Here is a 72089-nt window from a genome sequence, read left to right on the forward strand (position 1 = left end):
CAGACTGGAACGGATTATATGGAGTCCAGGAGAAATGGGACTACTTAAAAGGTGCATTATTGAAGGCAACAGAAAATTGCATTAGACTTGTCAGTAAAAGCAAAAAAAGGAGGAGACCACTGTGGTACTCAGCAGAAGTGGCCCAAATCATTAAAAATAAAAAGCTAGCATTTTGTAATTATAAAAAAACCCAGAGCAATGAAGATAAGGAAATCTACAAGATTAGGCAGAGAGAGGCCAAGCAAGTTATAAGAACTTCTAAGGCGCAGGCAGAAGAAAAACTAGCTCAGTCTATGAAAAAAGGGGATAAGACATTCTTCAGATATATAAATGAAAAAAGGAAATTAAAACAAGGAATAACTAAATTAAAAACAAAGGACGGAAGGTATGTAGAAGAGAATAAAGGGCTAGCCGACTGCCTTAATGAATACTTCTGTTCAGTTTTTACAAAAGAAAAAGGAGAAGGACCTCCACTAGAAAGAATGACTAATAAATCGTTGGATGCATGTATCTTTACAGAGGAAGATGTTCTAAGTTTGCTGTCTAAGGTGAAGACAAATAAGTCACAGGGGCCTGATGAGATACACCCAAAATTATTAAAAGAGCTTAGTGGTGAGCTGGCAAAACCGTTAACAGATTTATTTAACCAATCATTAGTAACAGGAGTCGTCCCGGAAGATTGGAAATTGGCAAATGTCGTGCCCATTCACAAGAAAGGTAGTAGGGAGGAATCGAGCAACTATAGACCAGTGAGTCTGACATCAATAGTAGGCAAATTAATGGAAACCCTATTAAAGGATAGGATTGTGGAACATCTAAAATCCCATGGATTGCAAGATGAAAAACAACATGGGTTTACTTCAGGGAGATCATGTCAAACAAATCTTATAGATTTTTTTGACTGGGTGAATAAAATAATAGACGGTGGAGGTGCAGTAGACATCACATATCTAGATTTTAGTAAGGCTTTTGACACTGTCCCACATAGAAGACTTATCAATAAACTGCAGTCATTGAGCATGGACTCCCATATTGTTGAGTGGATTAGGCAGTGGCTGAGTGACAGACAACAGAGGGTTGTAGTCAATGGAGAACATTCAAAACAAGGTCATGTTACCAGTGGGGTTCCACAGGGATCTGTACTGGGACCGATTTTGTTTAATATCTTCATAAGTGATATTGCAAAAGGCCTCGATGGTAAGGTTTGTCTTTTTGCTGATGACACAAAGATATGTAATAGGGTTGATGTTCCTGGAGGGAAACGCCAAATGGAAAAGGATTTAGGAAAACTAGAAGAATGGTCAGAACTCTGGAAACTGAAATTTAATGTGGATAAGTGCAAGATAATGCACCTGGGGCGTAAAAACCCAAGGGCAGAATATAGAATATTTGACACAGTCCTGACCTCAGTATCTGAGGAAAGGGATTTAGGAGTAATTATTTCAGAAGACTTAAAGGTGGGAAGACAATGTAATAGAGCAGCACGAAATGCCAGCAGAATGCTTGGATGTATAGGGAGAGGTATAAGCAGTAGAAAGAGTGAAGTGCTTATGCCGCTGTACAGAACACTGGTGAGACCTCACTTGGAGTATTGTGCGCAGTACTGGAGGCCATATCTCCAGAAGGATATAGATACTCTAGAGAGAGTTCAGAGAAGAGCTACTAAACTAGTACATGGATTGCAGGATAAAACTTACCAGGAAAGGTTAAAGGACCTTAATATGTATAGCTTGGAAGAAAGAAGAGACAGAGGGGATATGATAGAAACTTTTAAATACATAAAGGGAATCAACTCGGTAAAGGAGGAGAGCATATTTAAAAGAAGAAAAACTACCACAAGAGGACACAGTTTTAAATTAGAGGGGCAAAGGTTTAAAAGTAATATAAGGAAGTATTACTTTACTGAGAGAGTAGTGGATGCATGGAATAGCCTTCCTGCAGAAGTGGTAGCTGCAAATACAGTGAAGGGGTTTAAGCATGCATGGGATAGGCATAAGGCCATCCTTCATATAAGATAAGGGTCGGGGGCTATCCATAGTATTCAGTATATTGGGCAGACTAGATGGGCCAAATGGTTCTTATCTGCCGACACATTCTATGTTTCTATGTTTCTATATCACAAAAATGGTCAAGAATGACAGGTCTCTTTCACACGAGAAGATGCCATGCGGGTAATCCGCTGCGTGAAAGAATGCCAAGCCCCGTCCCGGACAGCAGAGACACGGAGCATTAACATGATTGATAATGCTCTGTGCCTCTCTGTGATCTTTTTACTAAAAAATCACAGTGAGATAAAATTGTCACTGTGATTTTGTAGTAAAAAGATCACAGAGAGGCACGGAGTATTATCAATCATGTTAATGCTCCGTGTCTCTACTGTCCCGAACAGGGCTTGGCATTCTGTCACGCAATGGATTCCACTCATGGCATCCGCTCGTGTGAAAGAGCCCTTACACTTTTATAATGGGATAATCCCTTTACGTAGGGAACTTGTTTTAAAAAATGTGAACCCCACCCCTGGACGGACTGAATACTAGTATGCAAGGAACCTTACAATAGATAGCAGCCATGGTGAGAGCAGCACGTACAGTATTTGTCCTCAGACTACACAACTTCCATACATTACGCTGTACTTTGCTTTTCTTAGTGGATAGATACTTCAGCAGAGTATATAGAAATTTATGGGCGCTGTTGAGGAAGAGGTGGAAGGTAAATGTGCATAATGGAATTATAATTCCTTAGATGTGTATCTATTATAACCTGTGCACATTTTAATTTCCTTATAACATCAGCGCATCTGGCACCTGCTGTGCGGGGACCTGCTACACACTTCATTCAACTGACTGGGGATGTGTTAGGGAGAGTTCACACATCACATAAATATAATACTATTAAACCAGCAAAGAGATCTGCACCAGAATTCACAAGGAAATCCACACATGTTAAGTAGTAAATAACAGGCTTCACCCATTGCATTTCAATGAATGCTGTAAATTTGAAAATACCTAGAATCCAATGCCGAATCCTATGCTGTAAGTGAATGGCTTTTGTTGAAACCCTACTTACATCGTACTGTACTTTTTTTTGCTGATTTTTGTTTTGGACTCCACAGCAAATATGTGACAAGCTAATTCAGCTTTATGGCTTCTGAACTGTTGGTGGTGGAGAGGGCCAGTCTGCAGTAGTTAACTAGTGCTGTGCTCCCCTCATTCTCATGGTTGGTGGGAATCCCATCCATCGGACTACTATTGATCAGAAAGTAATGGCAGATCCATAATTACCAACGTTTAGGTTGGTAAAACCAGGGCATCCAAAACCCTGCCCGCAGGAGCATCAGACTCCTCCCATAAATGACAATTTGTGGGCGGTGTTATTCATAGCCCCACCCATTTTTGGCTCGGCACAGCCGGAATTTGCTGAGACTGTTTCTGATAATCAGGGACAGTCCTGGCAAATTTGGGACAGTTGGCAACTATTCCCATACTAGCAATATGACTTCAACGACTTTAAGGACTCCAAAATATGGTGCTGCTAAGGGCCCAATTCAGCTCTAAAGGGTTTTCCAGGAGTCTTTAAATTGATGGCCTGTCCTTAGGATAGGTCATAAATATCTTACCGGTGGCGGTCTGATTCCTGATACACCTGTAGATTAACTGGTAGTGGCTGGAGATGATAACTGAATCACTGCTCCATTTGAAATGAATAGGAGCACAAGCTCTGTCCACTACACAATGGACGGAGCTGTGTAGTTCGGGTGCCCATTGCCAGACTTGGAGCTACTAAAAAACAGCTGATCGGCATGTGTGGCGGGAGATCACCGCAGGTCAGATGCACATGGTTGGACATAGGACTCATCATAAACTTACCCTTCTGTGACAGTAGTGGAGCATGCCATGAATTTTTTAAACAATTTGTGGCACAATTTTGACACATTTTACTTAATAAATCACTCCATTCTGCATTTCCATTAGTTACAGGTGGTCATTGTCGTAACAAACTAAAAACACACTGTATTGAATAGTAATTCTGTGAATATAAAGACATATATGGTTGGTTTATAACTAGCAGCTGGTCATCCTATACAATGGATTATTGGGGGTTACCCATCTTCATGGCATATCCAATTGATGGGAGTCCCTGAAGTGGGACCTATGTGTGTTACATAATTGTGGCATATGGTGTGGATATCCTTATTTACCAACAGCCACTGCCACCAAGGCCAGTTTCAGACGAGCATGTTCACTTCCTGAAACACACTTCTTGTGGGAGGGTGAATTCCCTTAGTGAGCTCTTCTTTTTTAACCAGAGTGCATGGAATTATAATGATTTATAATGCTGTGTGTCTCTGCCCAACCTCAACTCTAATGATTGGTTCTCACATAATGCCCTCAGTACAAATAATTAGAGTTGAGGTCGGACAGAGACACACAGCATTATAAATCATTATACTTCCATGTGGTCCAGTGAACGGAGCAGAGTTCGCTATGAGAATTCATGCTCCCACACAGTGAACCCACTTATCTGACACTAGCCTAAGTGAATAGTGATATAAGTGGCACACAGCATCCCAGGAAACCTAAACTAGTTCTGCTTTTATTTGTGCTCTGGTTGTTCAGTATACATATACAGTTTTTTTTCAACTGTATGGAATAGTATATTCTCCGAAATACAGAATTTTTATTTTTAGCTTGGGAGTTTAGGTGCGACATATGTCACTTATTGCCTATACCAGGGGTCAGCAAGCTTTAGCACTCCAGATGTGGTGAATCTACAGCTCTCAGCGTGCTCCATTCACTTCTATAGAAGTTCTGAAAACCGCAAGTATGCATGCTGGGAGTTGTGGTTACACCACAGCTGGAGTGCCGTAGGTTGATGATCCCTGGCCGGTACAATGGCATGCATCGGAGTTGTACATTGGACATAGAATATTTGTGAAGAAATTCCTGCTGATGCATAACTTCAATGTACTGCAGTGTGAATAGACACTTACACTGAAACCTTCACTGGCAGCTGCTGATTGTACACTCAACTTTAGCAGTAGAAATACCATAGAGTCATAGAAAGCAGGAAATGCTGACCTTTCACACAAACAGATATATAAAAAGCTTCCATTACATCAAAGTAATGGAGTAAATTAACCCTTATATCCAGCAGTGGAATCAGTGTCACACGACGAGGTAGCCTGCAAAAACAGACAGATACCAGGAGAAGAGGAGGATTCTCAAAAATGACCTTTATTGATTGTATTCTGTATGTTCCATACAATGAACACATTAAATCACATCAGTTACGTAGTCACTTCTAATGCTTATTAATAATGGCTAACATCCAGACATCCAGATATGTTATAACACTCTGCTACATCAAAAGACAAATATCAACAGTAAAGTACATTGGTTTTTCTCATTATATTTTTGGAGCAATTTTCCTTTATGTACCTTCTACACAGGTAAAACATTCCTTTTCGGTATTTATTGATTGAACTTTGGTCACTTGTTAAAGAGCAGGACCCCAAGCCATAACTTCTCCAAAAACAGGCCAAACACTTTCCCTTCCCCCTAGGTCCATGTCCTGCCCCAGCCAGTGACTGGCTGCCACATGCTGTGTGTCAAGTCCTGGCCAGAAAGTGGTGTCCAGTGGGGACCTTAGGCTCTTAAGCCCAAACTTACTAAAATAGTTAATTGCCCCTTTTGCCGCTCCTTCTCCTTCTACAGTAATTCTCAGTTGCAAATCTCATAGCCATACCACAACACTTCTTGTTTAATAGACTATAGTGTTAGCCAGAGGTGTAACTTGATGCTCCCAAGCAAAAGCAATCTGTAACAATGCTCTTAACATGTCCCATCGTATGGAGCAGAGGGACCTTTGGGCCCCCTCAAGGACTATGTGCTATGGCCAGCTCTATGCCCGCCATAGCTTTGCCCTGATTAGCTTACTATAGTAAACAGACCTATAATGATGGCATTGCCAGATCACAAAGCCTATCACCTGCAGTTCTCTTGCCAGTGAAAAGAAACCAACCCCACTGCATACATTTTCCTCTACTTTCCATATACAGAAAACATTTGATTTCCGTTCTGGATTAATTAAAATAGCACGCCTTTTTTCAGTATGATGTATTTATGAGTTTTCACTGCTGACATAAACTAGCATCACTACACCCACACAAGCCTCACTAGTCAAGTGAGTTGTGAAGCTCTTCCGGTGTATAGCATCCATCCATCTCCTATAGTATGAGATACAAATCCTGACAGCAGCAGGATCATGGCAAGGGTACTGTTTCTCATAGTTTTCATGCTTAGTAGTTCAACAAAGTAGTCAGAATTTGCACGAAAAAAAAGTTTATTCAAATTTAAAAGAACAGTCGTAAAGTAACAAAAGGCTGGACTATGTTTTATATGGAGCACTTTGTACAGTAAGTATTCTTCTTCTTGGTGTACATCTAAGGCTCCACAAGAATAGGGCATGTTCTATTTTTTTTCGGGAAAGGAAGTGCGGACCCGGAGGTGCGGGTCCGCAATTCCATATCCAGGCAGCACATCGTGCAGCCCCATAGAAATAAATGGGTCTGCAATTCCGTTCCGCAAAATTCAGAACAAAATTGCGGACGTGTGAATGGGGCTTTAGGCTGCTTTTACACAGTCAATGCTTGATCAGTGATTGGAAGCAAAAACCAGCAGCAGAGCCTTTTGCACCTGATCTGTGTCTTTGACCCGCACCTGGTTTTGGCTCACAGTTGGGGCTCATTCACACAAACGTATTTGCTTTCCATGTCTGTTCCGTTTTTTTTGCAGACCGTATGCGGAACCATTTACTTCAATGGGTCTGCAAAAAAAACTGAAGTGACTCCGCGTGCATTTCGTTTCCGTATGTCCTTATTTCAGTTCCCGCAAAAAATAGAACATGTCCTATTATCGTCCGCATTACGGACAAGGATAGTACTAATCTATTAGGGGCCAGCTGTTCCGTTCCGCAAAATACGGAATGCACACGGATCCGTTTTTTGCGGACTGCAAAATACATACGGTCGTGTGCAAGAGGCCTTACTGAACTAAATCACTGATCAAACACTGACAATGTGACACCCGACCAAACTTCAGAATTGCATGTTTTTATATTACTTTTTGGTAAAAAGTAAAAAGTTGTATTAATTTTTCCCAGTGTGGTTTTAAAGGGGTCCTCTGGTTTTATAATGATTTTTTTCTCTCCCCACAGTAACCCAAACACTGGCTATACTACAGGCATCCTTTACTTATTATGAACCTCTAGGTGCCCGTTCTAGGTGTATGCAGCCTATTTACTTAAAGGGTTCTCAAGTCTCATAACACTGCATATCTTTCCAAATGTCAGCACTTTCTTTCCCCTATTCTTAACATCACTACATCTGGCAGAATGTTTACATGCAGATCTTCCTGTTTTCTTCAGTTTTTTCGAACTAATCTCAGCATGCTTTATTCTGTAATGTTTTACAGGGTTTCTCCACCAGCCACACCGTTCCCTCTCTAGTAATGACTTCCTCTACACCACATTTCTCCATCTAAGCTGGAAGGAGCACGCCTCATGAAGCACTGCAGAGCAAAGCATGCCGGATTTAGTTAGCAAATCCAACAGGAAGATGAGGAAAACAGGAAGTTCTGCATGTAAACATCCTGCCAGGATTCAGAGATATGAGAAAAAAGAAACAAAAGTGCTGACATGAGAAACAGGTATATAGGACAAAAATGGTATATGGGGTACTCTGGTCAGATAACATGAGAGGAGAGAGGGAGACCCAGGCATTAAAAGCATTTTTTATTCCAAATCAAAAAATTTAGCCTAATTTGGGGATCAGCACTAAACAAATTTTAGGAAATTTGCTCTTAGAGCTATGGTCCTATCTTGGACCTCTTGTAGTCATGGCCACTCCTGCACTGGTTTTGGCAGTGACACAGACGCTGGTGTTTGAATAAGTCCTGATAGTCGTGGTACAGATGTAGTAAAGTTAACACACATGCTTTCTGAGATGTGTTATCTAAACTAAATGCGTTAAGAAATACCTTCAATTGCTTTTCAATGGCTTTTATTTCAAGATAACGCGATGAGTTAAGAAATTTGAGTTAAGAATTTGTGTGTTAACCCTGCTACATCTGTAGCTTGTGTTATTTACATTCTTCCATCTTTTTGGATGGTCAGAGAAGAACACTTATGGCTGATTGCATTAAAGATCCATTATTTCATGCATATCTATCTGCCTGAAAATCTTTTCATTAATAATAACACAAAACTCATCTAAATAGAGACATTTTTAAGATACTGTTTGCACCAAAAGTGTAAAATACAGTTCTAATATACAGCTAGAAGCAGACACTTTCTGGAGCAGTGTGGTAAATTTATTAGTGCAAATTAATTTCTGATTTTAGGAACATGGAGGGGCATGAGGACTATCTATCCAAAACAACATTCCTTCAAATGCCCCTATTTATGGAAGTGATGCCTTTGTGCACTATTATAAAAAAGAAAATTGCTGCACACCATTATACATACAAACAACAGAGCTAAGAAATGGGGATCATTCTAAATAAAAGTGGTACAATACCTACTATAAATGAGTCAATGGAAGCTCTTAGGGCACATATTTGATCAAACGTGTGTCGGGCCCATCTACCAGGCGTCAAGGTGGCTTCCGCAGATGGGTCCCTAACACTAATATACCACCTCTCTTTGGACTTACCTAAGCCTACAATATTCAGGGCATTGTAGGAACCAGCTACAGATGGGACTTCTGAGCAGAGTACTTATGTAGCTGGTTCCTACAATGCCCTGAATATTGTAGGCTTAGGTAAGTCCAAAGAGAGGCAGTATATTAGTGTTAGGGATCCATCTGCGGAAGCCACCTTGACGCCTGGTAGATGGGCCCGACACACGTTTGATCAAATATGTGCCCTAAGAGCTTCCATTGACTCAGTAAAAGCTGTGTAGTTTACACAAAGTTAAGGTAATAATAAGAGTAGCAATTTTACTGAAGGTAAATGCAAACAACAAACATACAATCATCACCTAACTCTTTATTAACTTCTCATTAATGTTCATATTAATTGCCACATGAGTTCTACAAACTTGGGTTTGGCTGAATTTTAAATATACAGTCAGGTCCATAAATATTGGGACATCGACACAATTCTAACATTTTTGGCTCTATACACCACCACAATGGATTTGAAATGAAACGAACAAGATGTGCTTTAACTGCAGACTGTCAGCTTTAATTTGAGGGTATTTACATCCAAATCAGGTGAACGGTGCAGGAATTACAACAGTTTCCATATGTGCCTCTTACTTGTTAAGGGACCAAAAGTAATGGGACAATTGGCTTCTCAGCTGTTTCATGCCCAGGTGTGTGTTATTCCCTCATTATCCCAATTACAATGAGCAGATAAAAGGTCCAGAGTTCATTTCAAGTGTGCTATTTGCATTTGGAATCTGTTGCTGTCAACTCTCAAGATGAAATCCAAAGAGCTGTCACTATCAGTGAAGCAAGCCATCATTAGGCTAAAAAAACAATACAAACACATCAGAGAGATAGCAAAAACATAAGGCGTGGCCAAAACAACTATTTGAAACATTCCTAAAAAGAAGGAACGCATCGGTGAGCTCAGCAACACCAAAAGACCTGGAAGACCATGGAAAACAACTGTGGTGGATGACCGAAGAATTATTTCCCTGGTGAAGAAAACACCCTTCGCAACAGTTGGCCAGGAAGAACAAGAACACTCTCCTGGAGGTAGGTGTATGTGTGTCAAAGTCAATAATCAAGAGAAGACTTCACCAGAGTGAATACAGAGGGTTCACCACAAGATGTAAACCATTGGTGAGCCTCAAAAACAGGAAGGCCAGATTAGAATTTGCCAAACGACAGCTAAAAAAGCCTTCATAGTTCTGGAACAACATCCTATGGACAGATGAGACCAAGATCAACTTGTACCAGAGTGATGGGAAGAGAAAAATATGGAGAAGGAAAGGAACTGCTCATGATCCTAAGCATACCACCTCATCAGTGAAGCATGGTGGTGGTAGTGTCATGGCGTGGGCATGGGCATGTTTGGCTGCCAATGGAACTGGTTCTTTTGTATTTATTGATGATGTGACTGCTGAAAAAAGCAGCAGGATGAATTCTGAAGTGTTTCAGGCAATATTATCTGCTCATATTCAGCCAAATGCTTTAGAACTCATTGGACGGCGCTTCACAGTGCAGATGGACAATGACCCAAAGCATATTGCAAAAGCAACCAAAGAGTTTTTTAAGGGAAAGAAGTGGAATGTTATGCAATGGCCAAGTCAATCACCTGACCTGAATCTGATTGAGCATGCATTTCACTGGCTGAAGACAAAACTGAAGGGAGAATGCCCCAAGAACAAGCAGGAACTGAAGACAGTTGCAGTAGAGACCTGGCAGAGCATCACCAGGGATGAAACCCAGCGTCTGGTGATGTCTATGCGTTCCAGACTTCAGGCTGTAATTGACTGCAAAGGATTTGCAACCAAGTATTAAAAAGTGAAAGTTTGATTTATGATTATTATTCTGTCCCATTACTTATGGCCCCGTAACAAGTGGGAGGCACATATGCAAACTGTTGTAATTCCTACACCACTCACCTGATTTAGATGTAAATACCCTCAAATTAAAGCTGAAAGTCGGCAGTTAAAGCACATCTTGTTCGTTTCTTTTCAAATCCATTGTGGTGGTGTATAGAGCCAAAAATGTTAGAATTGTGTCGATGTCCCAATATTTATGGACCTGACTGTATCTCATCACAACATCGATCCAAGACTAGCATTGATACTAGCCTGGTATTGTGGACATTTGTATGGACATTTAATTCATCCACACGATAATGGACTTTGTATCAGTTACTATAGCGAGGAACCCGCTACATGTTTAATTTGGGACTAAGGTTGAATTGATTTTATATTTTTATTCTTGTTATTGTTTTGTATTTTTCTATTTTTTCATTTTATGTGGATTAAATTGCTTTTACCTTACCACGGTACAGCCTTGGTCTTTTTAAATATTTTTAGATATTCTGTTTTATTTAATTGGGTGTATAGAGCGGAATATGTACGGGGGGGCTGTTATTTTAACTTGGGTGAACCCATTATATATTTTTATTTACCTTACCTATCCCTGTTGTAATTTTTACCTTGGAGTATCTCTATTCATTAGCACTATACAGACTATGGACTCCATTATACTCAATGGGGGCTAAGCTCCGTCCACCTTCCCTGAACTTCCAGTCTCCTGCTGAAGATGGAGGAGACAGGGAGAACAGGGTTCCTCTGTGCTGCAAAATTTCAGCAAAACAGCTTGCTTGTGCAGCTGATAGACTTGGAGGCACATCTAAGTGGGAGGTTTTTATACATGTATTTAATTATTTTTTGTAAGTGTTTATAGAGGTTTAGTGTTACTTTAAATATATTATTGTTGGACTGGCCAAACAAGATGTTCATTCCCCAGAGGAAAAAGAGATAGCTGTGATTTCATGTAGAAGGAAAAGTAATAATATAATTTTTTTGCAGTGGTCCATCAGTGGCTCAGTATCTTCTTCAGGAGAAATGTTTAGATCCTAACAAAAAGAAAAAGAAAAAAAATATATATATATATAAATAAAATAATACAATAGATAAACCAGATATAAATGCAATGTACCTCCTTCATATACAATTTCTTTAACCCTTGGTGGTAAGCTTGTGGAGCGAAGTTGGCTCTGGCTATAAATTTCCAATACATCAGCTGATCTGGGGGCCCACTGACAACTGACTTGTGCCTCATGGCTGCACTCCTTTGCCGCAGCTAGTGCACCAGTAGTGACTCTGTTCTCTGGACATGTGATCAGGAGAAGGAGTCAGTAGAGTCCAGCAACGAGGCAGCGCTAGGCCAGAAGGAGCCGTGCTTTGGGCCCCTGATCGTTTCAAGCGGTTTCTGGTATCCTACACTCATCTGTGTCTTTAGGACGCAGATACAACTGAACAACTGGCAGCACTGGTAGGACAAGGAACTGCTCTTCTGAGATGGCAATGTCATTGTGAGGCCAGGCCTGCATCACTACAGGACATTGTGGAACTGGGGACAGGTGGTGAGGACCATATACTATGGGTGTGTTTGTGTGTGGCACATCAGGCAAGAGGCATTACATACAGTGGTCAAAGCAGGCCAGAGGCACGGGAGTCAGGAGACATTTTATATTATATGGCGGCATGGGGGGCACAGTAGGCAGCAGTCATTATATATGGGGGTACATGGAGAGGCACATCATGCAGAAGACACTATATACAGGGGGCATAGCAGGCAGGAGAAAGTACAGAATGCACAGTGTGCAGGAGACACTATATACAGGGGGCACAGCATGGAGGAGACACTACAGGGAACACAACAGGCAGGAGACACTATAGGGAGCACAGGCAACAGACACTGTATACAGGGGGCACAGACTATAATAGAAGGGCCACAGGCCTAAGGTAATGTATAAAACGGGCACAGAACCTGGTACTATATACAAGGGGCAAAGAGTGTGTGGCACTATATATATATATATATATATATATATATATATATATATAGGCACTGAGCGTGTTGCAGTAAATAGATCTATATTTTTTTTTTAATAGTATCTTTTTATTTATTAATTTAGCAAAAAGCATAACAAAACACATCAAATACAGACAATCATCAATTGAGTCCAGTACAAATCAAATACATGGGATCAATCATAACAGTTCCTCATGACCCAAGTTTGGGACAGAAGAAAAAGATATCACTTTCAGGATGAACAGTACCCAACATATCAATCCTAAGGAAGATTAAAAGTACTGCACACACACACATTCACACACGCCTTCATTGGTCAGAACAGTCTTTCAGTCATCTATGGTACTAGAGGCTGGGCTCCAATCCAGGGGTCCCATATCTTCATGAAGCGATCAGGGGTCCCTCTTCTCTCAAACACAAACTTGTATAATTCAAGATCAGCATTAACTAGATGTACCCATTGTTGCACAGTAGGACTCTTAGGAGGTTTCCAGTTGAGAAGGATAGTTTTCCTAGCATAATATAAGAGTATTCTATACAGCTTCCTGCCAAATTTGGTTGGAACAATCTCGTTGGCTACTCCCAACAGACTAGTGAGTTCAGTACAGACGTTAGGAAAGCCTAGTTTGTCATTAAAATATTTATGGATCTCTTCCCAGAAGCCATGAATAATCGGACACTGCTAAACCATGTGTATAAGACAACCGTTTTCATGTCCACATGTTGTACAATGAGGGTTCGGCAATTTACCCATTTTAAATAGCCTCACAGGAGTATAATAAATCCTATGAAGCCATTTAACTTGAATCAACTCATCCCTAGCACTTACCACTGTAGATCTCCATGTACAGCTAGATTCTTTAACATGAACATCTTCCAAACCTTCAATGTCCCTTTTCCACCTAACAAATGCCCTGTCTAGGGGGGAGTCCTGCAACGCCATCAACGACGCATACAGGGTCGACACTGGTTTGACCAACGGAACCCTCCTAATCGCTGCCTCAACTGTACCACACTCCAGCTTTAAAGGTTCTCTACCAAACTGAGCCTGACAGGCATGCCTGAGTTGAAGATATCTATACAAACAACGCTGGGGCAAATTAAACTCCTGTTTCAAACTATTAAAGGTTCTAAATAGGCCCTTATCATATAGTTGGGTAAGGTAGCGCACCCCCCTCTGAGGCCAAAATTCAAACTCCAGTTATGAGAACAGCTCCGGAAGCACTCTGTTTCTCCACAAAGGCAAATATGGCGACCAAGTAATACCATTCTCATCAGGGTTACATTTCTGACCCCATTTGACCCACATCTGTACTGCAGCAGCCATCGATTGGGTGTAGTGTATTGTAGACCTAGCCCCCCTCCTATACGCCAAGTTCGTAAGTGCCTCATAGGACCCCAATAAAGCTGCCTCCAACACTACCGCCGGGTTACCTGAGTCAGCCCGTACCCACCACGCAACATAGCTCAGCTGCACCGCTACATAGTACATGTACAGGTTTGGCAAGGCAAGACCCCCCCGCAGGTAAGACGCCTGGAGGGTGGATCTCGCTATTCTGGGAGAAGACTTATTCCATAGAAAGGGAGCGATTATTCTATCCAAAGTAGCAAAATGTCTCTTGGGGAGTAACACTGGGGCAGCCCTATATAAGTATAGCAATTTTGGGAGAAGAATCATTTTTACCACATTGATACGCCCAATCAGAGTTAAAGGAAGGTTTTCCCAAGCCTCTAGCTTTCGAGTAATGGATTGCATTGTAGGAGCAACATTCAAATCATAAAATTTTGCCACTTCTTTATGAACAATAATCCCCAAATATGTAAATTGCTCCACAATCTGAAGCTTATTGTTTACCGAAATGCGAGCTGGGTCAACATCATCAACCAGACATAGACTAGACTTAGCCCAATTCACACGGAGACCCGAGAAACCCCCAAATTGATCAACAACACCTAAAAGGGTATCCAAGGATTTCCCTGAATCTGCTAGGTAAACCATCATGTCATCAGCATATAATGAAAGCTTTTCTGATATTCCAGCTATTTCCCAGCCTTCTATACCTGAATTAGAGGATATGAGTATCGACAAAGGTTCCATAATTAATGCAAATAACAGGGGGGAGAGAGGGCAGCCCTGTCTAGTGCCTCTACCCAAGGGGAAGGAGTCCGATGTGTACCCATTCACCCTGACTCTCGCCGAAGGGGATCTATAAAGCATTTGTAACCAGCACAAAAATTTCTCCGGAAAGCCCATTTGAGTCAGCACTGCCCACATAAATTCCCATTCTACTGAATCAAATGCTTTTTCATTATCTAAGGACGCAAGAGCCCTCATACCTCTGTTATCATGTTTGACCTGAAGATTCGCCTTAAATTAATATCTGTGGTTTTCCCTGGCATAAAACCCGATTGATCTACCCCAACCAAGGAGAGAATTACCCCCCGCAATCTTAACGCCAGTACCTTCGCAAAGATTTTGACGTCAAGATTCAGAAGTGAGATAGGTCGATAAGAGCTACACTGGTCAGATGGTTTCCCTGACTTGTGAATCACTACTATCGTTGCCTCCAGAAAGGACGGTGGCAACGAACCACTTTCCAGTGCATACCTCAACAGCTTCCCAAATCTACTAACCAGGTCTTTAGAAAATCGCTTATACCATTCAGCAGGAAATCCATCGGGTCCCGGGGTTTTCTTGGTTGCTAAGGAACTAATGGCCGTTTCAATCTCCAGGTCAGATATGTCTGCCGCCAGGGCTCCCCTGTCATCTCTGTCCAAAGAAGGAATATTAATACCTGCTAAGAAATTGACAATTTCCTCCGAAGTACACGTGATCTTGGGGGCATACAATGTCTCATACTAGGAGGCAAACTGTCGGCAGACATCTCTAGGCTCCCTCAATAAGATCCCTTGGTCATTCAGAACTCCCGCCACCACCGTTTGCTGTGTCTCAGATCTAGTCAAGTACGCCAAGGCCCTGCCACACTTATCACCATCTGAAAAAATAGTTTGCCTCTGATTTAAAAGTTTCTTCTCAGTATATTCAGTTAAATGCAAAGTAAACCTACGCTGCGCCTCAAGCCACAAAGTCTGCTTCTCAGGGCACGGATCTAGTATATATAACCTCTTCTTATCAGCTAGTTCCGTCTCTAGTTTTATCCTTTTGATATTCAGTTCCTTTCTATGAGTTGCAATAGCAGCAATCAATGCCCCTCTCATTACTGATTTGAAAGCATCCCATTCTACCAGAGGATTCGTAGACCCTTCCTTTTCTGCCCAGTAGTTCCCCATTGCATCTAGACTCTCGCTCACCACAGGTAATACCTCGAGCCACATAGGGTTTAACCGCCACTGCTTATCAGTCGAAGCCAGCGGCTGTGACAGTATCAGAAGGAGGGGGGCATGGTCTGAAACTCCTCTCGGTAGATAATCACTAGACTTGATATAGGGGGATAAGTCTCTGCTGACAAAGGCCAGATCTATACGAGAGAGTGAGCCAGTAGAAGCTGAATAGCAAGAGAATTGCGCATCTGTGGGGTGGAAATAGCGCCACGCCTCTACTAAATCATAAGTATTAGCCCAATGTGATAGGACATTGTTGTGTGAGGCCTGGGGAACCCTTCTGTCCCGTATAGGATCTAAAGTGGCATTATAGTCACCCATAATAATATAAGGTATTGCTGGAAATCCTGCTATTTTAGCTGTAATTAAGTCTAGGACCTCTCTGCGGAATGGCGGAGGAATATATAGTCCCACAAATAGGTACTGCAGGCCTCTGACACAAGCATGTAAAATCACATACCTACCATAAGGGTCTAGCTGCACAGATAGTATTTGAAATGGAAGACTTTTAGCAATTAAAATAGACACGCCTCTAGCGTGGTTTGAGTAAACCGCATGATATGTGGGGCCTATCCATGGGCGCCGCAAAGCTAGTACTTTCTGGCCCTGCAGGTGCGTTTCTTGCAATAACATTATGTCAGGGTTATACCTCTTCAGATAATTGAACACTAAAGACCGTTTAATCTTATCATTCAGACCCCGAACATTCCACGAAAGTAGCTTAATTACCGCCATTTATTCTTCCAAAGATAACATCTCCATAATTTCCGACCAATGAAGGCACATTCACGCACACATACAATCCACATCAAAGAAACCCTCAACAGAGAAACCCTCTCCAACCCACCCATTCCCAACCTCCCTAACCCACCCTGCCCAAACCTTCCTAACATGGTTGAGCCTGACACCCCAAATTAGCAACTCCTGGGTACGATAACCTACCCTAACTCATTAGAACATATATACCATATAGGTACGTTGGTAATAGGAAGCAAGTATATACGTCTACCCACAACAGTGCATAGTCATACAGGATGTTGCCACCCAGCATACCAATATGGGGTTAAACATCTGATCAATAGACAAAGTCAAAGAACAGGGAATCTAACAGGAGTAATAATGGTGCATTTAAACCAGATACTCCCCCCCTCCCCCAACCATCTTGTCAGCAAAACAATTTAACATTTAATCAAGTATTATATGCTTCAGCTGCCAACACTATAGTATAAACCATCAGCGGTGAGGCCTTGCATTTAGATTTCTCTCAATCCATTCAGTAGCCTCTTCAGGAGTACTAAAAAAACGGACGGTTTCACCATCCTGCACCCTCAAGCGAGAAGGGTAGATCATGGCATATTTCACATTTTTGTCCCTCAGCCGCGCTCGGACCTCAGTAAACTGCTTCCTTTTCTTCTGGACCTCTGCAGTAAAGTCCGGGTAAAAGGACAAACGGACATTCTCATAGCTGACATTCCCCTTCTGCCGAGCAGCTAGCAAAATAGCGTCTCTTTCCCTGTAGTTCAGGATCTTCATGATGAAAGGTCTAGCAGGGGATCCCGGCGGTAAGGGCCTGGTTGGAATCCGATGTGCCCTTTCTATAACAAAGCAACTGGAAAGTGAGATGGGATGTAACACTTCTTTTATGAGCTGTTCCGCAAAAATTTCTGGGGTAGACCCTTCTGCTCGCTCCGGTAAGCCCAGGATACGGACGTTGTTATGTCTATTGCGGTTCTCAGCGTCCTCCGCCCTGGCTTGCAGCATCTGTACCTGTTGCAGCAGCTGCCTGGTGTCATTTCCAGCTGCTCTGGACGCATCTTCCACATCACTCACTCTTTGCTCCACTGCAGATGTTCTTTCACGTATTTTGTCAAAATCGTGTCGCAAACAGCTAAGGTCAGACTGTAGATGGTCTATCTTTGATGTAAGAGCAGCTTGACAGGCAGCTATAGCTTTCATAATTTGAGAGGCTTCAGCAGAGGAACCAGGGACAGGAGACCCCTCACTTTCCTGTTCAGTTTGACTCATGGCATCCATGAATCGTTTAACAGATGATGGAGCCACAGAAGAAGTTTTGCGGCCCATAGAAATAGTCCACAGACACTTTAAGGATCTGCTGGGGTTTGTCACTCATGCAGCAAATCAAGATGAGGCTTTATTAAATTCAGCAAGTCCTGCCACACAGCCAAGTAGACTGCCAGATATCTTTACATTCCTCAGGGGGGAGGGGGATAAGTACACCAGCACCACCATTAAACTTTCATATATAAGGACTCCTAACAGGATTGCCACTGCAGGACTTCAGGATAATAGTGGAAGTAGGGAGATACAGAGCGTTTCGCCGATCCACTCCGTTTGCTGGGGCAGAGAGGAGCGCCGCTGCACATACACTTAACGGCAAGATGGCGCCCACCGCGCGGCTTCTTCCCGCCTCGGTCTTCGGCTCAAGATTCCAGCAGGTATCGGCAGCAGTCCAAGGTAAGTTGTTAGCAACTTTCAGCAAGCCGTACCTGCACTGTGTACCTTGTGGCGGATCGTGTCCCGGCCTCACTCCACACTCTCCTCAGTTTGCGTCCCTCTGCTCCTCTCCCTCAATCCGTCGGCATCCACAGCACCACAGCCAAAACTCAGCAATCCAGCTCCGGGCAGAGTGTCCCCAAGTATGAAGGGGTCCAACATATAGTGAATGCGCTCAAAAAACCCTGATTATGCCAGGTGTATAAAGGATATTTCACAGGATTTTGTAGGAGCACTGCAATCCTGCTTCCTCACTCCATGCTGGCTCGGCCACGCCCCCCAAATAGATCTATATCAAGCTGGCAGCTCAGAGGGCGTGTCCTTTTTGCTGCAGCTTTTTCCCTATCCCAGCTCAGGAGACAGTTGAAGGATTAAAGTGAGCATGTGTGTCCACCTTAGCGAGGTGACTGGTTATTTTCTTAAACTTAATGTATAGAAGTTTTGGGAAAGATTATAAATGAAATATAAAGATTCTCATGTTACCAACCTCAAAACATTATCTTAACTCCACCATGTGTAATCATAATTTACATGGAAATTACTGTGTCCTTGAGGGTAATCTGAATTTTATTTATCCCCATAGTGAGATGCAGGCCTTACTACCAGCACTATGAAAACCAATGGCACATGCTGAACTGAACCTTGTGGGAATATTGGAAAACAAGGTGAAATGACAGCCCATCTAATACTTCATTTCAGCTGGAGGTTTCAGGAAAGGAATAACTAGAGAGATTGACATTGATGTGGGGGCTATCTGATCTGCTGAGCAATCTACCACTACAATATGTACAAGTACAGTCATTTAGATTTCAATCCATTCTACCTGTTTTCATTATAAGAGCATCTGTAGGTCTTCACCTCTCCTCTAGAGGTCTGGACCTCATTTATACCAAGGCTCAGGTTCTTCTTTCTTTACCCAACTGAAACAAGAGTCAGAACAGAAAATATAAGTCAAATTATTATTTTTCTGCCCTGCCATAGAACAGATAAAGGACATTAATGGACTGATCTTGTGAGATTTGGAACACTGATTGCGTTAACATTGGCCAAGAAGTTTCTTTCATGGCAGTTCTTTGTGGTTGATAGAATGAAACCCAATAAGTATTAGATGGCAGAGCAGCAGATGGAGTCAGTGTGAGGGTGATACAAAGTAGCAGCCATCCCAGTCATAGCAGTGGAAATACTGGGGCATCACATTGCCCAGTATCTGCATTTTCTTATCCAAATGTTTGGACTGCAGTGATATTTTGGAAATTTATTAAAGCGATGTTAAGAGATGCATAGTGTTTCTTGTCTTACTGTACCTTAATTTTGGGTTGGAAAGGGCAGACTTCATCAGGTAGATGGTTCCATTAGTGATACCCAACATTGTGAAACCAAGCAAAGGCACCAACTGTAGGACAAAGTAACATAGTATATTACTCTTTAAAACAGTGTGTACCGCCAGATACATAAACAGGGCACTATCATGTTCTGATTACAGTACATAATTAAATAATCAGCACATTATTTTTCCAATATCTTAGAGTCTCATGTACTTATGTTGCTTATATGGTACTAACATATTCTGCAGTGCTGTACAGAGCTTGTCAGCAATGTCAGAAGCAAGCCAAAGTCAGAACCAAGAGAGACAAAAGTACAGAGATGCAAAGTCATGAGAATGGTCACTTAACAGTCTGAGGTCAAATACAGCAGTATGCATGGGAAGGAAAAGAGTAAACATGTAGACCAGCCCGGTCAAAAACGCAAGAATACTAACAATTTACACACACAACAACCAGGTTGAAAGTACAATAACTGACATTGAGCAATCTCAATGCAGGTGATACATAGTGGGTGTGGACCCACGGTATCTCTTGAACAAATGTTATCTTAGTTCTACTCCCAAGGGTGTTATCTAAGTGCCCCGGGGTTCTGGGGTTTACTGCAGGGGAACCACCAGGCTGCCACCCCTCAAAGTAGTCTCTGTCAAGTTAGTGCTGAAGTTTGGGATCAGGAGACACTGGTGCAGCCGAACACTAAGGGTATTCTGCCACAGATGTACGTTGTTGTGAGTGGTAATCTCTGTACAAGCAATGGTAGACAGCTGAACTCACTAATGTCCCTAGGTCGTGGTACCATTTGTATGTGAAAATCCAGTGAGGAGAATACAATGGAGATGCTTTGGTAATTTATTGAGTTTACCTTGAGCAAAACACATAGAGGAAATTAGAGGATACTAGAAGACATTAGAGGTCAAAATGAAATGCTCTCACCAGCTCTGAGTCTGCTGCAGGAAAGGAAGACACAGGAACAGAGCACAGGATGTGATGTCACAGAAAGGGAGGAGTATAACAGAGAGCAAAGGCAATTGAATTTACATCATTTACATTTCAGGAAAACTATAACAAGAGTGACCACAGGGTGGCAGCATTACATAACATGGCAATGATATAATAACACAAACAGCCATTTATCTAAATGGAAAAAATAAATGCTGGGACAGCACAGAGGGATCAGGCAAAACTGTAATCAAGGACAGGCCAAGGTTAGGAGACGCAGAGTATATGCAATCCAGTATACAGTCCTGGGTCATGGCAGGCAGCTCAGGGTCAATACAGAAGTCAGGACAGGCAATAAATTATCAAAACCCAGGAAACAGGCAGAAGTTGGTACATGGGCAATCAAACATCAAGCATACCTTATCAGGAACTAGCAAACTAAAACATATTGCTCAGGCACCTCCCCACTGGAGCGAATGCCTAAAGTACCACTGGGTGATCAGCCATTGGCTGCATAAAATTAGGGTGCACATGTGATGGCCCTTTAAGAGCAGGAGAGAGTGCACCCTACAGCAGTGGCGTAACTAGAGTGTTATGGGCCCCAGTGCAAACTTTGTATCGGGGCCCCCCTACCCCCCGATTTTTATAAAGAAGCGGCAGATTTTCTTACTAATGGCTTTCCCGTGTGGCTAGTCCGCTGCGTGAATGAGGGCCAAGCCCCATTCCGGACAGCAGAGACACGGAGCAGTAACACGATTGATAATGCTCCGTGCCTCTCTGTGACCTTTTTACTAAAAAATCACAGGGAGATAAAGTGGTCACCGTGATTTTGTAGCAAAACGATCATAGAGAGGCATGGAGCATTATCAATCATGTTACTGCTCGGTGTCTCTGCTGTCCGGAGCGGGGCTTGGCTCTCTTTCACACAGCAGATTAGCCACACGGGATCCGCTCGTGTGAAAGAGCCCAATGCATGGCTACACTCACCCAATCCTAATAAAATCTGGTCCTACCTCATCCAGGGTGTCGCTGGCGTCGGTGTGATGTCCGCTGGATCCAGAACAAGGTCCCTGTGGTGATAGAAAAAAAAAAGAATAATCACATAAGGAAGGGATGGTGACTACCCCTGTGAAACTACCAGCTGGGGGCGCTCTGCTGGCCTGGTAGACTGAGCTATGCCAATGTATAGCAGGGTAATTTAGGACATTTCCCCTAAGTGCTACCACACAGTACTAATGTCCACATTGTGGCCCCTCACAGTAGTAATGCCCATCTTGTGGCCTTTCACAGTAATTAAGCCCACCTTGTGGTCCCTTCACAAAAGTTATGTCCTTCTTGTGGCCCCTCACAGCAGTTATGCCCACCTTTGTTCCTGTCACAGTAGTTATGCCCAGATATGTGCCCCTCACAGTAGTTATGCCAAATATGTGCCCCCTAACAGTAGTTATGCCAAATATATGCCCCCTCACGGTATTTATGCCAGATATGTGCCCCTCACAGTGGATATGCCCAGATATGTGCCCCTCACAGTGGATATGCCCAGATATGTGCCCGCTCACAGTGGTTATGCCCAGATATGTGCCCACTCACAGTAGTTAAGCCCAGATATGTGCCCCTCACAGTGGATATGGCCAGATATGTTCCCCCTCACAGTAGTTATGCCAGACTATGTGCCCCTCACAGTAGTTATGACCAGATATGTGCCCCCTACAGTGGTTATGCCATATTATGTGCCCCTCACATTAAATATGCCCACATATGTGCCCCTCACAGTGGTTATGCCAGATTATGTGCCCCCCTCACAGTAGTTATGCCTTCATATGTGCCATCTCATAGTTATGCCTTTATATGTGCCCCCCTCACAGTAGTTATGCCAGATATGTGCCCCCCTACAGTGGTTATGCCAGATTATGTGCCCCTCACATTAGATATGCCCACATATGTGCCCCTCACAGTGGTTATGCCAGATTATGTGCCCCCCTCACAGTAGTTATGGCAGATTAGGTGCCCCCTCAGTAGAGATGCCCACTTTTGTGCCCCCTCACTCTAGTTGTGCCCATCAACCCCCCCCCCCCCTTCCCCTTTGCCCCCAGTCTGCAGTGTTAGGAAAATAAAAAAAAAACACATACTTACCCTCTTCCCTGATGTTGCGCTGCCACACTCACATCGCACTGCTGGCTGTACTAAAGGCAGTTTCCCGGGCCTTCAGAGCTCCTCCCACAGCCAGCAGCCCGATGTGCGGCCAGCAGAGGGAGCGCTAGAGCTCCTGCTTCACTGATGATCTGGAGACAGCCCGGCAGTGACAAGAACTGCCGGGCCTAGTGTAATGTGAGTGAGTGCGCGCGTCCTCCCTCTTCCTCCCACCCCCTCTGCGCAAACCTCCCCCACCTTGCCTCATATTAAACATGTAATGGAGCGCCCTGATGGGGCCCGGCATTGTCACTGTACTTCATGCCGGGCCCCTTCACAGCGCTTCATTACATGTTAGTACAGCGGGCCCCCTCCCCCCGCCGGGCCCGGTCGCAGTCGCACATAAGGAAGGGATGGTGACTACCCCTGTGAAACTACCAGCTGGGGGCGCTCTGCTGGCCTGGTAGACTGAGCTATGCCAATGTATAGCAGGGTAATTTAGGACATTTCCCCTAAGTGCTACCACACAGTACTAATGTCCACATTGTGGCCCCTCACAGTAGTAATGCCCATCTTGTGGCCTTTCACAGTAATTAAGCCCACCTTGTGGTCCCTTCACAAAAGTTATGTCCTTCTTGTGGCCCCTCACAGCAGTTATGCCCACCTTTGTTCCTGTCACAGTAGTTATGCCCAGATATGTGCCCCTCACAGTAGTTATGCCAAATATGTGCCCCCTAACAGTAGTTATGCCAAATATATGCCCCCTCACGGTATTTATGCCAGATATGTGCCCCTCACAGTGGATATGCCCAGATATGTGACCCTCACAGTGGATATGCCCAGATATGTGCCCGCTCACAGTGGTTATGCCCAGATATGTGCCCACTCACAGTAGTTAAGCCCAGATATGTGCCCCTCACAGTGGATATGGCCAGATATGTTCCCCCTCACAGTAGTTATGCCAGACTATGTGCCCCTCACAGTAGTTATGACCAGATATGTGCCCCCTACAGTGGTTATGCCATATTATGTGCCCCTCACATTAAATATGCCCACATATGTGCCCCTCACAGTGGTTATGCCAGATTATGTGCCCCCCTCACAGTAGTTATGCCTTCATATGTGCCATCTCATAGTTATGCCTTTATATGTGCCCCCCTCACAGTAGTTATGCCAGATATGTGCCCCCCTACAGTGGTTATGCCAGATTATGTGCCCCTCACATTAGATATGCCCACATATGTGCCCCTCACAGTGGTTATGCCAGATTATGTGCCCCCCTCACAGTAGTTATGGCAGATTAGGTGCCCCCTCAGTAGAGATGCCCACTTTTGTGCCCCCTCACTCTAGTTGTGCCCATCAACCCCCCCCCCCCTTCCCCTTTGCCCCCAGTCTGCAGTGTTAGGAAAATAAAAAAAAAAACATACTTACCCTCTTCCCTGATGTTGCGCTGCCACACTCACATCGCACTGCTGGCTGTACTAAAGGCAGTTTCCCGGGCCTTCAGAGCTCCTCCCACAGCCAGCAGCCCGATGTGCGGCCAGCAGAGGGAGCGCTAGAGCTCCTGCTTCACTGATGATCTGGAGACAGCCCGGCAGTGACAAGAACTGCCGGGCCGAGTGTAATGTGAGTGAGTGCGCGCGTCCTCCCTCTTCCTCCCACCCCCTCTGCGCAAACCTCCCCCACCTTGCCTCATATTAAACATGTAATGGAGCGCCCTGATGGGGCCCGGCATTGTCACTGTACTTCATGCCGGGCCCCTTCACAGCGCTTCATTACATGTTAGTACAGCGGGCCCCCTCCCCCCGCCGGGCCCGGTCGCAGTCGCACTCCCTGCGACCGCGATCGTTACGCCCCTGCCCTACAGGCAGAAAGTGGCAGTGCTGGCTGAAAGTAGGCCTGCAGTCTGCAAGAGTGAGTGGGGAGCTACTCTGGAAGCCGGGCCATCCTTGAAGGTGTAGGAGTAGATGGGAATGGAGGGGGGAAGTACAGGCCGTTGGACTGCTGAAGTGAGGGAGCAAATGAGTAGCGAGCTGGCCATGCCGCCATGAAGAGTGGGATGGTGGCGGGCATGGGCCACCGCACTTATAGCAGGAATTAAGTAGTGAACAGATTCAACGGATTTGCCATCAAGCCAAGCCCTCTTCTGCCTCTCTGCTCCATGTCAGAAGTAAGAGCAGATAAATATTGCCACAACTCTCAGGCTACTCCCTCTCTTACTTCTTTGCCTGGCTTCTGGAGCAGAGATTGTTACAATTATTTGCCCATGTTGGACAAAACACAGCTGTGTAAAAATACATGAAGCAGCAACATCGTATCTATCTATCTATCTATCTATCTATCTATCTATCTATCTATCTATCTATCTATGTGCTGGACTGCAACTAACCGCTAAACTTGAAGAAACTCTTCTTTTCAATCTTCCTTTTAATTGGAAGAATAAAATTCATTTTCTTCCCACCATGTAGCCCAAGTAATTGTGTTACTCATGGATATGATGTCACAGCTATGAATAATAATATTACAGAACTGTAGGTGTTAATATAAGAGCTCTCTGGATGCAGGTGTTTTATTAATTATTTTTAGCAGAAGCATCTTTGAGATAGATTAGTAGGCAGCTGGAAATACCTGATATTTACCCCGATATTCATACTTGATGTAACACTAAACTTCAAGTGTAATGCAATTTTCACCTTACATATCTATTATATGTTATTTATTTTGCTGTGGAGGACTGTAATGGACCACAATAAAGGTAAATATTTTATATAAACTATTGCACTTACATTATGCTTTTGTCTTGCACATTAATACCATATTTCTAGTTCTATACATGTTTTCATTATTGATATGTCATATTTACGACTCATGCACCCCACCATATTTGTCTTCAGGGTGCTAATGGATTGCACACTGACCAATACAATTGAACAGGGCCACGCACACTCCATGTTTTTCACAGTTCCATGTGCTTGATAGGTCAGAATAGCCATTTCTATTGATAGGGGTTAGAAAAAAACTAGAATGCCCACAGAAGTCTGTTTTTCAAGGATCAGTTTTTTTAGACTGAAAATAGGAAACAGCCATGGCATGATGGCATCATCGGGCTGGCTAATACTTGAGTTTTCAGAATAATTATACCACAGAGGCAGCCAATGTGGCTACTAAGAGTCTTATAAATGACGAGGGCCCAAACAAGGTTGCCCCATCTTTCCTTTCCATGGGTAACATGAGCCAATACAGGACTCCTCCCCACAAGACCTTTCACATGCAATTAAGGGAAAGAAATCTGAGGGCCACTAATCCATTAAATCCTTGTTAGGCTGGTGGCACATGTCTGCCGCTGTCCTGCTCTCCTGGGCATGCGCAGGCATCACTCAACTCTCCCTGTGTATATTGGGACTAGTGCTCTGTAAACTTCCTTTCAGTGCTAGGATAATTAATCCTTTCCTTCTGCCCCAGTCCAGGTGCTGGTTAAGTTGATGATCAGCCTTCCTATTTAGCTGGGCTGTGGATCCACCTCTTCATCTGAGCTTTGTTGCCATTAACCAGCAAAGGTGATCTCTTGTTGAATACCCATGTACTGCACCCTCTCTGTCTACCGATTCTGTTCCTTGTCGCCTGCCCTGACCTTGAAACTGTGACCTGGACTACACATGTACTCCACCTGCCCTAAACTTGGAATTGTAATTTGGAATACGCAAGTACTTAGCCTTCCGTGACTATGGGCTGTGTTCAGACTACACTTTTTGCCTGAGCCTTGGTGCTTCACACTGGTGTCTCTGACCCCAGTGGGTCATCGGCCAACAACACCAGAACTAATCCAGGAGGTAGTGGCCTGGCCGGTTCCCTGCAACGAACTCTAGATCCCTGTACAGGAGCAGAAGAATGAATACCAGGGAACCACCAGGACAACATCCTTAGGTTTAGCCCAAAGTCAAACTAGTTAGCTGGTGTGGTGGGTCCATACCCACTGTCCATTACAATTCTGCAAGAAATTGGTAGGAGGGTCAAAAGGCATCATGGCATTATCACATCATAACATGAATAGGAAATGAGGGAGCCTCCATTTTACCCTTGTTATGGTGCCCACTCTCACTTTTTTAAATTTACAGATACACCTAATTTAAAGTTTATCCTTTTTTGCTGGTATTTCTTTTTTTCTTGCGTGTTTTATGTTTTTAGATTGAGAGAGTACATATCACTATGATGACTGTCAGCCTGAAGCAAATTATATGTAGTGCGGTATTATATGCTAGTAGATGGGTTAATAAACCATCCACCTTTTTCACATTATGCTGGAGTGCTGCCTTTTTTTCTACTACTATTGAGTGGATCTTGGTCTCTAGTCTATTTAAAGGATTTGCACTCTCACTACTGTGTGCTGCTTTTTATTTTTTGTTTTTTTTCTGTGGTATTATATTGACTATAATGTAAAGCTGTTTGGGGGTGGCAAAGGCAACAGCCGCTCTGGTCCGTGTGATGGTGCTCAGAGAGATCAGGATTGGCAGGTGCAGTAGTCGCACATTTATTCTTGAGGCAACAACCCTTAAAATTCCTATGCTGACCAGCCACGCTTTCAGTAAAACATAAAAACTATACATATTTTATTATTATATGCATACATATCATACATTGTTACACATCATTGCAGTAGTACTGACCCATAGAATAAAGGTAGTATGCAGTAATAAAACAAAATTTAAAACACCAAACATTTATGGCAGGAGCAGTTTTTTTCATCTGTCCCCCTGAAATAGTTAATAAAAGTTACAGGGGTTGTCTCATCATGGAAAATGGGGGGCATATCCCTAGGATATGCCCCCATTGTCTTATAGGTGCGGGTCCCACTGCTAAGACTCGCACCTATATTAAGAACAGAGCCCCGCAAGTGAAGGAGGATGCGCTGCGCATGCGCAGCCGCCCTCCATTTATTTTCTATGGGGCCAGCGAAAATACGCTGGCTGGGCTATTTCCGTCGGCCCCATAGAAATGAATGGGAGCGGGGACCGCACATGCGCGGTACGCTCCAATTCACTTCAATGGAGAGCCGGCTTGGTGGTGGCCGGACCGGGGCTCCGTTCTCTATATAAGTGCGGGTCCCAGGACCTATAAGATAATGGGGGCATATCCTAGCTATATGCCCCCATTTTCTATGATGAGACAATCCCTTTAAATGGCATCTTCCAGAAGATTTGTACCTTTGAAACTGGCTGACCTGTTACATGTGCACTTGGCAGCTGAAGACATCTGTGTTGGTCCCATGTTCATATGTGCCGCATTGCAGAAAAAAAGGATGTTTAAATATATGCAAATGAGCCTCTAGGAGCAACGGGGCATTGCCGTTGCACCTAGAGGCTCTGATCTCTTTGCAAGGCCGTACCCCCTGCGCTTTGATTGGCAGGGCCCCGGCAAACTTCATTTTTCTCAGCAATACGGGCACATATGAACATGAGATGCCTTCAGCTGCCAAGTACATATGTAACAGGTCAGTCAGTTTATTAGGTACAAATCTGCTGACAGATGCCCTTTAATCAATATGTTACATGTTTCCCAAAATGGTGTGATCAATACAACCAGAAAAGCAAAATAAATTATGGCTTCTAAAATCCAACAATGAATAGAGAAAAAAAATAAAATGCTTGGTTCTTAGCCCTTTCCCTACATCCGCCATACCTGTACAGAGGATTTCAGGTCTTTAAAGATGGTGCCTGCTCAAGAACAGAGTGAACACCATAGCTGCCTGGTGCCTGCTGTTTCACACAGCAGATACATGGGGCTAATGTCTAAACTCAGCGATAATACAAGTCGTGGATACATACCCTTCAGATGCCATGCATAATAATGACCACGGCATCTGAAAGGTAAAGAAAAATACAGAAGTTCACGCTTTCCAGGCAGAAGTGCCTTACCCTGGCTGAGATCGGGATAGGTGTTCCATAGTAGTAATAGGCTGCAGCCTGTACAAGGCTTCTAGGTCTATTACTAGTAGAGATGGCCTTGCGGTTCACCCAGCGGTTGAACATGCGAACATATGGCGATATTCGCACGCGCTTATTTTTTTTGTATAGCGCTAAACTTGGACCTATGACACATTCATCAGCTGGGACAGGACGGCCAATTGAGACGTTTCAGCACATGGACACGCCCCCTACCCTATAAATAAACCCAATCTTGCAGCCATTTTACATTCTGTTTTTTGCCAGTGTAGGGAGAGGATGCTGTGTGGAGCAGGGACAGACTGTTAGGGATACCAAACGCTAGCTAATAGGGCCACAAAAGTCATTTTATGGACTGGTATAGGTGTGCTATCGATAGGTGTGACTTACTGAGGGGTGTAATATACAGTGAGGTCCATAAATATTGGGACATCGACACAATTCTAACATTTTTGGCTCTATACACCACCACAATGGATTTTAAATGAAACGAACAAGATGTGCTTTAACTGCAGACTGTCAGCTTTAATTTGAGGGCATTTACATCCAAATCAGGTGAACGGTGTAGGAATTACAACAGTTTGCATATGTGCCTCCCACTTGTAAAGGAAGCAAAAGTAATGGGACAGAATAATAATAATAAATCAAACTTTGACTTTTTAATACTTGGTTGCAAATCCTTTGCATTCAATTACAGCCTGAAGTCTGGAACGCATAGACATCACCAGACGCTGGGTTTCATCCCTGGTGATGCTCTGCCAGGCCTCTACTGCAACTGTCTTCAGTTCCTGCTTGTTCTTGGGGCATTTTCCCTTCAGTTTTGTCTTCAGCAAGTGAAATGCATGCTCAATCGGATTCAGGTCAGGTGATTGACTTGGCCATTGCATAACATTCCACTTCTTTCCCTTAAAAAACTCTTTGGTTGCTTTTGCAGTATGCTTTGGGTCACTGTCCATCTGCACTGTGAAGCGCAATCCAATGAGTTCTGAAGCATTTGTATGAATATGAGCAGATAATATTGCCTGAAACACTTCAGAATTCACCCTGCTGCTTTTGCCAGCAGTCACATCATCAATAAATACAAGAGAACCAGTTCCATTGGCAGCCATACATGCCCACACCATGACACTACCACCACCATGCTTCACTGATATGGTGGTATGCTTAGGATCATGAGCAGTTCCTTTCCTTCTCCATACTTTTCTCGTCCCATCACTCTGGTACAAGTTGATCTTGGTCTCATCTGTCCATAGGATGTTGTTCCAGAACTGTGAAGGCTTTTTTAGATGTCGTTTGGCAAATTCTAATCTGGCCTTCCTGTTTTTGAGGCTCACCAATGGTTTACATCTTGTGGTGAACCCTCTGTATTCACTCTGATGAAGTCTTCTCTTGATTGTTGACTTTGACACACATACACCTACCTCCTGGAGAGTGTTCTTGATCTGGCCAACTGTTGTGAAGGGTGTTTTCTTCACCAGGGAAAGAATTCTTTGGTCATCCACGACAGTTGTTTTCCATGGTCATCTGGGTCTTTTGGTGTTGCTGAGCTCATCGGTGCGCTCCTTCTTTTTAAGAATGTTCCAAACTGTTGTTTTGGCCACGCCTAATGTTTTTGCTATCTCTCTGATGGGTTTGTTTTGTTTTTTCAGCCTAATGATGGTTTGCTTCACTGATAGTGACAGCTCTTTGGATCTCATCTTGAGAGTTGACAGCAACAGATTCCAAATGCAAATAGCACACTTGAAATGAACTCTGGACTCATTATCTGCTCATTGTAATAGGCATAATGAGGGAATAACACACATCTGGCCATGGAACAGCTGAAAAACATATTGTCCCATTACAAGTGGGAGGCACAAATGCAAACTGCTGTAATTCCTACACCGTTCACCTGATTTGGATCTAAATACCCTCAAATTAAAGCTGACAGTCTGCAGTTAAAGCACATCTTGTTTGTTTCATTTCAAATCCATTGTGGTGGTGTATAGAGCCAAAAATGTTAGAATTGTGTCGATGTCCCAATAATTATGGACCTGACTGTATATTATAGTGCATTTGTATTGCGCAGCAGTTGTGTGCGGTTCTGCTGAGATACCTCAGCTAGATAGAGGGACAATCACTATTGGAATAACTCATTGCAACTGGTGTGATATACCTGTTGCCCCCCAAAAAACTCATAGAGGGGTGTGATATACCTATAATATACCTTCTAACTTAGAAAGTATATTATAGTGCATTTGTATTGTGCAGCAAATGTGTGCGGTTCTGCTGAGATGCCGCAGCTAGATAGAGGGACAAACGCTATTGGAATAACTAATTGCAACTGGTGTGATATACCTGTTGCCCCCCCCCCCCCAAAAAAAAAAATCTGATTTAGGGGTGTGATATACCTATAATATACCTTCTAACATATAAAGCATATTATAGTGCATTTGTATTGTGCAGCAGTTGTGTGCGGTTCTGCTGAGATACCACATCTAGATAGAGGGACAAACGCTATTGGAATAAGTAATTGCAGCAGGTGTGATATACCTGTTGCCCCCCAAAAAAACTGATAGAGGGGTGTGATATACCTATAATATACCTTATAACATGGAAAGTACAGGGTGGGCCATGTATATGGCTACACCTTAAAGGGAACCTGTCACCTGGATTTTGGGTATAGAGCTGAGGACATGGGTTGCTAGATGGCCGCTAGCACATCCGCAATATCGAGTCCCCCTAGCTCTGTGTGCTTTTATTGTGAAAAAACAACAACATTTGATACATATGCAAATTACCCTGAGATGAGTCCTGTACGTGAGATGAGTCAGGGACAGGACTCATCTCAGGGTAATTTGCATATGTATCAAATCGTTTTTTTATACACAATAAAAGCACACAGAGCTATGGGGACTAGGTATTATGGATGTGCTAGCGGCCATCTAGCAACCCATGTCCTCAGCTTTATACACAAAATCCCGGCGACAGGTTCCCTTTAATAAAATGGGAATGGTTGGTGATATTAACTTCCTGTTTGTGGCACATTAGTATATGTGAGGGGGGAAACTTTTCAAGATGGGTGGTGACCATGGCGGCCATTTTGAAGTTGGCCATTTTGAATGCCACTTTAGTTTTTTCAATAGGAAGAGGGTCATGTGACACATCAAACTTATCGGGAATTTCACAAGAAAAACAATGGTGTGCTTGGTTTTAACGTAACTTTATTCTTTCATGAGTTATTTACAAGTTTCTGACCACTTATAAAATGTGTTCAATGTGCTGCCCATTGTGTTGGATTGTCAATGCAACCCTCTTCTCCCACTCTTCACACACTGATAGCAACACCGCAGGAGAAATGCTAGCACGGGCTTTCAGTATCCGTAGTTTCAGGTGCTGCACATCTCATATCTTCACAGCATAGACAATTGCCTTCAGATGACCCCAAAGATAAAAGTCTAGGGGGGTCAGATCGGGAGACCTTGGGGGCCATTCAACTGGCCCACGACGACCAATCCACTTTCCAGGAAACTGTTCATCTAGGAATGCTCGGACCTGACACCCATAATGACACCTCCTTCCCTCAGTCAGAGCATTGAAGATGGGTCGTGGCTGGGTCCTCCAACATGACAATGACCCGAAGCACACAGCCAGGATAACCAAGGAGTGGCTCCGTAAGAAGCATAACAAGGTTCTGGAGTGGCCTAGCAAGTCTCCAGACCTAAATCCAATTGAACATCTTTGGAAGGAGCTGAAACTCCATGTTGCTCAGCGACAGCCCCAAAACCTGATAGATCTGGAGGAGATCTGTGTAGAGGAGTGTGCAAACCTGGTCAAGAACTACAGGAAACGTTTGACCTCTGTAATTGCAAACAAAGGCTTCTGTACCAAATATTAACACAGATTTTCTCAGGTGTTCAAATGTATATGTTCAGCAGTGCAAGACAAATAAATTCTTAAAAAATCATACAATGTGATTTCCTGAATTTATTTATTTTTAGTCTGTCTCTCAGAGTGGGAATGCACCTACAATGTGAATTTAAGACCCCTCCATGATTTCGAAGTGGGAGAACTTGCAAATATGCAGGGTGTTCAAATACTTCTGTTCCTCAATGTACTTCCAGACACATAATTACTTGATGTTTTCTGTATGGTGAATGCATAATGTTTGGGGCCTCCACTCCACTGGCCTGCATTAAAATTGATATCCAATGACCGTCTAATATACCTCCAGCCACATAATCACTTGATCTTTTCTGTACGGTAAATGCATAATTTTTAGGGCCTGTAATCTAACTTGCCAACAGTAAAGTTGTTATACGGTGACCACCTAATGTACCTCCAGCCACATTATCAATTGTTCTTTTCTGTACGGTGAATTAATAATTTTTGGGGCTTGCATTCCTCTGGCCTGCAGTAAAATTGATATCCATTGACCGTCTAATATACCTCCAGCCACATAATCACTTGATCTTTTATGTACGGTGAATGCTAAATTTTTTGGGCCTGTAATCTAACTGGCCAATAGTAAAATTGTTATACGGTGACCGCCTAATGTACCTCCAGCCACATTATCAATTGTTCTTTTCTGTATGGTAAATGAATAGTTTTTGGGGCCTGAAGTTCACTGGCCTGCAGTAAAATTGGTATCCAATGACCGTCTAATATACCTCCAGCCACATAATCACTTGATGTTTTCTGTCAGGTGAATGCCTAATGTTTGGGGCCTGTACTCCTGTAGTCTAAAATAAAAATTGTCTAGGTTCCAGCAGGGCACATTTTTTACAGTTTCCCTTTAAGACGCATAAAAATGGCCCCGGATTAAAATACATATTTTTTGTGGGAATTTTTGCCATTGATCCCCCTCTGGTATGTCCATGTTGTGGGACGATTTGTAATACTACTATTTGGTGGCTGCAAATATGACCTGAAGGTTTTTCAGGTTCGCCTGCCATTAAAGTGAATGAAGTCCGACGCGAACTTGCGGTTCGCTAACATTTGATTGTGTTCACAAATCGTCCCGGAGGATGTTCGTCCATCACTAATTACTAGCATATTCCAATGCAGGCTTGCAAGTGGCAGCACTGCATTGGAATATACTGATTCTTGTATTCTGTAATGGATAAAATTATTTTACTTAATACAAAAGGCAATCTAATGGTTGCATTTTTAGGTTAAAAAAGACTGTAAACTTTTTTTTTTATATTGAAAAAATATAAAAATTCTAATCATCCCTGCCTTCCCAAAAATTAAAATAAAAGGAAATAAACAATCAAAATGTCACCGTATATACTGTCATTGTATATATTGTCATTGTATAATACTGTTGCAGGGGTTTTGATAATAAAATCCTCCTCATGAGCTGGCCCCTTCTGAGTTTGGGCCCATAGCAGCCGCTTCCCCAGCTTCCACTATAACTATCTTCCTGGTATGGACTCTTAGAGCAGATTTTGAAAATTACGGTTCAAAACAAAACCTTAGGTTTACATGTGAAGTATGCATTTATATAACTCTCCTTGGGGATGTGCTGATTGTCCTGAAACGCTGTGCAATACACAAATTTGAGCGCACACAGCTCATGTTTGAATGAATTTGATATTTAAACAATGCCTGATCACTTTAACAAAATAAATCTATCACAAGATCACTTTGACTCCAACTAGGGGAGTTGCCAAGGTTTCAAAAATGTTCAAACTACTTTTCCCCATTCCCCTGCCAAAGACAAATTTTATTTGCTGGAGGGATATTATTTCAAAATAGAGTTAACACTACCAAACATGAAGGAGAATACAACATTCCTGTGATTATAGACATTCTCTTTCCTCATCTTCAGACCTTCATGATGACTAGAGTTGAGCGGACACCTGGATGTTCCTGTTCGACGGGTTCGGCCGAACTTCACAAAAAAGTTTGAGTTCGGGACCCGAACTTGACCCCGAACCCCATTGAAGTCAATGGAGACCCGAACTTTGGAGCACTAAAATGGCTCTAAAAAAGCCACGGAGAGGGCTACAAATGGCAGCAACATGTGGTTAAGAGCATGGCAAGTGCTCTGCAATTAAATGTGGATAGGGAAATGACTTAACCCCTTTAGGACACAGCCTTATTTCACCTTAAGGACCAGGCCATTTTTTGCAAATCTGACCAGTGTCACTTTAAGTGGTGATAACTTCAAAACGCTTTGACTTATCCAGGCCATTCTGAGATAGTTTTTTTCGCCACATATTGTACTTCATGACACTGGTAAAATGAAGTAAAAAAAAATCATTTTTATTTATAAAAAAATGCCAAATTTCCAAGTTTCAAGTTCTCTACTTCTATAATACATAGTAATACCTCCAAAAATAGTTATTACTTTACATTCCCTATATGTATACTTCATGTTTGGATCATTTTGGGAATGATATTTAATTTTTTTGGGATGTTACAAAGCTTAGAAGTTTAGAAGCAAATCTTGAAATTTTTCAGAAATTTTCAAAAACCCACTTTTTAGGGACCAGTTAAGGTCTGAAGTCACTTTGCTTACATAATAGAAACCACCCAAAAATGACCCCATTCTAGAAACTACACCCCTCAAGGTATTCAAAACTGATTTTACAAACGTCGTTAACCCTTCAGGTGTTCCACAAGAATTCATGGAAAATAGAGATATAATTTCAAAATTTAACTTTTTGGCAGATTTTCCATTTTAATATTTTTTTTTCCAGTTACAAAGCAAGGGTTAACAGCAAAAAAAACCTCAATATTTATGGCCCTGATTCTGTAGTTTACAGAAACACCCCATATGTGGTCGTAAACTGCTGTACGGGCACACGGCAGGGCGCAGAAGAAAAGGAATGCCATACGGTTTTTGGAAGGCAGGTTTTGCTGGACAGTGTTTTTTGACACCATGTCCCATTTTAAGCACCCCTGATGCACCCCTAGAGTAGAAACTCCATAAAAGTGACCCCATTTTAGAAACTATGGGATAGGGTGGAAGTTTTGCTGGTACTAGTTTAGGGTACATATGATTTTTGGTTGCTCTATATTACACTTTTTGTGAGGCAAAGTAACAAGTTTTTATTTTTTGTTATTTGCAAAATTCATCTGACAGGTTAGATCATGTGCTATTTTTATAGAGCAGGTTGTCACGGACGCGGCGATACCTAATATGTATATATTTATTTATTTATGTAAGTTTTACACAATGATTTATTTTTTGAAACAAAAAAAATCATGTTTTAGTGTTTCCATAGTCTGAGAGCCATAATTTTTTCAGTTTTTGGGCGATTATCTTGGGTAGGGTATGATCTTTGCGGGATGAGATGATGGTTTTATTGGCACTATTTTGTCGTGCGTGTGACTTTGATCGCTTGCTATTACACTTTTTGTGATGTAAGGTGTAATGACCGGCGTCACGCACAGGGAGGGAAAAGGGAAAGCCCTGCCCAAGGGAGAGGGAAAGGTGGTGACCCCTGACTCACCTTGCGGCTGTCACCTGACTGCCCTGACGTCCCTAGACAGGTTCCTCACCCGTGCGGCGATCACGTGCCTAAACCCTGGCTTTCCCTAAAATGAGCCCTAGATAGTGAACGGGCCGGTGGGATCGCTAGTCCGCACCACTGACACTAAGAGGGAAACACCAGGGAGAGGACAGACAATACAGACAAACACATACACCCAGGTGGGCTACCACAGCAGACCACAAAGGTCCAACAGGGATCCGGAGGGTAGCGTTCTGGACCAACAACCAGAGAACGCAGCAACACAGCTCCAGAGGGTCAGAATAGATGTCCAGGCAGGAAGCTCTATATCTGGCAACCAGAGAAGTGTGAGAGGGGAATATAAGGAGGTTGGGAGTGCTGGACAAGGAACAGCTGAGGAGAAGGAGCTACGGATCCCTGAGTGAGCCAAAAGGGTTTGCAAAGCAAACCCAGAAAGCTACCATAAGGAAACAGCCCTATCTTACATAGGGCGTGTAGCCAACCGCTGCGACTTCCTGACCCCGGGTATAACGGAGTCAGGCGTGGTTCTTGACACCCTCGTGACATAAGGTGACCAAAAATTGCTTTTTTTACACCATTTTTATTTTTATTTTTTTACGGTATTCACCTGAGGGGTTAGGTCATGTGATATTTTTATAGAGCAAGTTATTACGGACGCTGCGATACATAATATGTATACTTTTTTTTTTATGTAAGTTTTACACAATGATTTCATTTTTTAAGCAAAAAAAAATCATGTTTTAGTGTTTCCATAGTCTGAGAGCCATAATTTTTTCTGTTTTTGGGAAATTACCTTGGGTAGGGTATGATTTTTGCGGGATGAGATGACGGTTTGATTGGCACTATTTTGGGGTGCGTGTGACTTTTTGATCGCTTGCTATTACACTTTTTGTGATGTAAGGTGAAAAAAATGGTTTATTTAGAAATTTTTTATTTACATTGTTTTACGGTGTTCATCTGAGCGGTTAGGTTATATGATATTTTTATAGAGCCGGTCGATACGGACGTGGCGATACCTAATATGTATACTTTTTTTTTATTTATGTAAGTTTTACACAATAATATTATTTTTGAAAAAAAAATAAATCATGTTTTAGTGTCTCCATATTCTGAGAGCTATAGTTTTTTCAGTTTTTGGGCGATTATCTTGGGTAGGGTCTCATTTTTTGAGGGATGAGATGACGGTTTCATTGACACTATTTTGGGGAACATATGACTTTTTGATCGCTTGCTATTACACTTTTTGTGATGTAAGGTGACAAAAAATTGTTTATTTAGCACAGTTTTTATTATTATGGTGTTCATCTGAGGGGTTAGGTCATGTGATATTTTTATAGAGCCAGTCGATACGGACGTGGCGATACCTAATATGTATACTTTTTATTTATTTATGTAAGTTTTACACAATAACAGCTTTTTAAAAAAAAAAAAAATGATGTTTTAGTGTCTCCATATTCTGAGCCATAGTTTTTTTTTATTTTTTGTGTGATTTTCTCAGGTAGGGGCTCATTTTTTGCGGGATGAGGTGACGGTTAGATTGGTACTATTTTGGTGGGCAAACGCCTTTTTGATAGCTTGCTGTTGTACTTTTTGTGATGTAAGGTGATAAAAAAATTGTTTATTTAGCAGTTTTTATTTTTTACGGTGTTCATCTGAGGGGTTAGGTCTTGTGATTTGTTTATATAGCCAGTTGATACGGACGAGGCGATACCTAATATGTATAGTTTCCCCCCCCCCTATTTTTTACCAATTTTTTTTCACTTTATTTGGGGAAAATGACGTTTTTGTTTATTTTTACTTGAAACGTAATTTTTGGGAGGAAAACTTTATTTTTGCAACTTTTTTTTTCACTTTATTTTTTTCCCCACTTTGGGACTTCAACTTTTGGGGGTCTAATCCCTTTACAATGCATTATAATACTTCTGTATTGGAATGCATTGGCTGTATGAGTAATACAGTGAGTATTACTCATACAGCTTCCTGCCTGTGAGATCCAGGGGGCTCGTCACCGGAAGGCAGTGCGATGCCTTCCTTAGGCATCGCGCTGCCTTCCATGCCATCGGGTTCCCCCTACAGCCGCATGGGGACCCGATGGCATCTCCGATCACCGCCGCAACCGCAAGTAAAAGCCGCAAACCGCAGGTCTGAATTAACCTGCGGTTTGCGGCGATCGCCGACACGGGAGGGTCACGGGACCCCCCGCTCATTTAGCCAAGGTGCCTGTTCAATCGGGTTCCGATCACCGCCCACCGGGCGGCGGTGATCGGAACTATACATGCCGTACCGGTACGTCATGTGTCCCGAAGAGGTTAAAATAACATAAAATACGTAAAAATAAAAACGAATAATCTTGATCTAGGAGGAGAAAGTCCATATGGAGTAGGAGGTTGAGGATGTGGCAGTGTAGGTGGAAGCGGCGGTGGAGGAGGAGGTAGCGAACACTGGTGTTTGTTTGTTTTTTTTTGTTTAAATTTGGGTAGACCCCAAAACATTGGGAAATATAACCTAGGATAACCCCTTTCAGCCATGCTAAACAAATGTTCAGACAATACACTGGCTGCGGGGCAGGCCAGCACCTCCAAGGCGTAAAGGGCAAGCTCAGGCCATATGCCCAATTTGGAGACCCAGAAGTTGAAGGGGGCAGACCCATCAGTCAGTACGTGTAGGTGTGTGCACACATACTGCTCAACCATGTCGCGCGTCCCCATGACGTCCACGATCCAATTGGATAGCTTCTCTATCAACTTTCGATGTTCTTTTCTGCGCCTACTATAATGATCACGGGTAGCTGGGAATCAGGGTTCCAGATCGGAGAGGTAGTGTGAGAAAGGGATACCACATCCAAGGGAGGTCAATGGCTCAAATGTGATCGAGCGAAAATGTGGGACAAGTTGTTAAAGCGGTAGGATCGAATAAAAGGAGGTGGCGCGCGTCAATTACAGACGAATTTTAGAAATTTAAGTCCCTGTCACCTATGCAGAGCAGGGTTTTTTTATCAGCAAAAATGGGTTAATGTCACCCACCAATGGAACAGACGATTTTAAAAAATTTCGGTCCCTGTCAGCTATGCAGAGCAGGGGTTTATTCATGGCAAAACTGTGTTAATGTCACCCACTAATTGAACAGACGATTTTACAAAAATTAGGTCCCTGTCACCTATGCAGAGCAGGGGTTTGTATAAGGCAAAATTGGTAAAATGTCATGTGACAATCTAACAGACGATTTTTAGAAATTTAGGTCCCTGTCATCTATGCAGAGCAGGGGTTTATTCACGGCAAAAATGGTAAAATGTCACCCAAGAATGTCACAGACGCTTTTGCACCCTGCTCCCTCTTTTGCTGTGCTGGTGCCTCTGTGCGACCACCGCCTCTTCCTCCCAACTAGACAGGTCACTCGCATGACCTTGATTCCATGTGGGGTCGAGGACCTCATCGTCCTCCACATCATCTTCCACCCAGTCTTCACCCCTGCCCTCCTTGTCTGCACACTGCAGAAAGCTACAGCAGTTGGCAACTGTGTTTCGTCATCATCCGAGACGTGCTACGGTGGTCTTCCCATGTCCTCATCCTGAAACATAAGTGGTTGGGCATCGGTGCACTCAATCTCTTCCACTTCTGGGGCAGGGCTAGGTAGATGGCCCTGGGAAACCCTGCTAGCAGAGTCATCAAAAAGCACAAGCGACTGCTGCGTGACTTGGGGCTCAGACTGCTTGGCTGATTTGCAAGGGGGTAAGGTGAAAGACTGATGGCCATGGGCTGCAGGTGCCAACTCTGATCTTTCAGCAGGAGACTGTGTGGGAGACAATGTGAAGGAACTGGAGGCACTGTCAGCCACTCAATCTACTATCGCCTGTACTTGTTTTGGCCTCACCATTCGTAGAGCCGCATTCAGCCCTACCAAATACCGCTGAAGGTTCTGTCGCCTACTCGCACCTGAGGAAGGTGTTACACTTGTGCGTGTAGCTGGCACAGATTGACCACGTCCTCTCCCTGCAACAGGAGCTCCACCAGCAGCACCACGACCGGGGCCACGTCCCTTATTTCATGCTCTCCTCATTCTTTGCTTTCACCCACAAAAACTAACAGATGGCTTATGTCAGGCGACAATGTAACCGCCAATAGTCAAAAATTACCGTAAGTTCACTGAGGGTAATGCAGTGTCGGTGTCATAAAGATGAAAAATTTCTTGAGGTCACACAACAGTGTGACAGGCGCATTTTTTTTACAATTACTTCATGGTCACAAAAAATGTTAATTTGTCAACCAACAATGTAACTGCAGTATTGACTGGTTGTTTTTGACTGTGACAAATGCAGCAAAGGCCCCAAATGTAGGGTCTTGCACAAAATGGGTGTTCTTTTAAAACCAGAATATAGCAGCAGTATCTAACACTTGTATTGGACTGTCAAAAATGCAGCAAAGGCCGCAAATTTATTATCTTGCCCAAAATGGTTGTTTTTTTAATGCCAGAATATAACAGCAGTATCTAACGCTTGTATTGGACTGCCAGAAATGCAGCAAAGGCTGTAAATGTATTATCTTGCCCAAAATGGGTGTTTTTTTAAACTCAGAATATAACAGCAGTATATAATGCTTGTATTGGACTGTAAGAAATGCAGCAAAAGCCGCAAATTTATTATCTTGCCCAAAATGGTTGTTTTTTTAATACCAGAATATAACAGCAGTATCTAACGCTTGTATTGGACTGCCAGAAATGCAGCAAAGGCCGCAAATTTATTATCTTGCCCAAAATGGGTGTTTTTTTAAACCCAGAATATAATTGCAGTATTTAAAGCTTGTATTTCACTGTGACAAATGCAGCAAATGCCCCAGATGTAGGGTCTTGCAAAAAATGGGTGTTTTTTTAAACCCAGAATATAACTGCAGTATTTAAAGTTTGTATTTGACTGTTACAAATGCAAAAAAGGCTCCAGATGTAGGGTCTTGCACAAAATGGGTGTTTTTTTTAAAACCAGAATATAACAGCAGTAACTAACGCTTGTATTGGACTGTCAGAAATGCAGCAAAGGCCCTAGATGTAGGGTCTTGCAAAAAATGGGTGTTGTTTTAAACCCAGAATATAACTGCAGTATTTAAAGCTTGTATTTCCCTGTGACAAATGCAGCAAAGGCCCCAGATGTAGGGTCTTGCAAAAAATGGGTGTTTTTTTAAACCCAGAATATAACTGCAGTATTTAAAGTTTGTATTTGACTGTCACAAATTCAGCTATGCTGTGCTGGTGCTGTGCTGGTGCACTGAACTTGCATAAAATGGCCGCCGACACCAACCTAACTAACAGACGGATAAAAGTTATTTTTCTGTGTCACTGGGCTCAGGGCAGGGTAAAAAAATGGTGCACTGCACTCACAAAACAAAATCGTTGTAGATCGCAGAGTTAACAAGCACTTCTGATAACAGATTCTTTCCTATTCTCTCCCTCACAGCAGCAGCATCCTATCCCTACACTAGTAAGAGCAAAGTGACGTGCAGCGCTACATGACTCCAGCTCATATAGAGGCTGGGTCACATGCTGCACTGGCCAATCACAGCCATGCCATTAGTAGGCATGGCTGTGATGGCTTCTAAGGGCACACGAGTCAAACGCTTGTTGATTGGCTGCTCTGCAGCCTTTCAAAAAGCGCCATTAACTTGCCAAACACCGAACTCGAACCCAAACTTTTACTTTACAGTTCGGGTTCACTCTACCCTAATAATGACTTCTTCCAGCCAAGTTGCATCTCTGCAGAGTTTGCTACACAGACATCTTGGATTCCTCACTTTTCTATCATCCTTCCCACCTTCTCAACGCAAACTCCTTGTCTCTGTGCCCCAACAGTGTCATCCTGCTGCTACCCCCAAAACTGTGCCTGCTGTGTTCTCCAGTGCCCCCAAATACAATACGTGAAATAGAGCACAAAAATAGGGGCACATGTGCCTGAGGAAATTAATAATCCACTGTGCACTTTCTTATTTATATACACATAGAAGCACTCGTATATAACCCCTTTTTATCCTACTTTTCAAGGTACTGTGGCTTGAACTCGAAGGAGCAGAGCTTCAGCTATTGTGACCCATCACTGGCTTACTGATATGCTTGTTCCAGAGTTGTGCCTAAGGATGCACAACTTCATTCAGTAAGCTGTCTACCTGTCAGGTGTCACTCTTGACCATACACCTTACAGGGAAATCTCCCGGTGGGCCCATTCCCAGGGGGCCGCCTGTGCCCTCTTCACGGCCGGCCAGCGGAAGTTTTTGGGGATATATTTTGTGCTGCTGGCAGTATTTTGTGATGGACTGTGGTATTTGGCTCTGTTGGGGTAGTATAATGTGCTACAATATGGTATTGCTGGTCCTGCCTTTTATCAATTTGGACCAGACTACTATTTTTTCCAGGGCCACTTTAACTTCCCAGCTGTCACCGCCAGCTCTCTGAGAAGCTCTGGTAGATGTTCTTCTGTACCTCTTGCATGATGTTCTTTGTTTTGGTTTCACTTTGTCATCTCTTTTCCTTCTCCCAGCTGTCATCTATTTACACTGATTGCCTCCCTTTATATTCCCTCCCATACTGCCTCACTTTGCGGTTTATACTACTTCCTGGATTGTGTTCACTGCCAGAGGCTGCAACTGCTGGTTCCTCAGATAAGTCTTTTCCTTTATTTGTGTTTCCGTGCTGGCTTGATTCTAGGTGACCCTGACTCCCTTCGTATTAAGTGCAGGGAGCCGGTGGTCGTGTCCCCCCACTATTATAGGGTTTTCAGGTGTCACACAGTCTAAGTACGAGGGCATGCAATTATCTATCATAAAGATCTTTGCATGGGCAAAGCAGTCAGGGAGAGCTCTAGGGGTTTTATAGGGCTCACCCATATGTTCCTTAGTTTGGGATCAAGTCAGTCGGTTGTTTATTTATAACTTCCAGTTTTCTGCAACACCATCCGTGACACCAGCCCGCCCCTGCTCTTGGGAGTGCCCTAGTTTTCTTTTTTCCCGTACACTATACTGCAAAGATAATAGTGTCATAAATAGTAGCACCACACAGATAGTTCCTCCTTAAATATTTATTGCCACACAGTGACCTCAAAAATAATTGTGTCCAGCAAATAGTGCCCCTGAAAGTAATAGTGCAGGAGCGATCACTACATTCTGGACCATAGACAAATCTCCCAGGGCCAAAACCCCTGATTTTTTGGGTTTGCGATGCCCCTGACTCTAGCCAAGGTTTTTAATTTTTTAATATACTGGTAACCAAGCCCATTATACATTTATTTTAACAAAATAATTGTACAAATATCTAGATATATTTTTGCAATTTACTTTTCTCAACTTTTCCAAGATTAATTGCTGGCTAAATGAAACAAGACAAAAAAAATTGCATAGTAATCTTAGTAGCAATACATCATCTTGGCAGCATCCCAACCCTGTCCAGCACTTGATGGGTCAAACCCTACCTCCTTAACGCACTAATAAGAGTTTTGTTTCTCCATTTCTCAGAATAATGGCTTTTGTTGCTGTCTTCAGGTCTACTTTGCCTGTGTTTGTCCCAAGGGAAAGAAAGCTTTGCCCTCAATTGGATACTATACACAAGCACTTGACCTTAACTAAGCTAGAGTCCCCTGCCAGGCTATGTACTGCTGCTGATTGTCTCATTTAGAATGGACCAATGGCACACCGAATAGCTCTCACATACAAACTGTGGAAATAATAAAAGTGTGGATGGTGGTGAGCGATTCAGGACAGGATATCAGAGTTGGTGGGGAAGACCTAACATTTGTGCTCACAATGTTCTACTGTCAAAAACTATGTGTCAAATTTTTCATAGTTTATAGTATCTTTTTTCTGTGTTTTTGTACATTTTGCAATGGCAACCTAATAGCAAGGGTATAAAACATATTGCAACTATGTAAATTTCCTCCATACTTAATCGGCATCTGTCTGAACTCAGTTTAATAAAGGTATCTGCTCACTTACAGTGAAAATGAACAAAAACAGTCCATTATTACTTTTTCATATGGCTGATATGGTAGTTTACCGTACTAATCCCAAAATGTTGGTGCGACTTTCCTCAGATCCTGCGGTGCAGAAGTTGTAATTGCACCTGGGGGGATATTTACCTTGCTATATACGCCTCTTCTGTGGTGTTAAAAAGTTGCTAATTTTGTGTGCAACCTCTTCATGCCAGTTTTCTGAAGTGGCAAGAAAATGTGGTGTGGTGAAGGTGGAAATGGAAGGGGGCGGTGTAGCAGGTTCCGGCACATTTATCTGTATACACATCCGTTTTCAAAACCCCCTGGTTTTTAGGGTCTGAGAAGGCCTAAAGGTTGATTTGCCTCCATAACAAATACTCTACCAATGTTTATTATCTGTGTACTAAGACATCAATATCTTTTAATCCTGCATCATGGTGCAATGTATGATCCCCGTGCTGTGACATCACTGTGGTCCTAGCTATTATCTGTGACATCACTCGGTTTACTACCCATAATATGACACAGTAGCATACATAAACAAGTAAGGGCCCCATAGCAAGGATCAAACCAGGCCCCCCACACAGGACATAAAGGTTTCCAGTTAAACCCTTTTCAATGACCCTTGGGCAATTTTATCCACTGCCTCATTTGCGTAAAGTTGTTCCTTTAGATGGTAGAGTCCTGACCAAGTTTTGACCCACAGTAGAATAGGGAGGATTCCAACTGGGCCCCCTCTTGCCCTGGGCCCCATAACAGTCACATTGTCTGCCACTATGGTAGTTACGCCCCTGATGTGACATTACTGTGTGCAATAATATTTTCCTATGACATCACAATGCTTAATTATCCATGTAGTATGGCATTACTGTGTGCATCACTGTGACTATTGCTCACCCGATATTACTTCACTATGGTCCTTAGCCATGTGCCACAACATCACTGTGACTCTTATTTCTGCAATATTACTTTACTTTGTTGATTACTATGACATTACTGACTATATCGCTGCACAGAGCGATGTCTGTTATCTTTGCTGTTGTGACATCGATATGCTCATCATCCCTGTATTGAGAATTTTCTGTGGCAGATGTATCAGTATATTTATGCTTTCTTTGATATAATTGTAACACTTATTTCTGTGCAGTGACATCACTGTGTGCATTTTCAATGGGTAATCACATGAGGTGCAAAAGATGCAGTCACATCTGGGAACTGGTACTTCAGGTGCTCCAATTGTTCATCTGTCACATATAGGAGGATACCTGTTCCAAATTTTGCATCAGAGCCCCGGAACCTCAAATCATGCATCTGTTCGGGTCCCTTTGAATAATATTTTAGATTTTGTAAGGTTTTAGAAACCACTTAATGTTACTTATACAATAATAAGGGAGATCTGGTAAGGTACAATTTTTTCACTATGTTGTGTCTGAATTACCTGTGTACAAGTATCATCAGTGCCCCTTTTCGTATTCATTAATACATTTTGTGCATGGGTTTATCATATAGTTCGGATCCATAGCTGAAATCCATAGCCGATAGTTGAAAACATCCTTAATGACTGGGACCTACATGGATATGGTCATGGGCATTATTTGGCCTTTATATAGTGTTATTATTGGTGATGTTGGCCACAGATTCAGTAATATGCACTTCATTGTGTTTTATCATCTGCATGATTAGTGATCGCCCCTCCCCTTCCCCCCCGGTCCACATGAAAATTATCTTGCATGAAACCGGTCCCTGGTGCAAAAAGACTGTTTCTCAACTTGGAATACATGCCACATGGTTAGGGCTCATGCACATGAACGTATTGTCTTTCCGTGTCCGTTAGTTTCTTTTTTAGGACCGTATGTGGAACCATTCACTTCAATGGGTCCGCAAAAAAAAAATGGAAGTTACTCCGTGTGCATTCCATTTCCGTATGTCCGTATTTCCATTCCGCAAAAAAATAGAACATGTCCTATTATTGTCCGCATTATGGACAAGGATAGTACTGTTCTATGAAGGGCCAGCTGTTCCGTTCCGCAAAATACGGAATGCACACGGATGTAATCCGTATTTTTTGCGGATCCGTTTTTTGCGGACTGCAAAATACATACGGTCGTTTGCATGAGCCCTCAAGTGGTACACATGTCTGCCCTAGCATCCAGCAATATTTCACTTTGGTTGCTAGAGCTGCTCCACATTTAACTGTATCACTGTCCTCCAGGGCCCAAGTCTTACTTCCCCCCCGCCAATCACCCTCATAGGCCACAGGCCAATAGGAAGAGGATGATGCTGATGATGCAATGACATCATCGTCATCGCAACTGCCTGAGCCCAGGTTGCAGGCCGGAAGAGACCTGTGTCCAGAAGAATAAATCCAAACACCAACAGCCAGTGCATAGTTCATGAGGCTCCCAAACTCATGTCCAGGAATGCAACAGGACGCTTCCAAATATTACTTTGCTTCTTTATTAACTCCTTCTTAACAAAAGGATAAAATCTGCATAGGAAAAAATCCACATCTGAACCATGTGAGTATAAAAGGTGTATAACAAGTTCAAATTTTCAAAGAGATAATCCACAGGGAGACATGATGGAGATGAATTGAGCGAGATCACATGCAGATGCAGCATTTTAAGGGCCAACTAGTTCCTGCACCTCACCGCAGACAGCGGCTTGGGATGGGAGTGAGGTGAGTATTTTATTTCGTTATTTTCCTTTACCAGTTTGGGAAGTACTACTGAGGGGCACTATTATGGGTTTTATTACTACTGGGGAAAAAATAGGAGGCATACATACTACTGGGGGCACTAAAGGGGGGCATTTCTACTACTGGAGAAAACTACAGTATGGGGGCTTTATTACTACTGGAGGGCAATATAATGGCTTTATTACTGCTGGGAGTCAGTATGGTGGACTTTTTTACTACTCAGGGCACTACTGGTGGGCTTTTTTGCTACTCAGGGCACTAGTATTCCTGGGTACACTATAAGGGAGCATTTTTACTACTGGGGCACTATAGACGGGCATTATTACTACTAGGGCCACTATATGTGGCCATTGTTAAAACTTAGGGGCACTATGGTGGGTTTATTGCTACTAAGAGCATTATGATGGGCTTTAGCACTACTGGAGGAATATGGGCGATTATTACTGCTGAGCGGCACTATGGTGGGCTTTACTACTACTGGGGCACTATAGGGGGATTATTATTACTATGTTAACTATGGGGAACATCATTATTACTGTGGACACTAAGGGGTATTATTACTACTGAGGGCACTATAGGGCATTATTATTGCACTACTACTAATAGGGCACTCTGGGGGAAGCATAAATAATATTGATAGGACTTTTTGAAGCATTATTTCTATGGGTGTTTGGGTGGGGCATGGCGCAGTATCAGCTTGGAAAAGTTATTTTTGGGGGACACTATGTATGCCACTATTACTGTCATGGGCAGTATTTGCTGGGCACACACAGCCCTCCATCATGGATCCAAATGTTGTGTCTGTTATTTTGACAGGAAGATTAGCACTTCATACTGCGCTATTCTTTCCATCAAATCAGAAGCAACTTCTGACAGAAGCTCAGAACACAGCCTTATTTTGTTCCTTGGGGGTTCTCGGTTGGAACTTCTTGTCACTAGGTACTTGGCAAGAAAAGGTTGAGAAGCATTGCTTTACAGGATAGGTGATGAGTTTGTGATTGGTGGGGGTCCAAATGCCGGAACTCTCACCAAACACAAGAATGGGGGTCCCATGCCTACAGAGTATCTAAAAATGGAATGGAAGGTTGTACATGACTGCTACTACTCCATTTGCTATGGCACAACCAGGGATGGAGAGTATTTACTTTTCAGCAAAGTCCCTTAGAGACTAAATAGAGTGACACTGGACATGTGTGAGTTTCCACTTCCTCTGTGCCTAATTAGGCCATTAATTTATGCCAGTTTGGGACCCTTGGTGGCTGGTCTGGGATTTTAAAGTATCCCTCGAAAAAATACTAAAAGTGGCCTCATGTTGTAGGGGGGGCCCAAATAGACAGATGGTGGGGCCAACATAAGTAGGCCTAGCAATATCATAGGGGGACAGTATATTGTGACATACTTTGGTATTTGGTTCTGCAGCAGAATTAAATACCACAGTGCAGCATGATTTACTGCCCCAGCAAAGCAAAAAATCACAGTGCAGCAGAACACACTGCCCCAGAAGCCAGAAGCACAAAATACCACGGTGCAGCACAATATACTGATCCAGCAGCAGCAAATAACCACAGCAAATACACATCAGAACTATATACTCCCACAGCAGAACCAAATACTAAAATATAGCACAATATACTGCCCTAGCAGAACCAAATACCACAGTGCTGCACAATATACTACCCCAGCAAAAGAAAATACCAGAAGAACTTCTGCTAGCACAGTATATTGTGCTGCACTGTGGTATTTGGTTCTGCTGGGACAATATTTTGTGCTGCACTATTTTATTTGGATCAGCTGGGTTAATATTTTGTTCTACATTATGGTATCTAGTGCTGCACTGTGGTATTTGTGTCGGCTGTTGCAGTGTATTGTGCTGCACTTTGGTATTTGGTTCTGCTGCAGAACCAAATGTCGCAGTACATCACAAAATACTAACCAGGCAGTACCAAATACCACAATGCAGAATATCCTGCCTTAGCAACACACAATACCTCACCAGAAGCTGCCCTACTGTGATGACCAGTGCCAGCTACCATGTTCTGTCTTCCTCCTTCAGTTGTCTCTTAAGATATCAGGAGGAGGCTAAAGAGGTTAGATGTGGACCACAGCACCAAGCTAGCCCTACTTTTCTCATAATATTGCCTGGTAATTTAGTGCTAGCAAACATACAGGAGAATACAGTACTACATATTTTTTTTACATCCAGCGATCTCTTGAGATGTTCTCTTTCCTTATATTCTCCTTTTGGCCCAGACCACCATGATTGTTTAAACCATGTCTTGTCTCTGCAGTTTGCAACACAGACATCTTAGATTCCCAACTTCTCCATCATTCTCCCCACCTTGTCAACACAAACTCCCCATCCTTGTACTCTAACAGTGACATCCTGCTGTCACCCCCAATACTGTGCACACTGAACTCCCCAATATCCCTAAATACTATACAGCTGAAATAGTGCCCAAGTACTGATAATGCCCTCTAAAATGCCTCTTCAATAATGCATAATAAATGATGCTAGTAATACAAATGCCCTTATAATGCCTTCAGTTAATATACCCCCTATTGTATGTCCAGCATTAATGCCCATATAGTGCTCTCAATATTTATAATGTACCCTAGAGTGCCATCAGCAATAATAATGCCCCCAGAACTAACAGTTCCCCTATAGTGCTCCAGTATTGAAATGCCCACAGTGGCACCAGTAATGCCCCAGTATAAAAAAAAGCTGAAAGTACTTCAACTAATGCCCACTGTGGTGCCCCTCGTAGTGAAAAGAAAAGTCCCAGTAATGCAATGTATAGTGCCCAAGTGTTAAAAAATGTCCAAGTAATGCCCCTTATAGTGCTCCAGTATTAAAAGTCCCCAGTAATGCCCGCTAGAGTGTCCCCAGTATTTAAAATCCCCCCATAGTGCCCCAATAATATCCCTTATAGTGCCCCAGTAATGCCCCCTATAGTGCTGCCATTAATGTCCCCACTGTGTCCCAAATAATGTCCTTCACAAACCCCCAATAATATCCCCACAGTGCCCCCAGTATTGTCCCTAATAGACCACAAGTAGCCATCAAAGAAAAAAAACAAAAACTAATACCATCTGCCTGTGATGTAGGGCACAGGCCTCTTCTGGCCTATGGTTTGATAGACCTGCACCCAGAGCAGGTGGCCAGTCACGATGACATCATTGTGCTGCATCCTGGTATTGCTTTTTTACTTCTTGCAGCAATTTATTTGCCAGAGGCCTATGAGAGTGAACAGCGGGGCAGGGTTCCATGACCTGTTGCAATATTCAATGACATGGTTGTCCTGAGGACAGCGATACATTTGAATCAAGAGGGGGATCTGAGGCTGCCAGCTGTGTATGTAAGTGGTGCTCCCAGCATTAATTAACAGTGGGAGCACCAGATTGTTATTTACCTGACCAGCAGCCAAGAAAAAGGTTTGGGTGGCCCCCTGGGCATTGACCCACCAGGAATTATCAGGATAGGGTCTATGGTCAGTCCACCTCTGCTTTGTGGGGTCTCGTTTGAGGTACCCTGGGCTGAAGAAGTTTGTGAAACTCTGGTCTACAGATGTAGTATGCATTTGTGCTAGAATTCTTATATTTTAGGTGCTAACAATTTTAGTTTAAAAAAATATGCATCTTTTTGTCATTTAACACTGCTCTCCCTACTTCTAAATAAGTGTTATCTTTAAAAATACACCACATTTATCAAACAAAATTCAACATTTTATAAATTTGACACAAATTACAGCAACATGACAAATTCCCCCAGTGTATTAACACACTAAGCTTTGCCACATTTGTAGTTTATGGTAAAATGAAAGCAAACAATGGCAATTTCAATCATGGACATGTCATTGATAATATCTTGGCAATTCGAGCAGCAATGATTGCACCAGATTGCAGACAGAGCATAATGGACACTATTATGTAGAACTAGAGAACCAGATTCCACGATCCACATTATACAGCACTTCATCTTTGAATGGACTGTAGCACTGAGGAATTATATACTCTAAGATCCTCATGCTGAGACAATGGCGAGATACAAGAGGTAGTTATTCTGCAATAGCTCTTAGCGATTTGATGTGAGTAGTGGGAATACTCAGGGATGTATCCAGGAGGGGAGAAAGGTCCTGGGAAGTGGACTTTTCTTCTGGATATTCTCCAAATTGTGTGGACCTTTCACCCTGTGGTGTTAAACATAATCATTCCCAAGCACATGAGTGCGCATACAAAGGTTTACTTTCATCTTCATTAAAAATATACACATTCCATTCACACCAACAATGATGTATATGGATAAATAGCAGCACGCTACATTATGGGATATAGAAAGAGTGAAAACTGTTATCTAGTAGCAATCCAAAAATGCATTACTTTTAAAATGCAACATATGGTAACAGTACACAAGGGAATTGCTATTTATGTAATTTTCTAATATGCTTGTATGGCTTCAAAGTAGAGTTTCACCTAAAGAAAATAATAACATACTATTCAGTCGCTAGTTTATAATCTTTAGGCTGCTCTCCAAATTCTTGCACCTCACATTACATTCTCTTGTAGGAGACTACCAGTTCCAACCCTCGCTCAGACTAACACCTATACATATTATTATACCTGAAAGAAGTGTCCTCACATGGAAGCAAAAATGAGAAGGAATCTTTCCTGATAAAATCTTTTTTTTTCTTTTTTTTATATATTCTAAGGACTTCACCATGACAGGTTGCATCCTGCAGCAAACACCTTGGACCATGCCAACAGACCAGTGGCATCCCTCGTCCAAGAGAAATGGTCCATAGCATCATAGTAACTGAGATCTCTCACCACTAAGAAGACCATTTTACACTTACATCAACCATATGGGACAATCTGTTTCCTATGGAACTACATTATTATGTGACAACTGTGCATCTGTTAATGAATAACATTGTGACTGGTAAAGAACATTTACTATTATCTAGGTGGTATGAATAAAATAGTAGACCACCTGTTGATGTGGGACAAGTCTTTTATTAGAACCAGCTTATGAACGTTGCATCTAAAATTTCCAATTGTGAATAAGGTCCAGCAGGTCAAGAAGGATCCAACTAAAAATTCAGTCTTTATTATCCAAGGTTAAAAACTCCAGCTTGAGTCAGCTTTGATAATAAAGACTGAATTTTAATTGGATCCTTCTCGACCTGCTGGACCTTATTCACATTGGATTTCGGACAGTTTTCTTTAGGCTTTTCGTGCACTGAGAGGATTCATTATCTTGTGAAGGTCAGCTGGGATCTGTTGTACTATCTAAAATCTCCAGTATGAGAAGTACAATACCAATAATAGAAACATTGAGGGCTGTGACATGGCAGATGCATTTGTACTAAAAACTATAAAAACTGGTTAGTATATACTGTATTATCACTGTAGATCTACAAACCTTACACTTACTACAATGTCTACTAGTAACCTACAAGCTAACATAGGTAAAATAATACAAAATGCAGGACTTACTCCAGGGTGTTTCTTCACCTGCTTTGAGAATGTTGAAAGCTTCCACCACATTCTCTCCAAGTTTCTGTCCTGCTCTGCTGACTTCTACAAGTAACAGGTCCCAGAATTTGTCTCTGCTTAGGAGAGTCCTATTTAAGGAGAGGGTGACAATGGAGGGTGGGTGTATACAGTTGATTTACAGCCTGTTTCTCTTTAAAACCCACTCCTCCACCTAACATGATTTTGTGTAATGAGGATGTAGAGGATGTAATTTAATTATCTATCTCATTTCCATCGTAGTCCATAGTGTACATGCCCCCCGGTTCTCCTGCTTGTATTGATTTTTTTTTTCTGATCATTATTTCAGTACAATTTCTTTAAATGTGCTAAATGACATAACTTTTATTCATGGGGCATTTGCTTGGGACATTTCATTCAATGATTCAGAACCGACAATTAAACAGAGATAAATGAAAATGCAGAGCTCAATTAATCATCCCTAATTATGAGAGTTGTAATAGAGCAGAGGCTCCAACTACACGGTAAAACATTGGTGACAAGGAACATAATGATAGAAAGTCACTTGTCTACAAATAATAGCTTAATCTATAACTGAAATACCAGGGAGCTAGAATTATGAGGTGTTAAGTGGAGTTCTGAGTTGATCTTGTCCTGCACCTTGGTGTTACTAGTCCATGTATTTTACACCAAGAAATACATTAGTCTTTTAAAACATTGCGGTGGCTAAACCTTTGTTATTAAAGGGGTTCTCTGGGATTTTGACGGCCTACCCTCAGGTTAGTAAACAAAGTTACACCAGCACCTCCAAACTATATATAAAGAAGGGGTTCAGGTGCAAGCTACCATGGCTGCAATGTAAAAGCAAACAAGGACTACAAGTAACGGCACACTGCAAACACTGAAAACATGAATAAAGGTAAATTGCATTACTGCCATACTTACAATATGAAAATTTGAAGCTCTTTGCTCATGTTTGATCAAAATTGTGTCGGGCCCATCCTACTAGTAACAAGCTGGCTTCTAACAGATGGGACCTACACTAAAAGACTTGCCTCTCTTGGACTTTTGGCCTAGACTTTTGGCCAAACTTCTGGAATCCCCATTAGAGTTAGCCTTATGGTTCGCCCGGCGGTCGTTTTGCGGTGAACTTTGCTCGTTTGCGGTTTCGCAAAAGAGGCAAACATATGCCAATGTCCGCCGGCGCCATATTCTTTTGCATTGTGCCGAACTTTGACCCATGACACATCCATCAGGTGGGACAGGACAGCCAATTGAGACATTTCAGCACATGGACACACACCCTACCCTATAAATAAACCCAATCTGGCCACCATTTTACATTCAGTCTTTTGCCAGCGTAGGCAGAGGTTTCTGTGTGGAGCAGGGACACACTGTTAGAGACACCAAACGTTAGCTAATAGGGCCACAAAAGTCCTTTTAAGGACTGGTATAGGTGTGCTATCAATAGGTGTGATATACTGAGGGGTGTGATATACTTATAATATAGTTTCTAACATAGAAAGTACAGTCAGGTCCATAAATATTGGGACATCGACACAATTCTAACATTTTTGGCTCTATACACCACCACATTGGTTTTGAAATGAAATGAACAAGATGTGCTTTAACTGCAGACTGTCCGGTTTAATTTGAGGGTATTTACATCCAAATCAGGTGAACGGTGTAGGAATTAAAACACTTTGCATATGTGTCTCCAACTTGTTAAGGGGCCAAAAGTAATGGAACAGAATAATAATCATACATCAAACTTTCACTTTTTAATACTTGGTTGCAAATCCTTTGCAGTCAATTACAGCCTGAAGTCTGGAACGCATAGACATCACCAGACGCTGGGTTTCATCCCTGGTGATGCTCTGCCAGGCCTCTACTGCAACTGTCTACAGTTCCTGCTTGTTCTTGGGGCATTTTCCCTTCAGTTTTGTCTTCAGCAAGTGAAATGCATGCTCAATCGGATTCAGGTCAGGTGATTGACTTGGCCATTGCATAACATTCCACTTCTTTCCCTTAAAAAACTCTTTGGTTGCTTTTGCAGTATGCTTTGGGTCATTGTCCATCTGCACTGTGAAGCGCCATCCAATGAGTTCTGAAGCATTTGGCTGAATATGAGCATATAATAATGCCCAAAACACTTCAGAATTCATCCTGCTGCTTTTGTCAGCAGTCACATCATCAATAAATACAAGAGAACCAGTTCCATTGGCAGCCATACATGCCCACGCCATGACACTACCACCACCATGCTTCACTGATGAGGTGGTATGCTTAGGATCATGAGCAGTTCCTTTCCTTTTCCATACTCTTCTCTTCCCATCACTCTGGTACAAGTTGATCTTGGTCTCATCTGTCCATAGGATGTTGTTCCAGAACTGTGAAGGCTTTTTTAGATGTCGTTTGGCAAACTCTAATCTGGCCTTCCTGTTTTTGAGGCTCATCAATGGTTTACATCTTGTAGGGAACCTTCTGTATTCACTCTGGTGAAGTCTTCTCTTGATTGTTGACTTTGACACACATACACCTACCTCCTGGAGAGTGTTCTTGATCTGGCCAACTGTTGTGAAGGGTGTTTTCTTCACCAGGGAAAGAATTCTTCGGTCATCCATCACAGTTGTTTTCTGTGGTCTTCTGGGTCTTTTGGTGTTGCTGAGCTCATCGGTGCGTTCCTTCTTTTTAAGAATGTTCCAAACAGTTGTTTTGGCCACACCTAATGTTTTTGCTATTTCTCTGATGGGTTTGTTTTGTTTTTTCAGCCTAATGATGGCTTGCTTCACTGATAGTGACAGCTTTTTGGATCTCATCTTGAGAGTTGACAGCAACAGATTCCAAATGCAAATAGCACACTTGAAATGAACTCTAGACCTTTTATCTGTTAATTTTAATTGGGATAATGAGGGAAAAACACACACCTGGCCATGGAACAGCTGAGAAGTCAATTGTCCCATTACTTTTGGTCCCGTAACAAGTGGGAGGCACATATGCAAACTGTTGTAATTCCTACACCGTTCACCTGATTTGGATCTAAATACCCTCAAATGAAAGCTGACCATCTGCAGTTAAAGCACATCTTGTTAGTTTCATTTCAAATCCATTGTGGTGGTGTATAGAGCCAAAAAATTTAGAATTGTGTCGATGTCCCAATATTTATGGACCTGATTGTATATTATAGTGCATTTGTATTGTGCAGCAGTTATGTGCAGTTCTGATGTGATACTGCAGCCACACAGAGTGCCAAACGCTATTGGAACAAATAATTTCTACTGGTGTGATATACCAGTTGCCCCCCCAAAAAAACGGATTAAGGCAGGGGTGTTATATACAGTGGATATAAAAAGTCTACACACTCCTGTTAAAATGTCAGGTTTCTGTGCTGTAAAAAAACTAGACAAAGATAAATAATTTCAGAACTTTTTCCACCTTTAATGTGACCTATAAACTGTACCACTCAATTGAAAAACAAACTGAAATCATTTAGGTAGAGGGAAGAAAAAAATTTAAAAATAAAATAGTATGGTTGCGTAAGTGTGCACACCCTTAAACTAATACTTTGTTGAAGCACCTTTTGATTATATTACAGCACTCAGTCTTTTGGGGTATGAGTCTATCAGCATGGCACATTTTGACTTGGCAAGATTTGCCCACTCTTCTTTGCAAAAACACTCCAAATCTGTCAGATTACGAGGGCATCTCCTGTGCACAGCCCTCTTCAGATCACCCCACAGATTTTCAATCGGATTCAGGTCTGGGCTGCTGCTCGGCCATTCCAATACTTTAATCTTCTTCTGGTGAAGCCATTCCTTTGTTGATTTGGATGTATGCTTTGGGTCGTTGTCATGCTGAAAGATGAAGTTCCTCTTCATGTTCAGCTTTCTATCAGCTGCCTGAAGGTTTTGTGCCAATATTGACTGGTATTTGGAACTGTTCATAATTCCCTCTAGCTTAACTAAGGCCCCATTTCAGCTGACGAATAACAGTCCCAAAGCATGATGCTGCCACCACATGCTTCACTGTGGGTATGGTGTTCTTTTGGTGATGTGCATTGTTGTTTTTGCGCCAAACATATCTTTTGGAATTATGGGCAAAAAGTTAAACCTTGGTTTCATCAGACCATAACACCTTTTCCCACATGCTTTTGGAAGACTTCAGATGTGTTTTTGCAAAATGTAGCCTGGCTTGGATGTTTTTCTTCGTAAGAAAAAGGCTTTCTTCTTGCCACTCTACCCCATAGCCCAGACATATGAAGAATACGGGAGATTGTTGTCACATGTACCACACAGCCAGTACTTGCCAGATATTCCTGCAGCTCCTTTAATGTTGCTGTAGGCCTCTTGGCAGACCAGTTTTCTTCTCGTCTTTTCATCAATTTTAGAGGGACGTCCAGTTTATGGTAATGTCACGTGCACATATTTTCTCCACTTGATGATGACTGTCTTCACTGTGTTCCATGGTATCTCTAATGCCAACTAGAGCAGCTGAACTTTATTTGGGGTTAATCTGAGGCACTTTAAATGATGGCAGGTGTATGCTGACTCCTATTTAACATGATTTTGAATGTGATTGCTTAATTCTGAACACCTGCTACATCCCCAGTTATAAGAGGGTGTGCACACTAATGCACACTAATGCAACCGCATTATTTTAGGTTTTTTTTGTTTTCTTCCCTCCACCTAAAAGATTTTAGTTTGTTTTTCAATTGAGTGGTACAGTTTATAGGTCACATTAAAGGTGGAAAAAGTTCTGAAATGATTTATCTTTGTCTCGTTTTTTACAGTACAGAAACCTGACATTTTAACAGGGATGTGTAGACGTTTTATATCCACTGTACCTATAATATACTTTCTTTATATATAATGCATGTGCAGCATTTGTGTGGGGTTCTGCTGAGATACCACAGCTATACAGAGGGACAAACGCTATTGGAACAACTAATTGCAACTGTTGTGATATACCAGTTCCCCCCCAAAAAAAACTGATTGAGGCAGGGGTGTGATATACCTATAATATACTTTCTATATAGTGCATTTGTAATGTGCAGCATTTGTGTGCGGTTCTTTTCTGTACAGTGAATGAATAATTTTTGGGCCCTGTAGTCCACTGGACTGCTGTAAAATTGATATCCATTGACCGTCTAATATACCTCTGGCCACATAATCAATTTATCTTTTATGTACGGTGAATACATAATTTTTGGGGCCTGTAATCTAACTGGCCAACAGTAAAATAGTTATACGGTGACCTCTTAATGTACCTCCAGCCACATAATCAATTGTTCTTTTCTGTACAGTGAATGAATAATTTTTGAGGCCTGTAGTCCACTGGCCTGCAGTAAAATTGATATCCATTGACCGTCTAATATACATCCAGCCACATAATCGCTTGATCTTTTCTGTACGGTGAATGCCTAATTGTTGGGGCCTTGGAGGAATTCAACACCTGTGACGACCGCATGTTATCGAATGCAACCTATTATCATTTGGGGTTTATTCAAGAGGGGGGATTTTGTTAGCCATGTTTTTAATCAAATTTTATAATTTTTAGTTCTTTTAAACATATGTATTTGACATGTATTTGTACTGGCCTGCAGTAAAATTAATATCCAATGACCATCTAATATACCTCCAGCCACATAATCACTTGTTCTTTTCTGTACATTAAATAAATAATTTTTGGGGCCTGTACTCCACTGGCCTACAGTAAAATTGTTATTCAGTGACCGCCTAATGTACCTCGAGCCACATAATCACCTGTTCTTTTCTGTAAGGTGAATGCTTAAATTTTGGGGCCTGTACTCCCCTGGCCTAAAATATAATTCCTCTAGGCTCCAGCAGGGCACTTTTTGAGAGTTTCCCTCAAAAGTGCCCACCTCCCGAGAGATGTGTTTTGCCTGTGGCGCTCCACGCCCACATAGTCATACCTCTGTAAGCCCCAAGCATGTCCTCCCAGTCCCTGCTATGGCGCCATCTTATTCCCAGCCGACGCCCATGGCAGGACCATTAATCTCCTTCAGCCCTGATCCTCCTGTTGCCCCTGTAATCTCACCAGTGGCTCCGTTATATCCCATGATTAATCCAGACGGCAAGTTTATGGCCCCTAATAATCTACCTCCTGCCTCAATTATGATAGGGGCAGTCAGAAGTACCTGAACAAGAGAATCCGGACAGCGTTGTTGGTCCTGTAGACTCAAACATACAGACTCCTAAGCGACCACCCCTAATAGACTATAGTGGCTCCGGCACCCAACCCTTGCGCCTGCCCAGACCAACTCTGCTCCAGGAACAGATTAATGAATTACAAAGGAATATACAAACTTTAGAAAATGGCAATTTTGAAGTTGTAAAGGAAGCCCTAGCTCTTACCTGACCACAAGAACCTCTAAAATATGTTTCCTTTACCCTGCAGCAGTTATTCACTATAGTGAACCTGCTGCCAGATCCTGAAACCCATCCCATGACCTTTTTCAGGAAACTGTCACAGGTACATCAAACGTATGGATGTACATGGTCAGATCTGCAGAGTATTGTGGAAAACAAGACAGAGGAGTATTCTTCACTAATAATAGACCATATCCCCACCCCTATCCTAAGGGGTCTTACCTTCAACCCTCGGGATTGAGTTTAGGGAATACTTCATAGAGAGGTTACACAAATAGGCAAAAGCCTAGCTGATCAATCTACCACATTGCAGGACATGGCTCAGGAGAAAACCGAAACTGTTGAGAGATTTGTACAGAGAGTCAAGCAGAATTAGAAGGACATTGGTTCCAGCCAGAATGAACCTCAGAATCCTGGCCCGCTCTTTTGTCGATGGTCTGCGACCAGAGATAAACCACGCCCTTGTGACCTGTCGTCCTGAGTGGAAATCCCTGACCTATGAAGTCTTGGAGAAAATTGCAAAGGGCTTGAAAAGCAATACTAAGAAAACTCGAGCGGCTGTGATAGTCGTAATGTCAGGAGAAGATGGTGTAGAACGCCCGCCACCTTATGTCTGTAATGGGTGTGGCAAGCCCGGACACATCAAACGGAACTGCCGTAGCAGACATCTGTGGCCAACCAATAAACAGCGACAGGGAGACACTCCGCCTCTCTCATCGTAATAGGACGCTGGCAAACCAGTGCAGGGAGTGAACACTCCATGTATGGCAGTCTCCACCCCTCGAGTCACCCTCCAGGTGGCAGGGAAGGAACTCTCATTCCTTGTAGACACTGGTGCAGCCCGCAGTGTTTTATGTGAGACTGCCGTACCCCCTTTTTGGCTCACTGACATTCAATTACCCTGTTCTGGACTAGAAGGGGTCGTGCAGCATAACCCCGTTACCAAGCCACTCTCAGTCACTTCCCCTAGATTCTCCCAGGCTAAAAGCCCTCGGCTTCACCTTCCAGCAAGGTCCTGCCATACAAAGCGCAATATCCGCTTCCTGTCTCACAACAGGATGCTATTACACTCCAAGTGCAGGCCCTCCTGCAGAATGGGCAATCAAAATCACTACCTCTCCCTGTAACTCGACCCCTTTACCCAGTCCGGAAGAAGATGGAGAAGGGACAACCTCCTATTTACCGCATGGTTCAGAATCTCCGAGCTGTCAATGAGGCCACTGTCTTAGAGACAACTCATGTCCCCAACCCGCACACCCTCCTCGCTGGCATTCCATCCACTGCCACTACTTTCACCGTCATTGATCTGGCCAATGCATTCTTTTCGGTTCCCTTACATGAGGACTTTCAATTCCTTTTTGCTTTCACTCATGCTGGCAAACAGTACACCTGGACTGTTATGCCTCAAGGGGCCCAAAACAGCCCTTCCTGCTTCAGCAAGGCTATGTCCTCTGTTCTGCAACCCTGTCAGTCTGACCACCCGGAAGTGGAACTCCTGCAATATGTGGATGACCTACTCCTCTGTGCCGTTTCTCCGCAAGTCTGCCTATCCATGTCTGTTTCCCTTCTCCAGTTCCTGGCTTCTGCTGACGGTCGAGTCTCACAAGACAAATTGCAGCTGTGTCTCCTCAAAATTGTCTTCGTAGGTCATTGTATCCCTCAAGGTAGCAAGCACCTCACTGGTGCCAGGAAAAAGGCCATCTCTGACATCCAACTCCCGGACACCCCTCATCAGCTGCAAACCTTTCTGAGACTCATCTCCTACTGCAGACCCTGGATCCCTGATGCTTAAGTCCTAATGAACCCCAATCAAGAATGCTTCAGCAGTAGCACCCAAGTGGCAGTAATCAAGGTAAAGGCCCATACTCGAGCTGACACCTCTGAGGCCAGAGGAAATGCCCTAGCTGACCAAGCAGCCAATAAAGCAGCAATGGAAGAGGAAAGAGTCCAGTCAGACCAGATTATGGTAGCACAGGAAGACCTGAAACAAAAATAAGTCACATGGGACCTACTGAAACAAATGCAGAAACAGGCTACTCCCATGGAAAAGGAAGCCTGGTTGAAAGAGTCAGCCCTCGAAGAAGAATCTGGACTCTGGACACAAGGAAAGAGAGTGTGCCTGACAAGAGCCCTCTATCCCTTAATAGCCTCAGTGGCCCATGGGCCCACCCACCAATCCAAAACCATCATGAAAGAACTAATTGACAAAATATGGGTGGCCCCAGGAATCACCCCAGCCCTGGTAAGACATACCCAGTCTTGCCTCATTTGTGCCGAGTGCAACCCAGGCAGGACTGAACCCACGCCCACCAAGTGCCTTTCCAGAGCCCTGTACCCATTCCAAAGGATCTAAATCGACCACATCCAGATGCCAATGTGCCAAGGGTTTCAATATGTGCTAGTAGTGATAGATTTGTTCTCTGGGTGGCCAGAAGCCTACCCTGTCTGAAACCAGACAGCAACCACCACTGCTAAGAAACTAATGCAGGAAACTGTTTGTAGGTACCTGAGGTCATTGAGAGTGCTCAAAGCCCAGCATTCACTGCTAGTCTAACCCAAGAGGTCTGGAAGATGGTAGGGTCACACCTAGCGTTTCACACCCCTTACTGACCCCAAAGCAGCGGCAAAGTTGAAATAAAAAATTGCTGAAGATGACCAGGGAGACAGGGCTTAATTGGGTTCAGTGCTTGCCTATAACACTGTTTTCAGTTAGGCACACACCAAGGCCCTCACACAAACTGACCCCATACGAGATCTTATTTGGGACAGGGCAAAAATTGGACAGTATTTTCCGCAGCAGCTACAAATGCATTATGAATCTGTTGCAAAATACATGATGGCATTGAGCAAACAATTGTCTAACATGCATGCACAAGTTCTCTCTTCCATTCCAGATCCAGACTCCCTAGAAGGAAGCCACACTCTGGAACCTGGAGAGTGGGTGGTAGGCAAGAAACACATCAGAAGCACCCTCGAACCACAATACGAGGAACCCTACCAAGTGCTGTTGACTACCTCAACTTCCGTGAAACTCGAAGGGAGACCCAGCTGGATCCACGCCTCACATTGTAAAAAAGTAAAGGCCGTCCTGACGACCCCGGAATAAGCCATGAGGATCCACCTACTTATCATGACTTTGACCGTAGGCATATTCACAGTGTTCATGCCACTGGGTGATGAATGGGACAATTCACTGATACAGCACCATCAAATTCTAGTTCAGGGGTTGAATGAGACTGAAACTCTGAGAGATTGTTGGATCTGTACCCACAGTCCCGTGAGCTCAGCCAGTATGCCTTATTTTGCAATACCCCTGGACCTTTCTGAACTGATTGACCTGTCTACCCCTACTATCTTTCTCACTAGCATATACCAAGTTAAATCCAGGAAAGACGGAAGTGCCCTTGCTTGTCGCAGGGTGGGCAGATGCACCATGGCTCATGATAAACAGATCAGGACCCTCAAAAGATCATAGTTCTACCCCCTGGCAAGAGGGATACTGAAAACAAAAACAGACAGCCATGTGCAGTGTATTGGTGTAGATGCCGAGAATGGAAAAGATCTACCCTGTAACCGGTGTACTGTACAGGATCTCCTGACAGGTACATTAGCTAATAACACCGAAGATCAGTTAAAAGGATATATACTGGCGAAAGGGATAAAATAAGCCAAATTAATTACCCAATTATTCAATAGCACAGCAGTGGCAGTTCCAGAGGACATATACTTAGTTTGTGGACACAAAGCGTACAAATGGTTATCCGAGAATGTCACAGGACTGTGCACCATTGGCAGGCTTACTCCTGCCACCTTTACAATACCACACTCTAAAATTGACATAAATGCTATTCCTAAACACACCTTGTACTGTAGGGCCAAAGATAACACACCCAGACCAAACGGTAAGCCACATGTTGTAGAAATGAGCATTCCTAATAAAGTTCTCAGTACCCTTTTCATATATCCCATGGTAGTGCAGATGTGGGATCATTTTGTGGTTGCAACTGATTATCTAGATGATCAAATATGGGAAGTGATGAGACTTATGAATACCTCAAACATCTTGCAGAACCAGTTGATCATTGTCACCAACCAACACACATTAGCTCTAGACTATGTTACAGCTAAAGATGGAGGTATGTGCCAGGTTGTGGGACCCGGTTGTTGCCATTACATAGACCCGCAGGGTAATTTGCAAGTGAAGGTGGGTCTAGAGAAAATGGCGGATCTAAGGGATAGATCGCTGGACGCACATAAAGCTTATAAAGATACATGGTGGTCTGATACCTTCTCCTTTCTTAACGCCGCCAACTGGTTTAAAGGTATTGGGGGTTGGCTCATGGGAATTGTCCAAGGAATATTACAGGTAGCCCTAATACTACTGGTGATCTATATGGTAATTAAGCTTGTTCTTACTTGTGTGACCCGCCTTTCAAAAAGAATGAAGAAAACTGATGAGCAACCTATCATGCTTCTCTACGATGAGGAAGAACAAAAGGAAACGCCATTCAACACGGTTCCCCCTCCCAGCTAAGATGGCGTGCAGAGATAGGGTAAGATGAATCCCGGGGTACTACCATAAGGCCTGAAACCGGGAGCTTAACTATTAGAGATAAGTTGTCACCACTATAGATGAAGAGGATACGAAGGGTATGCTCAGTGGATTCGCTAGGCTTTAGGGATAGCCTACAATCTAGTTTCCAAGGGGGGACTGTTATGGACTATTGAAACAGTGTGAATACTTCCTTGTTTTAAACACTTGCGCCACACTGCTCAGACACCGCTTAGTAGAAAAATCCTGCTTCCTGGATGTACCACCAGGCATGCACACAGCTTTCCCACTATCTTAAAGATGAGAGGGAGGAAGGAGCGCATTTCAAAGCCCTATTGTACAAGTCAATGAGGGGGCTGCGGAGCTAAGCTGTTAGATGATTTGTTAAGTCATCCTGATGAAAAAGAAGTGTAAGATTAACCCATTGAATGCTTGCTATTGCTTCCCAGTAACCAATAAAAATGCACCACATTTAGTCACCTCCCACCGGGAGGGTATATTCTGTGTGAACACTTACAATTAAAGTAAGATTTACTTTGACTCCAACTGGGTGTGTCAGAGTTTGATTTCTCCGTGCACGTTAAGATAATTTTCTACTAATTTGGAGCAGTGCAAAACCCGGACCAGATCCAAAACAAAGTTTAGTGACATATCTTAAGGAACATTTCTTGAGGTACTGCTAGCTAAGAGATGACCATTAAAAGCTTTCCACAACTGTGGTTGATTGAGAATTGGTAGGTGTAGTCACACAGTGATGTTTTCTTCTCAAAGAGACAGTTTAAGATCTGTGCTCAGGGTTCTAAGTGCTGAAATATCCAAAGATGATATTTCAGGATGCCAGTGCCATTATTTGAAAAGCTACTTGGTACCTTCATGAGTAGGATACAAGTAATCATCAAGCAATGATACCAGAAAAATGTCTATGTTTTGCACTACAGTACAGACACAGTCCATTTCATTCCTATATAAAAGATCTCATAGTAATTGTATAACATGGCATAGTTATGAAAAATGGCATACAGGAAATTATCTGTTATTCATTAGCATCTGCTACCATGGTTCCATTCAGTTAAGAATCCATTTTCCTGAAAGGAATTTTCAGGTAATATGAAGTGTTAAGTGAAGGTCCCTATCCTACATCGCCTCCAAAAAATTCATAGATCACCTGCATCTCCAGTCCTGTGCACTGGCTTCCGCTCTTCCATCTCCGGCCCCTGGCTTGTTGTCTTCTGGGCGGAACATGGGCATGGTCATGTGTACCACTAAAGCCAATAAGTGACTTCAGAGGTACTATGTTCCCCTAGGCCAGTGGTGGCGACAGTGGCGTAGTGTGGGTTGCCAGCACCCGGGGCAAACCAAGTATTGGGCCCCCCCCAACCTGTGGCCACACCTCTTTTTACAGATAATGCAGTAGATATCATTTGCAGTCATATGTAACAGCACAGATAACACAGTGATAACTCTCTGAGTACAGATAAAGTAGTAGATGGGTGTGAGCCCCCAGAATTCAGAACACGCACAGTGTGACCTGAAGTCTGGGGCCAGGCTGCTACAGTGTGGGCCAAATTCTATATCCACCCGCTCATCACTGCAGAACATACAGGGTAACACAGCGCCCCATACATCTTACATCCAGTGACGTCTCCTTTGATGTAGATGTTCTCTTTCCTCATCTTCTCCCTTCAGACCAGACTACCAGTTTAAGACATTTCTCGTCTCTGCAGTTTAACAAACAAAATCTTAGCTTGCTACTTTTCCATCATCCTCCCATCTTCTGGACAAATCATCTTACCACCCCCAATACTGTGCCGCTGTGCTCCCCAATACTATATTGCAGAAACAGATAAACCCCCTGATAATACTAGTGCCACACAGTTAATGCCCCCTTCAATAATTATTGGCACACACTACCCTAAAATAACTGTGCCCAGCAAATAGTGCCCCTGACACTAATAGTGTAAACATTAGTGTTGATCTCGAATATTCTAATTGCGAATATTGGCACTTCGAGAATTTGCGAATACCTAGAATATAGTGCTATATCTTCGGAATGGTGAATATTTTTGATTTTTTTCATCAGAACCCATGATCCCTCACTGCTTCTTGCTTTTGGGCCAATGAGAAGGCTACAATATCTTTGACTTTAGGAGTAGTGTTGATTGCAAATTTTCGTATCGCAAATTTTCCGATTGCCGATTTCCGCAATTAAAAAAAATAATGACTGGAGATCAGGAATTCTCGAATATATGATGAATATTCGCCCAAATATTTGCGATATATATCGCGAATTCGAATATTGCCCCTGCTGCTCATCACTGGTAAACATAACGTCCCCCAAAAGAAATTTTGGTAAGCTGATACTGTGCCAAGGTGCCCCCACAGTAATAGTGCTCCCAAAAGTCCCACCAATAGGAATAATTCTCTGCTAGAGCACACATGGTAGTAATAGTGCTCCTACAGTGCCCCCAACATGTCCCCACTGTGTCCCAGAAGTAATAATGCTCCCATAGTGCCCATACTAGTAATCATGTTCCCCATAGACCCCCGGTAGTAATAAAGCCCATCATAATGCCCCCCAGTAGTAATAATTCTCCGTATAATGTGCCAGTGCAAAAAATACCCAATTTTAATGCCCTCAGGTGAGCTAATGTCCCCATAGTTCCCCCATAATGTGCCAGTATAAAATACCCTTATATAGTGCCCCCAGTAAATGCCCCTATAGTGCTCCTCTCCCCCTTCTTCCTAGTGCCCCCATAATGTACAAGTACAAACCAGATTCCAAAAAAGTTGGGACACTAAACAAATTGTGAATAAAAACTGAATGCAATGATGTGGAGATGGCAAATGTCAATATTTTATTTGTAATAGAACGTAGATGACAGATCAAACGTTTAATCCGAGTAAATGTATCATTTTAAAGGAAAAATACGTTGATTCCAATTTTCACGGTGTCAACAAATCCCCAAAAAGTTGGGACAAGGCTGGAAAAAGTAAATTTGAGCATAACGAAGAGCTGGAAGACCAATTAACACTAATTAGGTCAATTGGCAACATGATTGGGTATAAAAAGAGCTTCTCAGAGTGGAAGCAGGATTTTTCTACTAAGCGGTGTCTGAGCAGTGTGACGCAAGTGTATAAAATAGAAGCCAAGATGGGTAGAGGATCACCAATTCCCACAATGTTGCGCAGAAAGATAGTGGAGCAATATCAGAAAGGTGTTACCCAGCGAAAAATTGCAAAGACTTTGCATCTATCATCATCAACTGTGCATAACATCATCCGAAGATTCAGAGAATCTGGAACAATCTCTGTGCGTAAGGGTCAAGGCCGTAAAACCATACTGGATGCCCGTGATCTCCGGGCCCTTAAACGACACTGCACCACAAACAGGAATGCTACTGTAAAGGAAATCACAGAATGGGCTCAGGAATACTTCCAGAAACCATTGTCAGTGAACACAATCCACCGTGCCATCCACCGTTGCCAGCTGAAACTCTACAGTGCAAAGAAGAAGCCATTTCTAAGCAAGGTCCACAAGCTCAGGCGTTTTCACTGGGCCAGGGATCATTTAAAATGGAGTGTGGCAAAATGGAAGACTGTTCTGTGGTCAGACGAGTCACGATTCGAAGTTCTTTTTGGAAATCTGGGACGCCATGTCATCCGGACCAAAGAGGACAAGGACAACCCAAGTTGTTCGCAACGCTCAGTTCAGAAGCCTGCATCTCTGATGGTATGGGGTTGTATGAGTGCGTGTGGCATGGGCAGCTTGCATGTCTGGAAAGGCACCATCAATGCAGAAAAATATATTCAGGTTCTAGAACAACATATGCTCCCATCCAGACGTCATCTCTTTCAGGGAAGACCCTGCATTTTTCAACAAGATAATGCCAGACCACATTCTGCATCAATCACAACATCATGGCTGCGTAGGAGAAGGATCTGGGTACTGAAATGGCCAGTCTGCAGTCCAGATCTTTCACCTATAGAGAACATTTGGCGCATCATAAAGAGGAAGGTGCAACAAAGAAGGCCCAAGACGATTGAACAGTTAGAGGCTTGTATTAGACAAGAATGGGAGAGCATTCCTATTTCTAAACTTGAGAAACTGGTCTCCTTGGTCCCCAGACGTCTGTTGAGTGTTGTAAGAAGAAGGGGAGATGCCACACAGTGGTGAAAATGGCCTTGTCCCAACTTTTTGGGGATTTGTTGACACCATGAAATTCTGATTCAACATATTTTTCCCTTAAAATGGTACATTTTCTCAGTTTAAACTTTTGTTCCGTGATTTATGTTCTATTCTGAATAAAATATTAGAAGTTGGCACCTCCACATCATTGCATTCAGTTTTTATTCACGATTTGTATAGTGTCCCAACTTTTTTGGAATCCGGTTTGTATAAAATACCCCATATATAGTGCCCCAGTAGATGCCCTCAGTGTCCCCCATAATTTGCAAGTACAAACCGGATTCCAAAAAAGTTGGGACACTATACAAATCGTGAATAAAAACTGAATGCAATGATGTGGAGGTGCCAACTTCTAATATTTTATTCAGAATAGAACATAAATCACAGAACAAAAGTTTAAACTGAGAAAATGTACCATTTTAAGGGAAAAATATGTTGAATCAGAATTTCATGGTGTCAACAAATCCCAAAATAGTTGGAACAAGGCCATTTTCACCACTGTGTGGCATCTCCCCTTCTTCTTACAACACTCAACAGACGTCTGGGGACCGAGGAGACCAGTTTCTCAAGTTTAGAAATAGGAATGCTCTCGCATTCTTGTCTAATACAGGCCTCTAACTGTTCAATCGTCTTGGGCCTTCTTTGTTGCACTCTCCTCTTTATGATGCGCCAAATGTTCTCTATAGGTGAAAGATCTGGACTGCAGACTGGCCATTTCAGTACCCGGATCCTTCTCCTACGCAGCCATGATGTTGTGATTGATGCAGAATGTGGTCTGGCATTATCTTGTTGAAAAATGCACGGTCTTCCCTGAGAGAGATGACGTCTGGATGGGAGCATATGTTGTTCTAGAACCTGAATATATTTTTCTGCATTGATGGTGCCTTTCCAGACATGCAAGCTGCCCATGCCACACGCACTCATGCAACCCCATACCATCAGAGATGCAGGCTTCTGAACTGAGCGTTGAGAACAACTTGGGTTGTCCTTGTCCTCTTTGGTCCGGATGACATGGCGTCCCAGATTTCCAAAAAGAACTTCGAATCGTGACTCGTCTGACCACAGAACAGTCTTCCATTTTACCACACTCCATTTTAAATGATCCCTGGCCCAGTGAAAACGCCTGAGCTTGTGGATCTTGCTTAGAAATGGCTTCTTCTTTGCACTGTAGAGTTTCAGCTGGCAACGGCGGATGGCACGGTGGATTGTGTTCACTGACAATGGTTTCTGGAAGTATTCCTGAGCCCATTCTGTGATTTCCTTTACAGTAGCATTCCTGTTTGTGGTGCAGTGTCGTTTAAGGGCCCGGAGATCACGGGCATCCAGTATGGTTTTACGGCCTTGACCCTTACGCACAGAGATTGTTCCAGATTCTCTGAATCTTCGGATGATGTTATGCACAGTTGATGATAGATGCAAAGTCTTTGCAATTTTTCGCTGGGTAACACCTTTCTGATATTGCTCCACTATCTTTCTGCGCAACATTGTGGGAATTGGTGATCCTCTACCCATCTTGGCTTCTGAGAGACACTGCCACTCTGAGAAGCTCTTTTTATACCCAATCATGTTGCCAATTGACCTAATTAGTGTTAATTGGTCTTCCAGCTCTTCGTTATGCTCAAATTTACTTTTTCCAGCCTCTTATTGCTACTTGTCCCAACTTTTTTGGGATTTGTTGACACCGTGAAAATTGGAATCAACGTATTTTTCCTTTAAAATGATACATTTACTCGGATTAAACCTTTGATCTGTCATCTACATTCTATTACAAATAAAATATTGACATTTGCCATCTCCACATCATTGCATTCAGTTTTTATTCACAATTTGTTTAGTGTCCCAACTTTTTTGGAATCCGGTTTGTATAAAATACCCCTTCTTAGTGACCCCATAGATGATCCCATAGTACTCCTCTCTCCATTTCCCCATAGTACCCACCATAATGTGCCCCAGTATAAAATGCCCTTATACAGAACACCCCATATAAAATTTCTTTGTGGCCTCAGTTGAAGCCCCCATAGTGTTCCTCTCCCCCCTTCCTCCATATAAAATACCACTTCTTTGTGGCCTCAGTAGATGCCCCCATAGTGCCCCAATAATGTGCCAGTAACAGGTGCCCCCATAGATACCCCAATCATGTGCCAGTAACAAGTGCCCCCATAGATGTCCCCCAATCATGTGCCAGTAACAAGTGCCCCCATAGATGCCCCCCAATTATGTGCCAGTAACAGGTGCCCCCATAGATGCCCCCCAATTATGTGCCAGTAACAGGTGCCCCCATAGATGCCCCCCAATCATGTGCCAGTAACAGGTGCCCCCATAGATGCCCGCCAATCATGTGCCAGTAACAAGTGCCCCCATAGATGTCCCCCAATCATGTGACAATAACAAGTGCCCCCCCAATCATGTTCCAGTAAGTAGTACCATATAAAAAAAAAAAAAAACTTACCCCCATCAGGCTGGCAGCGATGCGATGCAGGCCTCTTCTGGCCTGTGTCCCTCGCTGTACGGCCTAGTGCCTGCAGTCTATCAGAGGAACGGGGAAGTTAGACGCTTTACCCCTGCCCCGCCACAGCACATCTATCTGTATCACTGTCCTGAGGACGGCGATACAGATGACTATGGAGATGAGCGCTTCCACATTAGATGCGCTCATCTCCCTGTGCCCTGCCGCCGCCCCCCACTTGTCACCAGGGCCGCGCCGCCTAGGGTGATTGCCTCACTTTGCCTAATTGGAGTTGTGGCCCTGATAGCGCCCCCTGGAATTTTGCGCCCAGGGCAACACCTATGGCATGCAAGAGGCGGAACTCAGAGCCCTCTCTGTGGGCACCCGCACCCTGGATAAAGTCTATGGTGTACCAATATGCCTTAGGCTTTTCCTGACATTCATCAGCGCAGGGCGCACTATGAAGAGCACAGGCAGCGCATTGAATGTAAGCAGGCTATTATAGCTAAATGATAGTACATGGAAGACATACTACATTGGTATTTAGGTTAAATTGCCGTGTTGCCGTGATAAATAAGTGGGTTTTGGGTTGCAGTTTGGGCACTCGGTCTCTGTAACGGGGGTGTTGCCGTTACACCTAGAGGCAGGGGCGTACATAGAAATCACTGGGCCCCATAGCAAAAATCTGAATTGGGCCCCTTAACCCCGCCCACTACCCATCATGGCCCCTCCCACTTCCTGACCTGGCTCCTCCCATGCCACACCCCCATTAAATACATTTATACATGACCTACAGAGTTGGGACATCATATAAGGATTTCTTGGTCTGCAGGTATCTGGTCATATAATACTAGACTAGAGGGTTTGATCTGCTGAAGAGCACAGTTAATACATGAACTCTCCACATGGGTAATGGGCTGGCGTACTACATGCAGCATATGGGCCGAGCTCCCTGCAGTGACAGGCAAGGGGGGCACATTGTAAAGTAACACAGATATCACCCTGCCCCCCAGAGATTTGTAAACTAACACGGGCCCTCATAATATATAGTCATATGTCAGAGTCGGCCAGGCACTGCTGCAGGGAGTGCACTGTGCAGGCAGTGACACTGCAGGACGAACGGTACTTGTTCTGACTGAGTCTGACTTACTTCAGGCCAGCCAGGGACACAGCCGGTGCTTCAGAATCTTCCTTATTTCTACTTCATTCCATCAAGTCTTTTGCTCTTAGATTACTTTGACAGGCCCAAATGGCTGATGACTTCCCGGGAAGCATTGCTTAGTAAAAATAGCCCTGAAACCTTGTAAAGCAAATCTCTGAAATATTGTTAAATGATAGAGGAACTTACAGGCTTGTAAAGAGAAGAGCGTGGCGTTCCTGGTATGTATATAAAACGCAGCTGTCACGCCCCCTGTGCAGCCAGTGCAGGTGACTTGAGGCAGCTGAACGGCGCGCTGAGCCTAATGAAGAATCTGCCTGCCCTTAGGCACAGCCGCACTGTCCGCACACGCAGGCTGGGGGCGGGGCCGGGCGGGCGGGTGGTATCCAATCCAATGATCTGATGATCTGAGTGTTGCCCTGACTACGAGTGCAAGAAAAAAAAAAAAACATTCATTAATTCTTCCGCCCTTCCCAGGGCGCGCCCTAAGGCAGCCGCTTGGTCTGCCTTATGGTAGCGCCGGCCCTGGGGGCTGAAGAAAAGCAGCCGCATAGTCGGCTGCATGTCATGAGTGGGCGGGGCCAAATAGTGTGGGCGGGTCTTTCTCTGCGCTACGGGCCCCCCAGTGCCGCGGGCCCCATAGCAGTGGCGTGGTCTGCCTCTATGGGCGGTACGCCACTGCCTAGAGGCTCCACTCTCTCTGTAAGTGCTGCACCCTCTCCACATTCATTGACAGGGCCAGGGAATCCGTCACCAGTTTTATGGTGTCCAAACTAAGGGCAACATAAACTAGTGACAGGTCCCTTTAGCAAAAAGTTGGGTCACTTTCTTTAATTGACCCAGCTGATAAAACATCATTTTTCAGAAATACTGGCACAAATGAGCATTGGACCAACACAGATAACTTCTGCTTACCAGCGCACACGTCTCACGTCAGCCTGCTTTAGTGCTACAAATCTGGTGACAAAAGCATTCCAAAATGTTATTCTCTGACCTGT

The 72089-nt window shown here is 43.1% G+C and overlaps 1 long non-coding RNA gene across 1 annotated transcript; it reads right to left on the reverse strand.

Annotated features, from left to right (window-relative positions):
• Positions 1–10787: 10787 nt before the first annotated feature.
• Positions 10788–52466, reverse strand: LOC120993724. The gene is made up of 4 exons (XR_005777316.1): positions 52363–52466; positions 19723–19811; positions 19242–19338; positions 10788–11600 (listed from the first exon to the last, which is right to left on the reverse strand). It is a non-coding gene; the product is annotated as an uncharacterized LOC120993724 (long non-coding RNA).
• Between the last annotated feature and the right edge of the window lie 19623 nt (positions 52467–72089).

This window comes from Bufo bufo, chromosome 3 (genome assembly GCF_905171765.1).
Source record: "Bufo bufo chromosome 3, aBufBuf1.1, whole genome shotgun sequence".
Classification (NCBI taxonomy): Eukaryota; Metazoa; Chordata; class Amphibia; order Anura; family Bufonidae; genus Bufo; species Bufo bufo.